The 72,089-nt window shown below is 38.9% G+C and overlaps 2 pseudogenes; one reads left to right on the forward strand and one right to left on the reverse strand.

Annotated features, from left to right (window-relative positions):
- Positions 1-33,985: 33,985 nt before the first annotated feature.
- Positions 33,986-34,988, reverse strand: LOC114047623 (annotated as a pseudogene).
- On the forward strand, positions 34,987-45,662 carry LOC114047690 (annotated as a pseudogene).
- The last annotated feature ends 26,427 nt before the right edge of the window (positions 45,663-72,089 follow it).

The raw sequence follows: 72,089 nt of genomic DNA on the forward strand, positions 1-72,089 counted from the left end.
TCAGCTGGTCTTCAGCTGGAATACTTCTTCTTCATCCATATTTTTGCTCATAATCCCAGGAGCTATTTTGGATTTTTTTTTTTTTAATCATATAGGCCAGGGCCAAATCCTGCCTACTGCCTGTTTTTGTACAGCCAGTGAGCTAAGAATGGTTTTCACATTTGTAAATAAAGTTTTATTTTAAATACAAAAACGATTTTTAGCTTACTGGCCTTACAAAAACAGATGGCTGAGACTGGCCACTGGGCTATAGACTCCTGATTATAGGCTCTAACCATTTAGCTGGAAAAAGCTTTAGGCATTTAAGTCTATCTTTTGGACTGATTCTGCTTCTGTTTCATCTGTAGATCCCTGCCTCCAGTCTGCTCTCTCATTTGGGGTTAGAAAATTTCTTTCAACTCCAATACAGTTCTATTTTGCCTCTTTCATTCAATCCAATCTCACCTGGGTCCGTGAATATTCTGAAGCCTGAAAAAGGCTGGGTAATACTGGCCTTAGTCTTCTTTTCCTTGCCCATCATAAACCCATTACTACCCCTATATACTCTGCAGACATCTCCAAACTTTTGGGACTTCCAACAGATATGGTGGTTATCATTCTTTTTTTTTCCTACTCCAACCACAGAGTTGTGGAACTCTTGAATTCTAAATTATAAAAAAAAACCAGGTCAAAGTTGTGGGCCATGAGAATGGAGTCGGGGAGGGGGGGATGAAGGAAATAAAGCATCAATTAAAGCTCGGTTTAAAAAGCTCAAAAGTGTATGCAGCTGACAGAGTACCCTGCAATGAATTATTTTTTTAATCAATGGCCAATAAAAATCTCTTTGAGTTGCTTATTCTTAAAAAAAGTGTCAATTTGTCAAAATACAAATGGTTTCAAAAATTAGATAATGAATGAGGTTACTACTTTTCTTGTACCAGGCATATAATGTAACTGGCTTCTGAAATTATTGTCCCTTACTTTTCAATCATATTACAACTGCTAGACAATTGTAGTAGTGATAGGTCTTTCTATCTCTTATCTTTCTCCTCTTTAATCCATTATACACACACACACACACACACACACACACACAGAGTTTCTAAACTAACCTTCCTTTACACTGCTGTAATGATTTTATTTCTCTTAGTACAGTGCCTGGTACACAGTAGTCCCTTAATAGGTGCTTTTTCCCTTCTTGTTCTCTTAAAATAGTAGAGTAGCTAACTGCACATTACCTATGGAATGAAGTATAAGCTTCTGATTCTGTAATTCCACAATCTGGCTTTAATCTATGTTTCTAGTCTTATTGCCTACTATCTCTCTTCATATGCTATCATATTTCATATACTATCCCTCTTTATATATTAGGTCAAACTAGATTACTCTCTGTCCTGCATTTTCAACTTGCCTTATCCTGTTTCCGTACTATCCCCCATGAACTAGACTAAGAGTCAGGAAACCCTGATTTTTGTCCCTGCTCTGCTTTATCTTCCTTTGTGACCTGAGGTAAGTCAATTCAACTTTCTGGGTCTCAGTTTCCTCACATGTAAAATGAAGTAGTTGGATTAAATGATTTTTGCGGTTCCTTTGAATGTACTATTCTCATAAGATTCTATGACGTAGTCCCCACTTAGAAGGCAAATAAATTCTAACTGAAGAGGAAAGACTTTTGAAAGAGTGAAAAAGATATTATTTATACATTACATTGTATACTGATCTAATAAAGTGTTGAGTTGTGTATTAAAGCAATTAGAGAATAAAAATGACAGAAAAAGGCGTTAATTACAAAATACAGGGGAAAAAAGGCAAAAAGACTTATAGAAGGGGAGTCCAGTGTGAGCTGGTATCATTATGAGGTGGTCAAGCTTAAGATTTGCTCAAGTCTTATAAATCTATTAAAAAGGGGTTTAAACTAAAAATGAAAGAGGGGGAGAAAACTGCCCACATATATCCAATAACCTGGGTAACAGAAAATGGTTGTAAAATAACAAGAGAAGTAACAATAAAAAAATAGAAAAAGATAGGAGCCAGCAATAAAACACATGATCTCACATCCCTATACATGAGCAAACCAAGTACTGAACAATAAGCAAAGTGATCTTGAGACACTACTGAAAGTTTGGCCTTGTAGGTCACATGGAAACTTAGGGTGGGGGGCCAGAAATGAGATCCATGGAAAAAGAAAAAGGGTAGGTGGAAGTAGTTGAGGAAATAGTCCTGTGTATTAAGAAGATATATTAACGTGAGATAACCCAGGTACTAAAAGGGGGAAACACGATGGACGACATTTGAGTGAAGATTAATAAAGGTAGAAACAAAAGCAATATTGTCATCAGAGTATACTACAGACCACCGGGACAGCAGGAAATAGATGAGGAGTTTGGAAAACATATAGCAAAACTTGCAGAGAACTGTCTTGAAAAATGGCAAAGCAGAAAATAATTTCTGGGCTTGTCTTAATGATAATTTTATCCTCAACAGGTAGTTAGCTAATGAAAGCAATTGCAATTTGAGGCTTAATTTTCATAAACAAAAAAGAAATGATAAAAACCTTAGGGGTAAGTGTCCATGCCAAGTCAAAACTTGTGAAAGAAAAAAAGGAAAAGCTGAGCATATAGTGTTATACATACTCTAGAACTGAAGAGATCAAATTCTAAAGTGTTCGAAAAAAAATAGGATCCCATGGACTAAAATTTTACAGAGGAAGTCAGCCAAGGAAGGATGAGATCCTCTTAACAATGACATTTTGAGGATATATAAGAAACAATTTTCATTTTCCCCCTCTTGGGAGGAGGAAAATGAGTCAACTAATGAAATGGGTGTAGATATACAAAGAACATATTGACCAAAGAAGACATGTACAAAAGATAATTGTGGAGGAGAAATTAAGAAGTATGGCAGAATCTTATGAGAATATTGTTATGTATTTTAGAACTCAGAATGTGTGGAGACTGGCTAGGAAAACTAAGCACAACAAAAAACTTTTTTTTAAACTATACTGGGCAAAAGAGGAGGATCAGAGGAAGAATAAACACTGAACATGGAGGATGAATGATGCCAATGGTCAATGATTAGAAGCATGTATAGAAAAATTTTACAGACTATATATATATACATATATATGTATATATATGTGTATATATATATATATTCAAACATACACATACCTATTTGTGTATTTGTGTCTAATGGTAGCCATCTCTGGGGGATAGGAGAAGGAAGAAAAAAAAGAAATTTACATGATAATTTTGTATATTTGAATAGAGTAGCAAGTTGTGCATAGTAGATTTGTGGTTTCATGTACAATCATCTTTTTATTGTGCTAGGTTATGGAAATGCTTGTTTTATTCCATAAATTAAAAATAAAATTAAAAAAAGAGAAAAGGCAGAACTGGTCTATTTTTTTCCTTTTGTTTTCTCTGACAATGAGAATAATCTTTGAATTGGAAAAGACAAAGCAAAAATGCCCGATATGGAGTTGAAATCTAAGGTAATTCCTATAGGAATAGCATCAAGAATGTTAAAGCTCAGAATGACCTGAGGCCTAAAAGGAAACAAACATTTGTTAAGCACCTACCATATGCCAGGCACTATTCTAAATATTTTATTGTCTTATTTAATCCTTACAACAACCCTGAGAAGTAGGAGGTATTATTATCCCATTTTATAGAGGGGGAAACTGAGGCAAGCAGAGGTCAACAAGTGATTTGCCCAGGGTCACACAGCTAGTCAGTATCTAAGACAGGACTTGAATTCAGGTCTTCTTGACTTCAGGCCTAGCACTCTGTCCACTGTGCCAACTAGCCCCCTCAAATGTTATTTCATTTATCCTAGCAACAACCCTGGGATGTGGGTGCTATTATTATCTCCATTCTATAGCACCCTCTCCATTGTGCCATCTAGTTACTTAAACGAACAACAACATAGATTTTTAACAAATTTTAGCTTGCCTTGGAGTCAGAAAGATCTGGGTTCAAGTTATGCCTCTGATAGAGGTCACTTAACCTCTTAAAGCACCTGGCAACTCTCTAAATCTATAAGTTATTGCAGCCATGGAGGAAGTTTCCACACTGGGAGTTCCAGATGACAGGTTTTGGGGGAAAATTGGGAAAGGAAGAAAATCCAAAAAGAAAGATCAAAGTTAGAGATGGATGGGATGATGATAATCCACAACAGAGAAGGCAGAGCTACTCAATTTTTTAAAATGTGTTTGTTTATTTTCTCTGCCAATGAGAAAGACCTTTGGATGGGAAAGGATGAAACAAAAATAGCTTAGGGAGAGTTGGCACCCCACTTAAGGATAGAGATAGTAAAGAAATTCATCAATTGGTGAACTCAAGTCACTGTTTCTAGATGAACATCCCAGAGTAATGAAAAGAAATACAAAACTGACAGATGCAATGAAGAGCAGGTTTTGCCTAATTTAAAAGAAAAAAAAAAAGAGAGAGCAGAGATGCCAACTATTGTCCAGGAAACATGACTTCAATTCCTGGTCAAATTTTAGAATGTATTCCTGTGAATAGCTTGAAAAGGAAGTGATCAATTACGAAGAACCAGCATAACTGACACTAAGAACAGATTTTGTACCACTGTACTTATTTGTTACAAGAGGGGTTTTTTCCCCTATTGGGGGAGAGAGGAGGTGGGAAGGAGAAAAATAACATGAAAATTGAAAAGGATAAAATTCAATTAGAAAAAAAAATGGGTTGTACTCTACTAACCTTTGTATCCTTTTTTTTCTTTAAGGCCATTGTTGTTCAGTCATTTCAGTCATATTTGACTCTTCGTGACCCCATTTGGAGGTTTTTTTTGTTTGTTTTTGCAAAGGTCATTAGATTCACAGAAAGGGAGAAGCTGGAGCTACAGTTCACCCAGAATTTAACAAAGCATTTCATAAAGTCTTAGGCTATTCTTGTGGGTTAGATAAATGGAAGTAAGCTAAACACTAGCTCAATTAAATGTGTTTGAAATAGATTGAGTGGCTAGACCCAAGAGTACTCATTAATGGCTCAATGTCAACCTGGAAGGAGGTCTCTAATGGATTTCCTCTACCTTGCAGGCTCTGTGCTATTTAACAGTTCTTTTATCAATGACTAGAACAAAACATTAGACAGTCTACTGACACAGTAACCCCTCTCACTCTTTGTCTCTATAGTGCTCAGAATGGGTAGGCTTTGACTGCATAGTGGAAAAGAGAGAGGAAGATCCAAATGGAAGTGACCAGATGTGATGGCCAAGTATGGTGCTGTAGACAAGGTCAAGGATGGGGGGGGGGGAGGAAGGATTGACTTACTCTTGACTCCCAGAAATGAAAACAATGTCTCTGGGTCAAAAATGCTAGGGTAGAATGATAAAAAAAGCTTTTCTGGCTAGAGCTTATTATTGAGTTCCTTCCTCTAGTTCCATAAGCAACGAGTTAGCTATAATGAGAAGCAGTCATGGCCCCCTGATAGTGAAAGGACATGTGATAGAAAAGCATTGGGGAAAGGCCATCAAGGTCTTGCCCTGTGTCCTTCCCTATTTTTTGATGTTTCACTGAAATCTGGACAACTGAGTTTGACATAAAGAAAACAGCTTCACACAGGATTAGATAGAATATGCTCAGCTTTGTTTTCTTCTTTGCATAGAAACAATAAATGCAATTTATCGTTCAAAAGACCATTAAGAGCTTCAGCCTGGACTGAGTTCTAAGTCTGGATTCCTTTGTCTTGAATAGGAGCAAAGGTCCAGGTTCAGAGCAATTGAGTTTTTCTTTAAGGACTGGCCCTTGTTAGAAGCACATGTCCAACATCAGTCAAACAATCACTTACTCAGCTAGATAGTAATCTCTTCCACAATTTTATGCTCAGCCTACCTCTCTAACCTTCCTGTTATTGGCCATGATTGGGACATTCCTAATGGTTCTGTCTAGCCTTCAGAGTATTATTCTCAATTTTCCCTGCCATGCCACCTATCACATCTCAGGGTTGATGCCCTCAGATATGCTTATTCCAGGAAATGAAGCTCCCATCCGTACTAGAGTGATTTATATAGGAGGAAGGGAGAGTTTAGGGGGCAATAGAAGATAATGAGTTCTGTTTTGGACATAGTGAATTTGAGATGTCTATGGGATATTCAGTTTGAGCTGTCCAAAAGACAGTTGGTAATGTGAAACTCAGGAACTCAGGCCAAGGGTTGGAGACTTTGTTACCTACCTTTCTTTGCCCACTTGTAGGAAAAGTGCCCACAGGGAACCAACAAACCAGTTTTCTTTAGGACTCTTGGGTTTGAGTGGCTTGTGTAATCTATGTGACCCAAGAAAAACTATGAGAAAAAAACCATGAAGTTGATATTTTACTATATACTAATGAGATGCATTTATTATTTCTATGCAAAGAATAAAACACATTTGAGCATGTTCTATCCATTCCTGTCCATTCCTGTGTGGACTCACTTTCTTTATGCCAAACTCAGTTGACCAGACCTCAGTGAAAGATTCAAAATTCAGGGAGGACACAGAGCACGACCAATAAGGAAGGGTTGAGAAGTCACTTGATTGGAAAAATCTTCAAGAAGTTCACTCCCCAGACTGCTGAAAGAGGTAGAACTGGAGGATAGAAGTTTGCTCACTCTTTAAGGATCATAGAAAGCTAAGCATTTCTCCAATGTGGTAGAGCACCACAACCGCCAAGATGAAGCATGCATTTTGCCAAACATTTGACCCTTCTTGTTGAATAGGTTCAGGTTAGTGGCTACCAGTGCTGTCTAGAGCAGCAGTGGGGAACCTCTGGCCTCAAGGTCAAAAGTGGCCCTCAAATTCAGCCCTTTGAGTTTTTGGATTCTGGTCTGGTCTAGTAGTTAAACTTAATTAATTTGTAGATAACACAAAGCTAGAAGGGAAAGCTCATTTTTGGATGGCAGAATCAGGATCCAAAATAGTCTTGATAAGCTGAAACTTTGGGTCAAACCTAATAAACTGAAATTTAATAAAGGTAAATATAAAATGTTACACTTGGGATCAGAAAAGTCTACCTCTCAACTGCAAGATGGGGGAAGCATGGCTGGAGAGCAATTTGAACAAATATTTAGTGACTACATGCTCAATATAGGTCAACAGTATGCTGTGACAGACTTTCTTTCAAAGGTGAGAACAAGTATTTGTCTTTCAGGTAACTCCATCTAGAATCACTCGGTTCGGCCTTACTCTCCTACTCTTGCCATTGTCCGATGCAAGGAGGCACAAGCATAGTCTTTCATTCTTCTGGCACTGGGTTCCAAGCAGTATGGGAAGGGGAGGAGTAACCTCCCAGTTGTCCTGAGGCAAACTGTGAAAGGGACAAAATCTTCCCCGTTGAGAGAACAATCGTCTTTTTGTGAGGTTAGATTTTTGAATTGGGTTATGATAGAACCTTAAAGCATCTTCTTCTCACCCTCTTGGCTGTGCACATGACATGTGATAGTTTGAAACACTTCATAAAATTAGGCTTGTTTAATAAATTCATCTAGTTCCTCAGTTTGGGGGCTGGGCCCTAGATCCAGAGTGAATTTATCAAACCTGCGATAGGAATTCAGAGAGAGGGAGACCACAATAGGCTTTTAGTGTCAGGGGAGAAAATGAGCTGCCTTTGAAGGATGAGTAGGGTTTGGGAGGAGGAAGAGGAGAGTAAAGGTCATTCCAGGCTATAGGAATAATATAAGGAAAGCCTTGGAGTCGGGGATGAACATGGAGAGACTGACTTGACTGTAATAGAGGAATTGCATAGGAGTAGTGGGAGACGGAATTTGAAATGTACGGCTAGGTCCTTCCTTCGTAGAGAACATTTAATGTCAAGTAGGGGAGTCTGGATTTTATCCTATGGGGCAATGAGGACCATGGAAAGTTTTTGAGCAAGGAAATGACACAATGAGCACAGTTTTTTAGAGGAAATTAAACTGGTAGTGATGTATGGGGTGGATTGGGAAAGGGAAAACAGGAGGTGAGGAGATCTGTTAGGAAGTAGCTGGAATGGTCCAGGTGTGAGGTTCTGAGGACCTTCATTATTCAGCTTTAGAGCTATGAGGAGAAAAAAAAAAGAATGTATTCATATTGCTGATTTACAAAGAAAAAATTCAAGCTATGATTGCACAGCCTGGACAAGTTACCACTGTTGACATTTTTCCAAGGAAGAGTTTTTAACCCTGGGGGGAAAATATATAAGATGGAGAGGGAAAGGAATGCAAGATGATGTTATCATTTGGGATGACAATTAAAATCTCTTCATATTTGTTTCAAGTTGCTACATTACAGATTCCTCATTTTTTTTCCCCCCAGCAAGATGATTTTATTCAAATTGTTTACAATGGATGTTAACTAAAACCATACCTCATTACCAGGGTTATTTTAAGTAGAGGCCTCATTGTATGGTGAACAGGAAGAAACAGAAACATGTCATAAACTGTCAAGTCATCAAATGGAAGTGACAATCAATCTGGTCTCATTTCCCAGTCAGGCAATTGGAGGGCATGCTTATTCTTAGGTAAGTATTTCCAGTACTCTGGGTTACAAGGGGAATCCAGGGAATGTATGAATAAGTTGTCCCTAGCAAAAAAAAAAAATACAGCATCAATAAGACACTGTGTATAGACAGTGAATAGCAGTAAGTTCAGTGCCAGTTGGCTGAGTTCTGCATATACATTCCAACCCATACACCCCACATCCAATAGAAAAGCTTACTCTGGGAGGCTGAGGTCTTGGGCCCTAAAGTGTTTGTTCCAGCATTTACTTGGAAAACAGTTTGTCCCAGTTAGCTGAGTTGGAGTGTGGTGCCAAAAAGTCTAATGTCTCCAGGCTGATCACTAAACGGGCCAATTAGCTTTGCACAGATTCTGTGAAAACCTCTTTTCCTTGGCTACCACCTATGCCCCTAACTCTGACCACCCACCTCACTAATATTGCTGTTTCTAAGTCAGATCAAGAGACACTGAATTGTTCACTATCTGCCCATCACCATTCATTTTCTACATTCCAAAATAGACAGGAGTATCAAGATCTCAGGAAACTGGTGTTGAAGTCAGCATGGTACAATGGAAAAGAACTTTGGATCTGATGTCAGAGACCTAGGTTCATATCCCACCTCATATACTACCTGAATAACCTTAGACAGGGCACCTATCACCTCCTGGCCACAATTCCTTGTCTGTAAAATGAGGGGATTGTACTAGATGGCCAGTAAGAACCCTTCCGGCTCTCAACCTATGACTCTATGACCTGCATTTGAATCCTGCCCCTGCAACCTATGAACTGTGTGATCATGGGCAAGTCATTTCACTACTATGAATCTCAGTTACCCCATCTATAAAATGAGATGATTAAACTGTATAACCTTGAAGCTCCCTTTCAGCTTTAAAGTTGAAACTTTATGAAGTTCCTAGGGTTGATTCCAAGTTCTGTAGAAGATAATCAGTATATGATGTGAGAGATAAAAGGCAAAGGGATGGTTTGCATATCTTTTTAATCAAAGAAATAAGGAAGATGGACATCATCATGCCCAATCCCTCATACATAAATACAAGTATACAAAATGATCTCCTTAAGGAAAGAAAGTACACAATGTAGATAGAAAATAACAAATGCTTATTAATAATCTGCTCACAGTCCCAAGAATTTGTACGTAGCAACTGCATTCCTTTTCCTCTAAGAATTCAGGTTTCCTGAGCATATAGAAACACATAAGTGTACCAATTTGTCTTATTATTTTTTCCTCAGAAGTTTAAAATCTGTTTTCGATATGGAGTCTTGATATTTAGTATTCAAATGATTCTCTGTCCACCTACAGGAAGTGCAAGATGGCAGATTATTACAGATCCAGATGGTCAGACTTTGTCTTTGGTTAGGCTAAGAATGAAACACAGCCCAGTTTAGAGAGCTCTTAATAGACAAACCATTTGAAGAACTCTCAGTGTGCACATAAGAACAAATCTTCCATCTTCTTTTCCTCCCCATTGTCCTTCCTGCCTCTCTCTGTTTCTTTCTTTTTTTCCTACCCTCCCTCTCTCCCCTCAAAGTTTACCAGCTCCTCTAACTCCTTCAATACATCCCTTCTGCAGTCTTTCCACTCTTTAGCCATCTCACATCTATTCATCATTCTAGACCCAGCGGAGGAAATGCCATAGCTCAACTACCCAGGTAACAAGACTAGAAACAAGGCAAAACATCTAAAACGGCACATGAGAAGAATCCCTGTGCCATCTGTAATACCTCCAAATTTCCTCGAACCTCTATGAAAGATTCAGTTCTGTATCATCATGCTCACTGACCTCTGTCAGTTTCATGTATATTCCAGCTCCTTCTTAGAACTAACCCAGAAGATGTTTTCCTTTGGTCCCCAAGGCTTTTTCCTTTTGCCAGTTTCTAAACTGGGAACCCTAACTTGAGATATTGAGCTTCCTGACCTTTTCTAGTCTCTGAGAGCACTTAGCTCCCTGTTATACCTGCTATCTACTTTACTTTTTTCCCTCCCTCTGCCACTGCCACTAGAGCTAAAACTCAATTTAGAGTCTGCTCTTTTCCTTATTTTTCCATTTCTATCACGTAATTCAAACCACTAAAGTAGAATTCTCTAGGATTTACTATCAAGGAAGGGATAGGCAATTGGCCTATTGGATAGCATCTCACTGAATTAGAACATCAGCACATGTAGGCACTGCTGCTGGTACTAGGCTGTAGTGTTTTTAGTGATTCCACACCACTCCTTCATATAAAAGCCCATCTCTTTAACACATAGAGTCTCCTGATGGTGTCATTATCACCTCCCTACTCATTGAACTCTAGTGGCTCCCTATTGCCTTCAGGATCAAATATAAAATGCTCTGTTTGGCATTCAAAGCCCTTCATAACCTAGCACCCTTCTAATTTTCCAGGCTTCTTATTCTTTACTCCCTGACGCATACTCTTCAATCCAGTGACATTGACCTCCAGGCTGTTCCATGAATAAGATACCTCATCTCTCATCTCTGAGCATTTCCTCCGGCATTCCTGGAATGCTTTCTCTCCTCTGCTCTGACTACTAACCTCCTTGGCTTCCTTTTAAGTCCCAACTAAAATTTCACCTTCTACAGGAAGCTTTTCCCAACCCCTTTAAATTCTAGTGCTTTTCCTCTCTTATTTACTTCCAGTTTTTCTTGCATGTAATTATTTGTACACATTTGTTTTTTAGTTGTATCCCTTATTAGATTGGAAGATCCTTGAGGGTAGAGACTATCTTTTGCCTCTTTTTGTATTCCCAGTACTTAATGCATTGCCTGGCACATAGTAGGTGCTTAATAAATATTTATTGACTGTTTGCCTGAAAATCATTGAACACCATGATTTCAGAAGAATCAATATCACAATTGAGAGTGTTGATGTGGTAGATGTAAGTAGGCTACAAGTAAGCTTGGTGTACCCAAAAAATATTAAAATATTTTTTTCAAGATATGACCTCTACTGCCTTTCATGGCTTTTGATGAACTTATGTATGACTATAAAAGGAAGTGGGCAAATCATCTAGCAAAGTTGAGGGCTAACAGTACATTCTGAACACTCCATCAATACTCAAATGGACCTGTAATCTCATCAGTTTTGAAGTTCTTTCTAACATTGCCTCTCCCTGTGCAACTCTTGTCCATCTACTCTCATGGTGAGGGGGTGGTGGTCCATCTAGACTGCTAAAGGCCTCCTTTGTGTTCTTCTGACATTGAGAGGGTAACAGAGAATCATTCTGGCTGTCCATCTGTCCATCCCTTGCCCATGTGGCTGGCTCATGTCTTCCTATCATATAATACCTTAATGGCATCTTTCCCTTCTATTTTTTTTCAGCATTCTTCATTGACTATATGTTATAGACTGCTCATGCCCATTGTGTACTTATCCATTGTTCTCTACATGATATTTATTTTTAGTTCTTCAGAGGCTATCATATTTCATGCTTCATTGACATGCTAATACTAGGAGTGTTGGTATTTAAAAAGATGGTCCTTTACTTTCATAGGAAGCTTAGAGTCAGGAAAAGGTTTTTTGATTTTTGAAGGCAATTCAGCCTTGTTCTACTCTAAGCCCAACTCACTGTCCTCATGTACTGCCTGACCCAGATATAGACAAGATATTAGTAAATAGACAAGTTCTGTAGGATGTCCATCTAGATGCATGTTATAGCTTAATAGACATTCTTTATTCACTTGGTCTTTCCCATGAGAATAGTCAGGTCAAATTCCTTTGAGTGATGATAGATCCCTTCCATAAGTCCATGCAATGTTCTGGGGTTTGATGCAATGAGCATGATGTCATCCACAAAGAGAAGCATCTGGAGGACCTTAACATCCATGGAGAATTCGTCTTTAACTTCCATTCTGGATTTTCTTTATCACTGCGGCACTTTCTGATAAGCCCTTGACTTATGTCTTGTCTTCTATTTATGATCAAGGAGTCTTTGAACAGAGTTATTTCTAGTCTTAGATCTTTCAAAAATTCTTGAATGATTCTGATATGTGGATGGGAGTTACCTTACTGTAAAAGAACCAATAAAGTGTTATTCTGTTCTACTGAATCAAATAATGTTTTCATAATTAACAAATAATATATTCTTACATTCTTATTATAATGGCTCTTATATTCTCATATATCCGTGAAAAATTTTGAGGACCAGAGGAAAGACCTTGGAACACTTAGCAGATCCTCTAGTGAGGAATTAATGAAAATCGTGGTCTAGAATGAAGTAGAAGAAAAAGTGTTGAAAGGATTGTGCTATACCATTTGGAAGGTTATTCATACTGATGAAAACAGGTATATACATATGTCAATAGCAAGCAATTTCTTTCAACTGATCCTCACGTGACATGGAACCAAGTGCCTTCATCATTCTCATAACCCTCCTCTGGATGCTTTCCAGCTTATCAATGCCTTTCTTAAACTGGGATGCAAATAATTGAACATGATACTCCAGGAGAGGTCTGATGAGGGTAAAGCACAGAAGGATTAGCATATCACTATTCTTGGAAGCTATGCTCCCTTTAATGTAGTCCAAGATAGCATTAGCTTTTTTGGCTGATATGACCCATATTGAGTTTGTAGTCTACTCAAACCCCTAGATCTTTTTTTCAGAGAAATTGCTCTCTCTTCAGGTCTCTGTGTTATGAAGTTGTTTTTTCTTTTTTTCACACAGGTATAAGACATTACATTTGTCCCTGTTGACTTTTGCCTTATTAAATTCTGCCCAGTGTTCTACTCTGCCAAGATATTTTTGGATCCTGATTATGTTAACCAGTGTGTTAAGTTATTCCTCTCAGTGTCATCTGCAAATTTGGTGATTATGCCATCTATGTCTTTGAACAAGTAATTGATAAAAATGATAATGAGCATAAGGCCAAGCACAGATGCCAGGGACACTTCACTGTTGACCTTCTGCCCACTACTCTTTGAGTATCCAACTAATTTTGAATTCATCTAATTGTATTATTGTCCAATCCACATTTCTCCATCTTCTGTACAAGAATAATATGAGATATGTAACCTCAGTCCCAAAGCCCATTGGTAAGGGACTTTCTTTTTATTGGTGGAGATCAATGCCCTGTCCTTGTGTGAAAGGCAAAATGGGGTTGGTGAGAGTGGGATAGAGGAGAGCTCTTCAGTTCTTTTCAAGCTTTGGGTTTTCTTCAAGTCTTCTTCAAGTTCTCTTCAAGCTTTGAGTTGCTTTGGGTGCTTCTGGCTTCCAGCTTTGGGCAAGAAGATGTGCAGGCAACTCTACTTCAGGTTGCTGAAGGAAAAGACTCTTGGAAGAAGCTGGCATGGGAGCAGCTGGCGGTCTTCATTATATCCCTGTCCCCTGTTTGTTACACTAGAGACTTCAGGGAATTTCTCCTTGGGGGAGATCTATGACTCTCTCAGTTGAACTGAGTTGCCTCACTCCCAAGGACAAGACTCCTTCAGTCTGTATTGTTAGATATATATTCTTCTATGTATATTTTCCCTGACTTCTGATTTTGCTATGATTTGGATAAATGTGTGTTCATTGGAGACTTGGTATTTGGTGGGAAAGCCTTGGATACAAAGCTTGGGGTCCTCTTCTTTCCTAATAATGAACAGTGATCAGAACCTAGATTGAACCTGAAAACCTTATCCCTTAGACTTTCAATGTTTAAAGGAGCAGATAGAAATAATTCTTGCCCACTACCTCCCCTCTTTGAGGAGAGCAGAGTAGTGGCCTCTGGCCCCAATTTTCTGCTTCCCCTCTTGGAAGGAATTAAAGTATCCCTTGGAGAAGGTGGCAGGGGGTGGGGGTGGGGGTAGAAGAGGCTAGAGATATCTATTCTGCCTCACTTCAATCCACCCAATGACATCCTCATGGTGTACGTGGGGGTCAGCCCCTTGGAACACATAGGCCCTCACCATAGATATTTTATTTAAAATATTAAAATTGAGGTAGGTGATGTCTATCATATTCCCCTCATTTATCAATTGAGTTTCCCTGTCAAAAAGGAAACAAGGTTAATCTGACCCAATCTGTTCTAGTTGGTTCTTTGTAATCATTGCTTCTCTTTATAGAACTAAAAATCTCTTTAATGATCCATTCTAGTATTTTCCCCAGAATTGAAGTCAAAGTCTGCCTGTAGTTTGCAGACTTTTTAAAAATTGGGAAATTTGTTCTGTGCTACCTTGCCAGTTTTTCAGTCTTTAAATATTACTGAAAGTGGCTCAGTGATCAAATGTGCTAACTCTTTTACTACCTAAAGATAAGGCATATCTGGGCCAGGTGACTTTTTTTTCAATTTTATTAATTTTATTATTTTATTAATGGCTATTCCTTCCTCATTACTAGGAAAAGATCTGAGCTTCTTTTTGATGTTAGGCAATACTTGACTGAGACTAGGAAGAGAAAACTGAAGGGTCTATTAAGGTCAACAACAAATTCAATTCATTAAATCTTTCTTAACTATTTCATGGATGCAGAGAACTCTGCTAGGTTCTAAGTAATATACAAAGCAAATAAGATATGGTGCCTGCCTTCATGGAGTTTAGTGTCTAATTGCAGAATATCACAAATAACTATAATCTACAATATTATGTGGTAAATGCTCAGAGAGATACAAAATAAAGTACTAAATACAGTCTCAAAGAGAAGGCTATTATTAATAGGGAATGGGCATCAGGAAAGACCTCTTAGAGAAGGTACCACTTGGGTTGGGCTATAAAGAGTGAATAGAATTTCATCAGTGAAAGGGAGTAAAGACATTCTAGGCATAGGGAATAAATAGTATGAGCCGAAGCATGAAGATGGGAAAGTGCAGGAAGTGTTCAGAGTCACAGTTTCTGTTGGTGTGTAGAGTCTGTGGAGGAATGTAACTTGCAATAATCTTATAAAGTTAGTATGGTGCTAAATTATAGAATCTGGAGTGCTAGAGGAAGAACTCTGAACCTAATGCAGTAAGAAAAAGGGATTCACCAAAATAAACAGAGGAATGACTTAATCAAATTTCTGTGTGCTGACACAAGTAACTACTGTTGCTGGGTTGAGGGGAGCTGGCACTTTCTCTCTGTCTGTCAGTGAACCCTTCTTAGCTCTGAGCCCGATGCACATATTAGTAGGGGGTTGGAATACTACTGGTTAGTTTAAAAATAGAGATAGGTTTCTCTCTCTCTCTCTTTCTCTCTTTCCCTCCCTCTCTGTCTCTCTCTTTTCTCTCTCTGTCTCCCTCACTCTCTCTCTTCTCTCTCTCTCTTCTTCTCCCCACCTTCCAGTCCTGGGGAAGCATGATTTTCATGGTTAATCTCTTGCATTCTCTGGCTCCTTATCCCCCAACTCACAACGGGAAACTCTAGATAGTAATCACTTAAAGCTTAGTTTTGTCTCATGTCTATAGTCTCTCCAAAAGGAAAGACTAGGAAGGTACTAAACGTAAATCCAGCGTGGGACAGTTATTTATGTTGTCCACACATTTTAAAAAAATGCTTAACACAAGAGACATAATTACACATTAACAAATACTTAAAGTAGGATATAGTAACAGAAAGACAATTATATATGTATGTATATATACACATATTCAAACACATATATAAAGCTAAGATACTATTAAGTTGGCATTTAAAGCATCAAGACATGCATCAATTTGTGGGACTGCTCAACTGATATTTCACATTTCACTCTGTTCCCTCCAGGTTCATGTATTTTGACAAATCTGGTCAGTTGTTAGCATCATTCTCTTGCCTGTGTTCATCTTCATCAAAAAGCACTGGAGTAGTTATGAGGTTTCTTCCAAAACACAGCTGAAACCAACTGAGAACCCAGGAGCTCCCACTTTTCAAATTCATAAGGTTGTTTCTAAGATTAGAAACATTCATCTCAAGATTGACAACTATCACCTATACTCACTTGGAAAAGAAAAAAAAAAGGCAGCCAGAAGGCCAAGGCTCAGGCTTGCTTACCTACACATGTATTTTAGCTGCCATGTGCCTACAATATACTCTTTCTTTCAGAATGAAGCTGGTATTTCTCCTCTCCCTATCACCACATACCTTGTAAGGTCAGGGAAAAATAACTATTTACTATGCTAGAGTGAGAGGATGGAAAGAAGAAGAAGAAGAAGAAGAGACAGAGAGAGAGAGAATGGGAGAGAGAAGAGAGAGAGAGAGAGAAAGAAAAACCTATCTCTATTTTTAAACTAATCAGAAGTATTCCAACTCTCTACTACTAACATCAGGTAAAGGTTGGAGGGGTGTGGGGCTGGACTGATGATTTATTGTGTCATTCACAAATTACAAATCCTTCAGTGTTGAACTAAATGATTGCTTGGAAATGGCCAGGGTGCAGGCTCAACCCCCCATCCAACTTTGCTACATTTGAATAAGGGAGGTCTATGTATAAAGAAGATTAGCCTGGAAATGATATGCAGAATGTATTGAATCACTATTATCATCATCCATCTCCCTTGACAAAGTGCTTGTCTCTATAGAATTCAAAATCTTTTACAAATATTATTCTGTCTCCTCAAATCATCCATGTGGTATTATTTCCATTTTATAAATGGGAAAACTGAGCTATGGAGTATCAAATTAATTTTTTCTCAAGGCCACACAGAATGAGACCTAGGAATAACTGGTGTGTAATACCAACTGTAGGCTGTGAGTCTTTTGGAAAGGAGGGGAGAAAGAGGTAGAAAACACTATGAAATACAAAATGGATGATTTTGATTACATTAAATTGAAAAGTTTTTGCACAAACAAAGCCAATTCAACCAAGATTAGAAGGTAAACATGGGAAACAATTTTTATAGCCAGTGTCTCTGAGAAAGGCTTTGTTTCTAAAATATATAGAGAACTGAGTTGAATTTATAAGAATACATATCATTAGGAGCAGCTAGGTGGCGCAGTGAAAAGAGCTCTGGCCTTGGAGTCAGGAGGACCTGAGTTCAAATCCAACCTCAGACACTTGACACTTACTAGCTGTGTGACCCTGGGCAAGTCACTTAACCCCAATTGCCTCACCAAAAAGCAAAAAAAAAAAAATACATGTCATTCCCTAGTTGATAAATGATCAAAGGATATGAATAGGCAATTTTCAGAGGAAGAAATTAAAGCTATCTATAGTCATGTGAAAAAACGTTGTCAATCACTGTTGATTAGTGAAATGCAAATCAAAAGTACTCTGAGGTACCACATCACACCTGTCAGACTGACTAACATGACAAAACAGGGAAATGATAAACGTTGGAGAAGATGTGGGAAAATTGGGACACTAATGCATTGTTGGTAGAGTTGTGAACTGATTCAACCATTCTGGAGAGCAATTTGGAACTATGCCCAAAAGGCTATAAAACTGTGCATATCCTTTAACCCAGCAATACCACTTCTAGGTCTGCATCCCAAAGAGATCATAAAAACAGGAAAAAGACCCGCATGTATAAAAATATGTGTAGTAGCTCTTTTTGTGGTAGCAAAGAATTGGAAATTGAAGGGATATCTGTCAATTGGGAAATGACTGAACAAGTTGTGGCATATGAATGTAATGGAATATTATTGTGCTATAAGAAATGATGAGTAAATGGATTTCAGAAAAAAACTGGAAAGACTTATATGAACTGATGCTGAGTTGAAATGAGCAGAACCAGGAGAACATTGTACAAAGTAACAGCCACATTGTGCAATGACTGACTTTGATGGACTTAGCTCTTCTCAGCAATGCAAGGATCTAAGACAACTCCAAAAGACTTATGATGGAAAATGCTGTCCACATCCAAAGGAAGAACTATGGCATTTGAATGCAGATCAAAGCATACTATTTGCTATTTTTTTTTCTGTTTGTTTTGTTTCTTCTTTCTGGAGGTTCCTCTTATTGGTTCTAATTCTTCCTTACAACATCACTCATGTGAAAATATGTTTAATAGGATGTATATGTATAGCCTATATCATACTGTGCGCCGTCTTGGGGACAGACCGGGGAAGGGAGGGAGAGAAAAATTTAAAACTCAAAAGCTTATGAAAGTGATTGTTGATAAATCAAAATAAATTAATAATAATAAAAAAAGAAAATGCTATCCACACCCAGAGAAAGAACTTTGGAGTCTGAATGCAGATGGAAGCATACTATTTGCTCTCCTTTTGTTTTGTTTTGTTTCCTCTTTTTTATGGTTCCACCTATTGGTTCTAATTCTTCCTTACAACATGACTAATGTGAAAATATGTTTAATATGAATGTATAAGTAGAACCTATATCAGATTGCATGCCATCTTGGGGAGGGGGTAGGAGAGAGAAAGAAAGAAAATTTAAAAATCAAAATCTTATGTAAGCAAATGTTGAAAACTAAAAATAAATTAATTAATTATTAAAAAAAGAAAAAAAGAAAAGAGGGGTGACTCCAAGGTATGTTGGAAGCTGTTGTTGAGGGGCAGTCAGCACAAGGTCAGCGAACCAGGATACAAAGTTAGTTTACCAGAGACCTGAACTCTTGACACACAGAAGGTATCTCAAAGTGCAACCTGTGATAAGTACTAATCTAGCAACCTCTACAACATCCCCAAATGCAGTGACTTATGGGTCCCCTAAACCAAATATCCAACAAGCTAGTTTCCATTACTATTCCATGGGATTTTTAGTTAAAATTTCTAGTGTTCAAATCCTACTAGAATCTGGACATTCCAGAAAAATAAACATTTTATCTGTGCTGGGGAGTGGACTCCAGGAGGTTAGTAGCTCATGAATAGTCTAGACTAGTTGTTTTTTGTTTCTTTAACAGGGTCACCTTTGTAGCACCCAGTGGGATGCTGAGAATAGGTTTCCTGCCTTGCACATGATCTCTCAGAGGTGTCAGACATACACTTCAACATCTTGCGATCATCACCACTGCTACAGGGCCCCTTGAACCTCATTCAAATAAATAACCTTTTTAATTTACCTGAAAAACAAGTAGCCTGCCTCACCAGGCCCTTATGACATCAAACAGATGGGTCCTGAACCTTTTCACTGAACCCACTTTGTCTGGGGAACCATTTTCTTCCAATACTCATTAATAGGGCCCAAAGGATCCCCACAACTGGGAACATGGAACTCCAGAGAATTCTTTCCTGGTAGATAGTTCCCTTTGAGTTTTAATTATTCATGTTTAAGTCTCCAAGTTTGCAGATGACTTTGAGCTCTTCCTACTAAGTGAAATGTCAACTGGTGGGCATAAATTGTTAGAAGAGCATTCATTTAGAGAAAAATAATTCAAATTATACTAATAAGATAATGGGCTCTAAGACAGTGGTAAAGACTTGGGAAAAAGATCTAAAAGTCATTGTAGGTTATTATTCTAGGAATATGTGAGTAATTACAGTTTCCCCAAAGCTACCTTCACCCCACCCCCAAAATGAGATCAAAAATGAACATGAAAACATCCTTCTATCTTTTATGCAATAACAGGAATTCAATTTGTGTAGGACTTGAAGGTCTGCAAAGTACTTTCCTTAAAATGATCCCAAAAGGTAAGGTCACGTAAGCTGCATTTTACAAGGGTAGGAAACTGAGGCTCTGAGAGATTAAATGACTTTACCATGATTACCTAGTTAGACTACACGTGACTACAGTGGAAGTTGAACTTAAGTGATCTGAATCAAAGTAAAGCTTTATATCCACTATGCCATATTTTCTCTCATTGTACGTCTCTATGTCTGGAACACCAAATCGCCTCCTAGACCAGGGTCACAGAGGTGGTTATGTCCTCAAAAAATGAATCTGCTCATTCTGCTAAGCAATGTTGCCTTACTATTGGACACTAGATAAATATTTGTGGAATGAATGAATGAATTTTGAAAAGACATAGTAAATGAAAAATATCTGAAGAAGAATAATTAAATGGATCCAACTTAATGGAAAAATCCTTGAGGACTCTTTTTTTTTAATTGGGAGCATTTGTTGTTGGGGGGGAAGGGAGTCTGGGGTTAATATGGTCAAATCTATAAAATAACGAATAGCATTGCTAGGTGAAAAGAACTTGTGGTGAAGTATAATAAGGGGAATCTTCCATCCCACTACTTGAAAGAGACAATTTCAGGACAAATAAAAATCATCCTACTTTGTACTATGGTACAAAGTGGTACTGAAGCAACTTATAGAACTTATTATCCTTAGAAGTGGTTAAGAGATAAAAATATAAATAAAAAATAGTTTCAATGGGTTAATTAATGATAGCCTCTCATGATTCTTTTAATTCACATAATACTTTCCAACTTAATTTAATAACACTTATCAACCATTTACAACATATAAGGCATGTAACAGTTTTCTAAATATTTTCAACTACATCATCTTATTTGATATTCATAGTAATTCTGCAAGGCAAGCATAATAGCAATCAATTAATCAAAAAGCATTTTAAGAAATAAATTTTATTGTTAACTTTTGCTTTTACATCACCTAAATAACACCTTTCTATCTCTTCCTGACCCCCTCCCAGAGATCCATCTCATACAGCAAATAATATTTTCAAAAAGAGAAAAAAACATCAAAGGGGATCAATATCCTGAAGTAATAATAACTAGCCTTTATATAGTTCTTTAAGATTTCCAAGTCTATAAGCATTTATTTACTCTCTACTATATGCTACTATCTACTATATGCTACTATTAACTGCCTACTCTGTGCTAAGAACTAGGGATACAAGAAAGGCAAAAAGAGTCTCTGCGCTCATGTAGATTACAATCCAACACATGGAGACAACATGGAAACAACTATGTACATGTACATGTACATGTATTTTACAAATATCTTATTAGATACTCACAATAACCCTGGGAAATAGGTACTGTTACTATCCTCATTTTACAGATGGGGAAACTGAGCTTAGGGAAGTCATGCAACTTGAACAGAATCACACAGCAAATAAGTGTCTGAGGCAGGATTTGAACTCAGGTCTTCCTGCTTCTAGGTTCAGTGGTCTAGCTATTGTATCATTTAGTAGCCTCAAAAAAAAATCTGGAAAAAAATTGTAGGTTCCACATCTGTGGATCACCGACTTCTACAAAGGAATCTTCTCATACCTCTTCTTTTGTGGCCACACTTGTTCTTTGAAATTTTGAAATGTTTACTTTCAAATGTTTTGTGATTATTATTCTTTCTATGTACATGGTAGTCATTATGTGTATTATTTTCCAGGCTCTGCTTACTTCATCCGCATCGGTTCATGTAAGTCTTTCTTTGCTTTTCTGTATTCATCGTATTTATCATTTCCTACAGCACAGTAATATTCCATTACATTCATATACCACAATTTGACAATTAAGAAATCATTGGTGGCCTTGGAAAGAGCAGTTTCAATTGAATTATGAGATCAGAAGTTAGACTGAAGAGAATTTAAAATTGAATGAAAGGAGTAGAGGCACCAATTGTAAATGGCTTCCTTAAGGAATTTAGCTAAAAATGGGAAGATAAAAATATAGGATGTTAGTTAACTGGGACGGAAGGATCAAGTGAGGGTTTTTTTAAAGGGTGGATTAACATGGTAAGTTTGTAAGCAACATGAAAATAGCCAGTAGATATAGAAAAAATGAAGATTATAGAGAGAGTGTGGATTGTGTAGGGATAATCTTCTGGAGAAGACAGGAAAGGATGGGGACAAGGATGCATGTAGACAGGTTTGCCTTAGCTAGGAGAAGGGCCACCTCTTCATGACAGATAGATGTGAAGGGAGAGATGATATGGGAAGATGTCTGAGTGATTTGAGATGAGAAAGAATGAAGAAAGAGCTCTCATTGAATGACCTGATTTTTTTTTCCAGTGAAGTTATGTGGCAAGATTCTCAGCTAAGAGGTTGAAGATGATACTGTGGTAGACTTAAGAAGAGATGAGAAGGTTTGGAATAACCATTGTATCAAGTTAGAGAGTGGATCTATTAGGCAAGTGTAGATTGCCTTGCTGAAGTGAGGGTCCTAACATAAATTTGTAGTGGACTCAGTTAGCACAGTTTTCTAACTTTTTCCAACTCTAGTTGCATGTAAGTAAGAGTGAGTGTGGACAATGGTGGTAGTAATCTAAGGCTGTGATATGGTATTGTAAGATTGTCCATTGGACAAGAGGTCAAAGGGATTTGAATATAGAGGATAGACTCAATTCATTCACTAAGGCATCTAGAGAGGAAAAGGAGGAAAGTGTAGGCAGCACAAGAGGTGGTGGCCTGGAAAAGGACTGAGGGGTAGAGAGATTGGAAGCTAAGGTGAAGATGAAAAATATGATTAAGGGACAAGTCAAGTCTATAGGCATTTATTTACTATCTACTATGGGCTACTGTTAACTACCTCCTCTGTGCCAAGAACTAGGGATACGAGAAAGGCAAAAATAGTCTCTGCACTCAAGTAGGTTACAATCCAATGGGGGGAGACAACATGGAAACAACCATGAGACAGCAAAGGAAAAGCATTATCATTAAGGTGGACCTGGAAAGACTTCTTGTAGAAGGTAAGATTTTAGCTGAGACTTGAAGGGAGCCAGGAAAAGCTAGGAGGTAGAAGTGAAGAGGGAGGGCATTCCGAGAAGGATGAATGGCCAGTAAAAATGGAGAGGGTTGGGAAATGGAGTGCCTTGTTCAAGGAACAACTAAGAGTTACTAGATAGCAGAATGTGTAGGGGGAATAAAGATATAAGAAGATTGGAAAGGTAGTGAAGTACCAGGTTAATAAGGGCCTTTAAAAAAAAATAAGAATCTTAAAAACCAAAGGGAAAATTTTTCATTTGATCCTGTAGACAATAGGAAATCACTGGAGTTTATTGAGAAGGGGAGTGATATGGTCAGACTTGTGCTCTAAGAACATCATTTTGGTAACTAAATAGATGATGGATTGGAGTAGGAAGAGGCAACAAGATTATAGTAATAGTCTAAGTATGAGATGACGAAGGCCTGCACCAAGATGATGGCAGTGTCAGAAGAGGGAAAAGGGCATTTACAAGAAAGTTTCTGAAGTTAGAATTGGTATGATTTGGCAAAAGATTGGCTATGGGGATTAAGAGTGAGTGAGAAGTCAAAGATAATGCCTAGGTGGTGAGCCTGGACAAGTGGGAGGATGGTAATGCCCTTGACTAATAGGGAAGTTGGCAAGACAGAGACATAATGCAAAGGAAAAGATGGAATGATAGAAGGTTATGATTAGATAAGGCAATTTTGGAGATCATGAATATAAAAATGGAATATTTCTGAGTTGTTGTTTGTCCTTTGTTTTTGAAGAGGACCAATGGCATCATGGGTGATGTCTTGTGCATGAATTAGATTTAAGTGAGGCAGAGTTGCACAAACTCATCAGGCTCATTCTCTCTTCCGGAGTCATAGAGGTCCAGTGGCAGGACAGAAGTCAAAGAAAACTGACTATGGCCCAGTATGCAGTGGATAATCTGGGTATCTTCGGTGTCTGACCAAGTTCTCAGCGCTCCATGACATCTGTTTCAGCAGCCTTCATGGTCACTGAACAAATTGCTTTCATTCACCCATTTTACCAGGGAAAGTCTTCACATGCTTGGAGAAGACATCCCCTTAACTCACCAACAAGTCTGAGGCCTGTCAATTTCCCTCAACCTGGTTTAGCCAGTCTGCTGGGATGGTTTGCTGCTGCCGAGCATGCTTCTGGTTAACAGCAAAATCAAAAGTATGACCATCTCTGTGTATATCTGAGGTAGAGAGGAGGAGTAGGTAACTGGAACTGAGTAGACTGAGGAAATGGAAAGTTACAGTGTTTGAGAGAATATATGTGTAGAAGTCCCACTGTATCAGGGCAGTAGCTGTGAAGGAAAGACTATGAGTCAGGCATAGAATTCATTGAGAGAGGAAAGTAGATCGTAAATACCTAAAAGATCTGCCATTTCATCAATGTGGATTTTCCCACCAGTGATGCAGACCTAAGTACATCCATGCTTGCCAATTTTGACTCTTGTTCATGTCCCCATGCATCCCCTCCCCCATAGGTTCACCACAGGTCACCTATCCATTCTTCTGGGGATCCTGCCTCAATTTGTCTTGGCTTTGCAAGGACGTCAGTGGAGTAGACTGGCTCTTCAGCAGACATATCTTGCTCTTGCAACATGACTATCCCATCTTCTTTTTTGATCTTACTTTTTTTGATTGTATACTTTATTCTGATTCGTCTTTATACCTCCTTATTTATTATATGTCATAACCTGGTTACACCCACTACAAGCCACTAAGACTTGCACAATTTTAACTCTTCAGAGGCTTCTGAAACACTCAGAATTCTCCAAGATACTCAAAATTTTAATTCTTCAAAGGCTTTAGTATTATAACACTCACAGGCATATAACACCAGTAGAATATTGGCATTAAAAATATAGGCCTTTGTTTCTGGAAGAAGTTTGGGGTCATTAAGGGAGCTTTGCTCTCTTTCTTATGTTTAATTCAGGGCCCAACCTATTGTCCATTTGTACTGTCTGTACCAAATATGCAACCTGATCTGTGTGTAGGTTGTCCATCCAAACACCTGCAATAATCTGGGCAACTGACCTTCTTCATCCACTTGTTTTTTTCCTGTGTGAATAGTTAGACCAAACTCTTTAGTGGTCACAGATTTCTGCCAGAAGGCTCTGTCAGTGTTCTAGGACCTATGCAGTCAGTGTGATGCCATCTATAAACAGGGCTATCTACAGGACCTCACCATCCACAAGTAATCCCTCTTCACTTGGATTCTGGGCTAGAACTCCTCCATCACTACAACAAACATCTTTTATGAACATATATTTCCCTGTTTTATGCCTTGCCTGATACTTGAGGAACATGGCATAGTCTGTTTTTATATCTCTCAAGAACTCAAATGCTTTGGATACATGTTGGGAGACAGCCTTTAAGAAAATGTTCTGCTTTTTTTTTTTTTACAATCAACAAATAATAGGTAAATAACAGGAAAAGTATGATTTTATATCCTTTATATCTTTTAGTCAATTATGTGGTAGTAAAGATATATTCTACTGTGGAATATTATTTGTGACAGCCTGCCTGTTGCCTCCTGATGCCCTCATTGAAGATGACCTCAATTCTCATGTGGATTATTGGCATAAAGATTTTATATAGCTAAGAAGGTAGGTGAATAAGTCAATAACCAGTTATGGTATTAAATGTGCTTTCTTTGAGAAAACAATTGGGAGGTGTTGAACATGGCAACAAGTGAAGAACATCACAAAAATTAAACTAATCATATTTTATTAGATAGGAAATGACATGTTGCCGATGTGGAAATCATTCTAGAATCTACTATTTGTGCCTAGTCAAAACACCGACTTGTTAGAACAGAGATCAAAATTAGTCCAAATTTAGAAGAATAATGATAAGAAAAAGATATGGTATGCAATTAAAAAAAACTTCTAGTCTGACATACTTAAATGAGTTATTTATGTCAAAAAAGAAGTGAGATCTGTATAAAAGAACTGACAGATGTCAATTATAATAATTTCATATAGAAATTTAACTATTGTAAATCAAATGCTATAATGAGATCAAAAGAACCTAAAAAGTGCTTCAGTCAGCTAACACTTGACTTACTTACCTGGCAGAGAGTTATGGCAGCCAAGGGCAATGCAGGTTTAGGATATAAACTTGTTTGCATAATCTTATGGAGAAGGTTGGTGCAGGATTATGAGCAGGATTGCCTCAATAAAACATAGGGAAGTAGTGGAGAGCAAAATCAGTTTAAAAAAGCCAATAAAAGACCTGAGTAAGCGGTTATCCCAAAGGCAATTAAGATTGAACCTAGAGGGAGTACAGAAAATAGGCAAAAGATTTGTAATGATTTTTTTTTACAGCAAACTTTTTTCACCAACGAGAAAAGTGGAACTACTTCACTTGGGCTCCAAAATCACAGCTCTGGATGTGCTTGCAGAGGAGATAGAAATAGCATTAAAGAGAACAAAGTCAGGAATTTGTTAAACACCTACTATGTGCCAGGCACTTTACAATTATTATCTCATTTGATCCTCTCAACAATCTTGGGAGGGAGGTGCTACTATTATCTCTACAGGTGAGGAAACTGGCAGATAGAGATTAAGTGACTTGCTCAGGGTCAAACAGCTAGTAACAGTCTGAGGCCAGATTTGAATAAAGGTCTTCCTGACTCCAGGCCAATGCTTTAACCATTGAACCAACTCCAAGGGTGGGGAACCTGCAACCTTGAGACCACATGTAGCCTGGAGGCCTCATTTCCTGAACTAGTCCAAGTGTACATGGAGGAGAACTGTCAGATTTCATAATTATGAGATCATTGAAGGATGCATTCATAGCATATCTGAAGGAGGGTGGGTACCAAAAGTGTGAGGAAAGAATCTTAGGTATTATTAAGTGACTTACCTAATACTACATAGTTAATTTTTTTTTTTGAGGCAGTTGCGGTTAAGTAACTTGCCCAGGGTCACACAGCTACTAAGTGTCTGAGGCCAGATTTGAACTGAGGTCCTTTTGACTCCTGGGCTAGTGCTCTATCCCTTGAACTACCTAGCTGCCCCCACCTAGTTAAAATGTTAAATGATAGAACACATAGCTCTTTTACATCTCCAGACTCCAACTCCGGAGCTCTTTCTGCTATCCTATGTTAGCTCCTAACGATGTTTCAGCCAAATGGGGGTGGGAGCAGCCAACAATCCCTCAGCAACAACAACCCAGCCTTGGAGGACAGATAGAACCTGTGCTACTCTACTCCTCCACTGTACCTTCTTGCTACACATGAAAGAGGTTGCTGCCCTCACAGACTCCTCCATTTATCTGACTCAAATCCTGTAAAACCACACCATCTATGCTTGTGATGGTGACCATTTGAGTTTTTAGAGTTCTTACCATCCTATGAGTGACCAGTCAGTATACTGTGTACATAATTACCAAATGTGTAATTCACAGCAGCCTGCAATCATGATGAAAGACCATTTAACCTATGTGTAGCCCAGAGCTTTGCGGAAAGTAGTGGACAAGTACCAGAGCTAGGAAGCCTGCCAACTCCGTGCCAACAGTCATGTTTTTGGATCTGACCTTTGTCCAGGAGCTACTAAATACCTCCTGGTCTCTTCTAAATGCAAACTTAGCTGCACTGAAGATTTCTCTGTTATCTCTCAGAAACCTCTTCATCCTGGAAGATCACACCAGTCTAGGAATTGATACCTCTGTAGTACACTCTGTCCCTAGGGCCTGTCCCAATGCTTGAATGGCTCTTTTCAGAACCTTGACTCAAGGAGGGTGCCCAGGCCCCCATGTCTTTGTTTCTCACCAGGATGCACTCTTTACTTCTCTACCATGAAGTGTACAAACTCATCTACCCCTATCCGTCCGTATCTTTTTATTTGTCGTCTTCCACCACTAGAATGTAAGTTCTTTGAGAGTAAGTACTGTCTTTCTTTTGCTTGTGTTTGCGTTTGCAAGGCTTAGCACAATGTACAATGCCTGATTCATAGGAAGCCCTTAATAAATTGCTTGTTGACTGCCTGATTATAGCTTTTGTTGTTATGCTTAGCATCCTATTCCCAATGCTAGCTACTAAAAAATACAGGCTCTAGTCTTCATTGTTACCCTTGGAAAATAAATATACATTTAGAGCCCACAAACTCGTTTGAATTTCCCATCTTGCCACTGAAGACTGGGGGAGTGCGGTTACCTGTAACAACTCACTGTCCACTAGCTTAGATATTCTTTTCTATCTCTGTTTTTCATCATGTCACTTCGTTGTTCAAAAGTCCACATTGCTCCCACAGCCTGGTTGAACTCCCAGCCTGCCAATGAAGGTTCTCCATTAAATTCCTTCTTCTATTATTATTCAAATTTGTTTCTCCTTTCTTTTCACTAGAGACTCTCTACTCTAGACCGCCTGATCTCCTCACTGACTTGCTTGTTTTCTATTTCATTTTTCTTTTCTTCCTGTTCTTTTCTTCTTCCTCTTTTTTTTTTGGTTGTTTTTTATTTCTGTCTGAAATGCTCTTCTTGTTTCCAACCTCTTCCTAACCAGATTGGGCTCCTTATTACTGGCAAGATCCAACTGGAGATGTATTTCTTCTAAGAAGTTTAGCCTAAATTCTGGCTCCCTCTAACCACTTCCTTACTCACCACTTCCTTTTACCCTGTTACAGGATCCTACATTCACAAGTCTGTTGCCTTGCCATTGAATATGGTTATTCCCTTTATGTGGGTCCTCTCATTCTCAATCAGATGGCAAACACCTTAAGCTCAGACATGAGGCCTTCTACTTTTTCCTCTTACCATGCATGATCAAGATGTTCAGTGAATTGAGCACTGGGCCTAGAGTCAGGAAGACTTGAGTACAAATCTGGCTTTAGATACTCACTAGCTACGTGGTGACCCTGGGCAAGTCACTTAGCCTCTGTTTGCCTTAATCCACTGGAAAAGGAAATGGCAAAGTACTCCAGTATCTTCACCAAGAAAACCTCAAAGAGGTTCATGAAGAATTGGACACAATTGAAACAGCAATAACAAAACTGCTGTGTACTACATCATCAGAGAAGTCACTCTACACCTCTGAATCTCAGGTTTCCTCATCTATAAAAGAAGAGGCTTAGACTAGATAAGCTCTAAGCTCTAAATTTATGATGCTGCCCTATGAGGGTTCAAATGAGGCAGCTATTTGGCATTATGGAAGAAGTATTGTTCTTGGAGTAAGACCTACATTTGAAGCCAGACTCAGATGCTTCCTAGTTGTGTGACCTGAGAAAGTTTTTTAGCTTCCTGTTTCTTAAACTATGAATCTAACTATAGCAACCCACTTTAGAGGGCTAGTGGAGGATCAGATGACAATATATGTAGAGCACTTGGCAATCCTTACATGTTAGACAAATGCTAGAGTTATTATTAAGAGAGAGAAAGAGAGGTTACATCACATTGGAAGGATCAAGGAAAGCTGGTTCTTCAAAAAAGGCTAAAATTGCAATAGGCAAAGATACAGGTAGAAGGTATTTTAGCAGTGAAGTTAGGTGATGAAGTGGATAGAGTGCTAGGCCTGGAGTCAGGAAAACCTGAGTTCAGATCTGGCCTCAGATTGTTGATGTTGTTTGTCCTTTGTTATCGAAGAAGACCAAGACAGCAGGAAGTGATGCCATGACTTACAAGTGACTTGGATTTGAGTGAGTGAAGGCTGTGCAAAGTCACCAGCCTCACTTTCTCCTGAGAGCCATCAGAGTCCAGTAGCAAGATATCGATCAGGATAACTGGGAGATGGCCCCAGAGGCAGTGGGAGACCTTGGACTTTTTAAGTTAAGGTCTTTCCTACTTCTCACTTTGACTGAAGCAACACCTATTCAGTGATTAAGGCTAGTTAAGAAATGAGCCAAGGAATAGTCCCTTTAACCTAATCAAAACAAAACAAAACAAAAAAAGTCTGGGAGGGGAAGACCCTCAGGGTTTCTGGCCAAAACAGAAACAATTGCTATTGACATTCACTCTCAGCCAATCAGGGCCCAAACAAAGACCACTAAGTGGTGTTTGGGCTGGGACCCATTTTTGGCCAATTCTTGAGAGCCAGAGTGGATTGGGTTTAAGACTTGTTTTTTAAGAAAAATCTAGCCAGTAAACCCCAAGATAGCTTGCCAGGTTTCAGTGATCGAAATGTATATTCCTTTGGGCAGAGCACCCGAAGGAAGGGTATGATACCCTATATGGACAAAAGGAAAGGAAAGGAAAAAAGAAAAAGGAAAGGAAAAAGAAAAGGGAAAGGGAAAGGGAAAGGAAAGAAAAGGAAGAAGGGAGGAACTGAGTTGCCCAACTGGAACTGGCCAGTTGTGTCCCCAGTGGGACAGCCTGTACTACTCACAGGTTGTTTGTCCTTCATTCTTGAAGAGGACCATAGCATTAGGAAGGCAACACCATGATTTCAAGTGACTTGGATTTAAGTGAGGGAGGGTTGTGCAAAACCACCAGCATCACTTTCTCCTCCAGAGCCATCTGGGTCCAGTGGCAAGAAATAAATCAGTCTGTGAAAGAAGTACACAAGCAAAGGTATGGAAGTAGAAAGGTATACTATATGTTCAGGGGCCAGCATGCAGTCTAATTTGACTGGACTCTGGTACATGCATATCAGATAATGGTGGAAAGATTAATTGGACCATTTTGTGTATGGCCTTGAATGCCAGTATTGTGGTTTGGTGCGGTGATGTCAGAGTCAGAGACTCTGCCCACCCAGGGACACCAAAAACTGTTGGGAGTTTCATGACGTGTTGTAGTGGCACCATCTCAAAGAATTCAGAGTCAGGCCACCTCTAATTCAAGTATAAGCATTTATTGAGATTGGCGCCTCTCATGAAGCGGGCTAAGTTCCAAGAGGAACTAGCAACTTTAGTGAAAACAAGATGGATTTTTATAGGGTAAAGATGCAATTCCATAAAAGAAATTATGAATAATGGGGGCAGGTAGGTGGTGCAGTGGATAGAGCACCGGCCCTGAAGTCAGGAGTACCTGAATTCAAATCCGGCCTCAGACCAAGCACTTGACACTTACTAGCTGTGTGACCCTGGGCAAGTCACTTAACTCCAATTGCCTAAAACAAACAAACAAACAAACAAACAAAAATGAATATTAAAAAGGCACGAGGGGTTTGTTAAGGGACTAGGAAATAGGGGAGGGGTCCCAGCTTCAACAGAACTGCACATGCAATTTCCCACAATGCATACAGAAAAACCCAAGAGGGGTGTATATGTATGATATTATAATAAGCCTCTGTCATAAGTTCACCTAAAGGACATCTTTTGCTATAACTGAGCAGGTTCCTACTTAGGGAAAGTCCTTTCTATTGTTTTGGGGTCCACATCCTGCTTGGGCATCCTGGTGGTACTGCTTTCTGATTGGCTGAGTATTGTGGTCCTGTCTGAGACTAGATGGATGAGGTTGTGGTTGAGTGCATGGACACACCTGCTGTTTCTGTGGGAAATATGAGGAATGGGTCTGGGGGCAATGACTAGCTAGAGGCAGTGGCTGGGATCCCATCACATGGACATACCTGCTGTTTCTGTGAGAAATATGAGTACATGGACACCTGTTCTAGTGAGCAGTGAGGCATATATGAAGGATAGAGTTGGGGGTGACAGTGACTAGGTAGGGGCAGTGGGCCTCCTGTTCAGTGGGGCCTATAAGTTAGAATATTGGGGTTGGGGGCAATTGTATTAGAATTCCATCACCAGGGTGAGGAATCTGGATTGTATGTGTAGTCAGTGAAAACCAATTGAAGGTTTTTGGTTATAGGAGTAACATGAATGAAAGGTCAGAAATGGAGTTCAAGAAATTTTTAAAACTCTCGTATGCATTAGATGCAATTAAGTCCTTGAGACATACGTACTATTTTATTCAGTAGTTTCTCAGTTGTATCCAACTCTTTGTGACCCCATTTGGGGTTTCATGGCAAAGATACTGAAGTAGTTTGCCATTTCCTTCTTCAGCTCATTTTACAGATGAGGAAACTGAGACAAATAGGGTTAAGTGACTTACCAAGGGTCACACAACTAGTAAGTATCTAAGGCCAGATTTGAACTCAGGAAGCGTCTTCCTGACTCACTCTATCCAGTGCATCACCTAGCTGCCCCTTATGTACTATAGATCATTCAAAACGTAGGATCATGTGAATCTTACATAATACACAGAATCATATGAATTTGCTATTGTCTATATAAAATATGATGAAAAAGGCCCAGTGGAATATTATCTTAAATGCTATGGAAGATCACTGACAGTTTTTCATCCTCCATAACTGACTTGTTTAAAAGTTAATATTTATCCATTCCTAAAGAGAACTCACTGACAGGATTGCTTCCAAACAACTCTAATGTGAAAGTAAATATTTTGATGAGAACTCTTAACTTCTTACTGACATCGTCAACATAGGGCAGCCAGGTTAGGTTGGCAGGAAACGGCAAGCAATCTCAACTGAGGAGGAATCGCTGTGTCCATTATGAAGAGTGACTGGTTTGAATTTTAAGTGTACTCGATTGAGGCAGCAGTCCCCTGAGGCCATCCCATGCCTGCCCTTGAATATATTCTTCCATAGTTGGTCTTTAAGCCTTACTGGAAGAAAGAGTATGAAATTCTTCAGGTCGCACTCCCAAGGTTTTCCACATACTTCAGATGACTGTATGAACCCCCTGGCTCCTGCTATTCATAGGTGCTCAGTGAGTACTTAGATTAACTGAATTTGATCCAGTCATGACTGCAGATTTCCATTCCATTTTATTCAATTTAATTTGATGTAAGAATAAGGATAGATGCCCAAGTCATTATACTAGATACAGATGACTCAAAGGCAAATGAGACAAAAGCTGTCCTCAATCTAAGTAGATAAAATGAAAAGTAATTCCAAGGAAAAATGTGCGCTAATGACCTAAGGGATCTGGAAAAAAACCGAAAAGCTATGCTTTGAATGGGAGGCCCTTATACAAAGGGATCTAGGTGAAATATCTAATATTGTATGTGGGGAATAGCTAGATAGCTGGTTTGACTGGAATGGAGGGTGCATTAAGGGGAATAATATGAAGTACAGGAAAGGTAGGAGGGGTTACTTATTGAAGGCTTCTTTATTATAAAAATAGGGAACCATTGAGCATTAAAAGATGAGTTGACGGAAGTCCCAGTTTATATTTAAGTAGTATTAATTTGACAGCTGAGTGTAGGAGCTAATACAGGGGAGAGATTAGAAACATGGAAACCATTTGGGACACTGTTGTAATAATCTAGGTGAGAGTCAGTTAATAATTTAAAAGTGTTTATTATGTGACAGGTGTGACATTTAAAAAGTTTGAGGCATAATTTCTAGGTAACAATTTCTCATATAATTTCAATAATTTCATAATTTCTCATTTATTTAAAACTCTAGTAAAAATCTTGCCCATACTAATCTTTGATCCAGTTTCAATGGATATAGAAATATGCAATTTGAATTACATTCACATTTAACGAAAGTGTCAAGTAATCATAATAGATGGTGTTTTTTTTTTTTACCAACAGGTTCAAAGCATCTCACTCATAAAAGCAGTTACTATGTCTCATTTTATGGTATTTAATAAAAAGGTGCTTCTTGAAAATAAAAGTCAAGAGATCAATGGCCTGATAGAAACAATTTCAGCAATTCACAACATGCTGAATTAACACTTCAAACATGGATATGAATCTTTAGCATAGACCTTTGTCAAGGGAAGCCACGGCAAAGTTTGTTGCTCCCTGTTAATAAAGGACCACTGCTTCTCCCCACTGTCCATGACTCCTAGAAATAAACTGTGCCTTAAATATTGCTTATTTAAAACTACATTTTTTTACAGAGCTATTTAGTACCTGACACAGAAAAACAATTACAACTTAAGAATCATATAACATGAAATTATACAATTAAAATTTGCATGAACACAAATCCACATGTCATAAACACTGAGGGCAAAGGACAAAGCAAAAAGAAGAAAACTAAATTGGCTGTTGTATACAATTGGACACAGTTGTGTCACGTACACTAAGTCTTTCACAAAATGGTCATCTCAGATCAACAGAAGACCACTCTCCAGTCAATGTTGTCATCCCACAAGATGGGCTACTGAAGCACCTGCTTCTGTTTTCTGCAGGTCCTCCTTAAATATTGTTGGTAATTATTTTGGTGATTACCACCACCCCACCCCCCCTCCGTGATTTGCCATTAGTGTTTTGCAGACCACTGTAGTCGGGGTTTCCCCATCCATAACCATAGTTCCCATAGTTATACCCAATATAATCATGTCCACCATAGCCACTATAGTTTTGACCATCATCATAGGCACTATTGTAATTTACATGTCCTTGCTCACAATAGTTATTAAATCCTTAGCTGCAGTTTTGGCCTTGACCTCCGCACGGCCTGTAATCCCGCCTCTCCCGCCTCTGCCGCCTCTGCCGCCTCTGCCGCCTCTCCCGCCTCTCCCGCCTCTCCCGCCTCTCCCGCGCCCCCTCGCTCCTTTCTGTTGTTGCTGCTGCTGCTGTTGCTGTTGCTACCTGCTTTCTTCTCTGGGCTTAGCAACTTTGATTTCACACTTCCCAGAACCAATCTGATGATATCTGTTTTCTAATAATTTCTTTACTGGTTCCTCATTTGCATACGTGATAAAACAAAATCCTCTTCCTTCTTTCGTGTTTTTGTCCTTAGGAAGTTCAATATTCTCAATTTCTCCAAACGGTCCAAAATATTCTTTGATTTGTTCTTCAGATATATCTAGGCTCAGTCCGCCAACAAATACTCTATAGGCAGACTCCTTTCTCTCTAAAGCTTTAGCCCTTTTGGGGTTTATCAACTTGCCACCTAGCTTGTGCTCTTTGAATTTCAAGACCTTATCGACACTGGCAGCATCTTTGAAAAGCACAAATCCGAATCTCCTCGAGCTCCCCTTGGAATCTGTTTTAATTATGCAGTCTACAACTTCTCCAAAACGAGACAGGTATTCAGCGAGATCTTTCCTGCTCGTATCCCCGCTTAGCCCGCCAATAAACGTTTTACCGTCATCCTGCAGGTTCTTGCTGGTGTTGATTATGAAGCCGTCCTTGCGGTACTTGCTCACATTCACCATGGCGGTGGGGCTGGAGGTGCAGAGAAGGAGTAGCAGCTTCCAGATTGTATCGAGCTAGATTTAAAATGGTGGGCTCACAGTTTATAAGCTCTTGGAAGAGTAGGGGTGGCAATTAATGAGTTAATGAGAAGTGGGATCACTCCAAGGAGGGATTGAGAGAGTGACTTCAATGTCACTCTTGGACTTTGAGACCATCTTTACACCCAGCCCCCCCTCCCCTTTGGGCAATCTAATCAAAGAATTTGTCCCCACCCAAACCTAAGTAGAACACAATGGGCTTCCCCGTCATAGATTAAATTCCTTGTAAAGCTGGGTGGGATCTAACCAAGATTGAGAAATTAATTCAATCTCATTATCAGTAAAGTCCTTTAAAAGACTAAACTTTGAAATGGGGACTATAAAAAAAGGGGGAACTCTGGATCTCCTCAGATTACTGGTTATTAATAATCGTTTGTTTCACAGGTGAGGCAGCTAGATGGCTCAGTAAATAGAGAGTTGGGCCTGGAATTAGGAAGACCTGAATTCAAATCCAGCCTCAGACACTTACTAGCTGTGTGAACCTGGGCAAATCCCTTAACCTCTGTTTGCCTTAATCCACTGGAGAAGGAAATGACAAACCACTCTAGTACCTTTACCAAGAAAACCCCACGGTCCACGGGGGTCCCAAAGAGTTGGACATGACTGAAAAACAATATGCTAGGCACTGCACCCAGTACTGAGGTTACAAAGAAAGAAAAAAAATGCAGTTCCTACCCTCAAAAAATTCACATCCTGAGAGAAATACCATGCAAAAAGTTCTAAGTACAAGAGGAATACAATGTGAATGAAAGGTAGTCTCAGAGGGAAGAGGTGAAGGTGAAAAACATTTGAGTTGAGAGAAAGGGAAAGCAATGAGGAGTGTTGTGGAGGATTAACACGCTGGGCAACTTGATTAAGTGAGAGGAGGGGTAGAGAAGGAAAGAGTCAAAGATGACTTTTTAGATTGTGAATCTCAGTGACTGGAGGACTGGAGGTGTTATCAACTGGAGAAGGGATGGGCTTGAGGGAAAATATAGAACTTTTAAGGAGGTCACCATAGTCACTCTAATTACTTCAGGGTTAACAAAGCTGAAGGAGGAGGGTGAATCTGGGCCTATGTCGGTCGGACTCAGGCCTTGGCTGAACTAAACTAGCTTCTTTTTTATGCCCCATTCCAGTTGCACTGTCAGAGTTTCACCTGGTTTTTTGGCATTGGGCCAGTAAGGCAAAAAACACATGCTTAGACTGTGAGTAGGAAAAACTGTCCTTCACACAAACATAAAATACAAACTTACGGGGTAATGGTGGCGGTATGAGGGGGAGGGGCTCATAAAAGAACTCAGCTCTGTTTTGGTATCACTTTCTTTCTCCTCCCCCGTGGCTTTATTTCTTGATCTAGTAAACAGATACTGTTATCATACCTGCCAGTAGCTCTTCCCTACTTCATAGGCAAAAGGGGTTATGTTTGCAAAGAGAGTTGAATCTCAAGATGATTCAAAGATGCATCCTACCTAGGGAACATAATTTTTTTCAGATGAATCTGATCTTAATGCATTTTTAGCAATCAAACCAACAGTTAAATACATTATACTCATATCTTGTTGAAATGAAAACATTCTGGCTAGATGGCAAAGCTCCAAAAGTCCTGCCTTTGGATTGACCAGCAGGGTATAATGAATTTCCATCATCTTGCAGTGCTTAACTGGGGTGCATGGAATCATTCCAGTCCTGCAGACAGTAATTGGCTTTGCTTTGATATCATTCAATCTCCATGTTTGTTTCAGTTCCTCCACTAGACCCACATGTTTATTGATCTTCTCAGCGTCTGTTCCTAGAATATTTTTGCTTAAAGGAGCAACAACATCAATAAAACCCACTGTTTTAGTAAGTTTATCAAATGGCAGAATAGCTGAGCCATTGGCCAGAATGTGTTGATGTTCTTTTCCAACACATATTGTGGTGACTGACTTCCCATGTGTTCTTCTGTTTAAGATAATGGCACAATATGGAATTATGAACCCATTTTGAAGGTTAACTGTTGATCAATAATTTTTATAACATTATCATGCCTCTTGGCATAATCCATAGCAGCCATGGTCATACTTCTAGCTACATGCTCTACTGGCATAGCAATATTTACCATTAACTAAATTCTGCTCTCATTATACTTATGATCATTTTTAATGCCAATCACCCAATTCTGAATCACAATAGCAAATCCTTACTTATTGTCCTATGTGGAGTAGAATCACAGAACTGGAAGTGATCCAAGAAATCATCAAATCTAACAAATAATTGAACTAAAATTGCTTCCACAACATCCCTAACAAGGGGAAATCCAGCCTCTGCTCAAAGATTTCTAGTGGGAAGGAACTCACTGCCAACCAACGAAGCCCATCATTTGCTGTTCAGTTGCTTCAGTTGTGTCCAACTCTCCATGACCTCATTTGGTGTGTTCTTGGCAAAGATGCTGAAGTGGTTTATCATTTCCTTCTCCAACTCATTTACAGATGAGGAACTGAGGCACACAGGATTAAGTGATTTGCCCAGGATCACACAGCTAGTATATCTTACCTTTAAACAGCTTCAACTTGGACAATTGATTTTGTGAAACTAAAATGTAGGATTCTGCACTTGTCCCTAGGTGGTAAAGAGAATGGAGATTATGCCATGTACGAACTGGTTGAAGGAAGCAGTTTTGGGGAGAAGGAAGGGTGTAGCCTGAAGAAGAAAAGACTTAAAGGGTCGATGATAGGGAGCTTTGAGTGTTTGAAGGCCTTTCTTATAGAAGAGGGTTTAAACTTGTTCTCCTAGGCTCCACTGGATAGAAATAGCAGCAATGAGTTCGAGTTATAGAACACTATGTTATGTAACATCTTTTTGGATCTTTACTCATCCAATGTATTAGCTATTCCTCTTAACTTTATTAAGCATGTTATCTATAGTTTCATCCAATTTAACATTAAACATTACTGGTCTAATGGTGGATCCCTGGGGCACATTATAAGATCTCTGCAGATTGATATTGATTCATGAGTTCAGTCATTCAACAGTTTTTAAATTCATCTAATTTTATGATCATTTGGCTATATATCTCCATTTTGCCCATAAGGACAGACTTTTCCAAATGTTTTGTTGAAAGCCAAGTATATTATGTTTCCAACTTTCCCTCAATAACACTGTTAAAAAAGAAAATGCAGTTAATGTATCTGGCATGACTTGTTTTTTATGATGCCCTGTTGGCTCCTAGGGATCACCACTTCCCTTTCTTATGCCATGTCAATATATTAATAGAATTTTGCCAAGAGAAGTCAAGTTCACTGACTTTGTTTGAAGATTTATCTGTTTTCCCTTTTTATGGAAATTGGGACATCTTTCTCTTTCTCCATAATATTTCAAAGATCACTAACAGTGATATAGCATTCATTTCTGCCAATTCTTTCAACATCCTGGAATGTAATTCATTTTGGCCTATTTACTAGAATTCATCAAGGGCAACTAGATGCTCTCTTAATACCTCTTCATTTATCTTCAGTGTTAACTCTCTGCTGACCATTTTTGTTTTCTTATAATATTATTTTAATAGGTAGAAAAAAGAAAAGCAAAATGATTCAGTAATTTTGCTTTCTTACCCATTATCCTTTTCCTGTCAACTCAGGGTAGCAAATCTACCCCTTCTCTTTGATCTGTCTCTTTTTCCTCAACATAGGTTTTTTTTTTGTTTGTTTGTTTTTGTTTTTATTAAAATGTTATTTTTATCGTCCTCAGCATTTTTTTGTCAAGTTCAGTTCAATGCGAGTTTTACCTCTCCTGATGCCAGACTTAGAGAACTGTGTGATATTTCACTTTTTGAAAACTTCTCAATGTTTTGCAATCTGGCTTCCAACCTCATAATTCAACTAGAACTCTCAAAAGTTACCAATGATCTCAAATGCTAAATATGATGTTCTTTTTGGTTCTTATCCTTTTTGATGTATTTACTATATCTGACACTATTATTGAGCATTCTTGGATCCTGAATCTTCTCTCTTCCCTGTGTTGGCCTGATATTTTATTTTCCTGGTTCTCCTCCTGTCTAACCTCTCCTTCTCAATTGCCCTTGCTGGGTATTACTCAGGGCTCTGTCCTAGGCCTCCTAATCTTATCTTTTTATATACTCTTTCAGTGATATCACTAGCTCCCACAGGTTAGAGTTTATCATCTCTATACAGATAACTCCCAGGTCTATAGATTCTGCCAGACTCTCTTCCCTGAGCTTCAGCCTCATACCACCAATTACCTATTGGATATTTCAAACTGGATGTCCTAGATACATTTCAAACTCAATATAATCCCCGAAAAAATACCTTTTTCTTTCTCATAACAAATGACCCTTTTTCCAAATGTTCCCATTTCTGTGAAAGGTACCACCATTCTTTTAGTCTCCAGGTTTGTAACCTTGTCACCATCCTTGACTTATCAATCTCCTTCACCCTACATATCCAATCAACTTGTCATGTCTTATTGTTTCTACCTCCACAGCTCTCATATTTTTTTCTACACACAGAAAATACCACCTTAGTTCAAAGTTTCATCATCTCTTACCTAGATTATTGCAATAGCCTCCTAATTGGTCTTCCTGCCTCAAGTCTTTCCACCTTCGAGTCCATCATACCCAGTATTGCCAAAGTTATTTCCCTAAAGTGCATATTCAGCCATATAATTTCCCTACTCAAATCAACTCCAGTGGTTCCCTATTGACTATAGGATAAAATATAAACTTGTCTGCATTTTTAAAGTCTCTCATAACCTTGCCCAACCTATCAGTCCAGCCTTATTGGACATTATTCACCTTCAACACTCTGCAACTTAAACAAACTGATCTTTTCTGTTTCTCACACATAACACTTCATTTTTCATCTCTATACCTTTGTACTGGCTATCCCCTAATGCCTTGAATACACTCTTTTCTCACCACTGCCTCATAGAATTCTTCTTATCCCAACTGCTACTGCTTTCCTTCTCAAACTACCTTGTATTTAATACTTTGTAATTATTTTTATTTATTCTGTACATACTTATATAGGTACTTGTTGAGCCCCCTCATTAGAATGAAAATTCTGTGTGAATAGAGATTGTTGCATTCTTTGCACTTGTATCTTCAGCGCTTGGCACAATACCTGGCATATAGTAGGCACTTGCTACTTGTTGATTAACTGATATGTGTTCATCCTCAGTCACTTGCTCTTAATTCTATTTTCTATGTGGTTTTAAAAATCTATGTTGATCTATGAGTTACCATGTATCCACATTTATCTCTTTAGACAGATACCCTTTATCCTTATCAAAACCATTTGTATTTGAGTCTTCAGAATGCCACTCTTGAGAACTTGCTATCAGTTTCTCCCTGTCCTTTCTTTATGGACAATATTCTATTTTCTTTAAGTGTTCCTGAACACTTTAAAATCTGCTCTCTCAGGGGCAGCTAGTGGTGCAGTGAATAGAGCACCAGTCTTGGAGTCAGAAGGATCTGAGTTCAAATCCGGCCTCAGACACATAACACTGACTAGCTACGTGACCCTGGGCAAGTTTCTTAACCCCAATTGCCTTACCAAAGAAATAAATTTTAAAAAAATCTGCTCACTCAAAATCTAGGGTACATATGGAACTAGGCTGTTTTCTTTCCCTTTTTTATTATAGAATAGAAGGTGGAATGATAACTTACTTCCAAAGATTCTATTATTTCTACTTTAACAAACATTTCTTCCTTTTCTGTCAGAAGCACCTCCAGAACAGCTGTTACCCTGGTCGCTTCCTCTACCTTTTTGAAGAATGAAATTATCTTTAAGTCAAATCAATAGTTTATCAGCTGCTCTGTTTGTGGCAGAAAAAGATTTTTGTAGAAATCCCCTATCTAAACTATATTATGTCTCCATGCCAGGTGCAGGATGTGTTTCCTAGTCTTTATCTAAAGTATTTCATTCTCCTTACAGGTCGGATTATGGTCTGGTCTTGTCATAATTTCACTTCTATTTTTCTCATTATTTATATTTACTTGCTGTAACCCCTTCTATATGGCCAGAAGAAGGTTCAGGAATTCAGTCTTGCCTTTCTCCTGGATAGTGCATGGCTCTTGTGTTATTTGCATAAAAGAGAATTTCCTTTTCCATGATCCCCTCTGCTTATCTGTTTCTTGGATTCCTTGTCTTGGCTATAAGTTAGCCATATTTGATTGATTTCATTATCTATATGCAGAAATCTGTCTATTAGATGGTGGACCTTGCCTACATTTTGAGAATGTTTTAAGACATTAAAACTATGCCTTTGAGCTCTGACTGTAACTTGTTGATTAAACAAACCCTTGTTCAAGTGGGAACTGGTTCTACTGTCTTTATTTCAAAGTCACCAAAGCCAAGATCTCAAAGCCTGAATATTTTGCAGTGGGTTCTTTGTCCTATGGAATCTGCTAGTTCAAAGTTAACGTGGCATTTGCACCAGTAGTAGTTTTCTTTCTGTAATGTTGTTGAATGGTCCTAGATAAATCCTCTCAACTTCCTAACATCCAAAGATAAGTAGCCCAGCTGTGATTGGCATGTTACAAATTGCTAACCTGAAAGGTAACTGTTGGCTTCTAATTCTGAACTTACTGTTGAGTCATTTGTCTGTTCTCTCACGTATTATGCATTTTATCCCCAAGATTTAGTGATGGACTTGTGATCAGTTTTTTCTGATCACATGGGCTTCTTATTCCCTAAATTAATAGCTTATTTTGAGAAAAATGCTTTATATATTTTTAACTTATTGGTAAAGTTCTTGATCTTATTAATGATGTATATCAAAACCCATTCATAACTTCAAATCGATGTGATTCTTACTCATGCTGTCTGATAAATTTCTCGTATAGTATCTATCCAATATTCCTGGAACCTTCCTCCAGGCTGCTCTGAGTTTGCCCTTTTACTATCCCTCATTCTTTCTTCATAACTACCCTACCTCTTTTTCTGACTATAAGTTTCCCTAAATATATTTTTATTTGCTTTTAAAGTAAGAAGAATTTATTTTATTCCCCACCTTCCTGTCTCCATTGAAATAAAGTAATAATAATAGTAATAACTAACATTTATATAGTGTTTACTATATGCCAGGTGCTATGTTAAGCACTTTATAGTTATTATCTGACTTGATCCTCACAACAAACCAGGGACATAGCTGCTATTATTATCCTCAGTTTACAGATGAGAAAACTGAGGCAATGGAGGTTAAATGACTTGTCCAGGGTCATATGGCTAGTAAGGCTCTGAGGTAGGATTTGAACTTATGTCTTCCTGACACTAGGTCTAGCACTCTATCCACTGCACTACCTAACTTCCCGTAAAAGACAAAAGAAAAACACAACCCTTACGACAAATGTGTATAGTAAAGCAAACCAAATTTCCACATTGGCCATGTAAAAAAGTTATGGCTTATTTCCATCTTGAATCTGTCACGTTTCTGTCAGGAGGTGAGTAGCATGTTTCATGATCGGTTTTCTGTAACTGTGGTTGGTTATTGCATTGAAAAGAATTCTAAAGTCTCTCAGAGTTGTTTGTCCTTGCCATATTGTTGTTATCATATAAATTATTCTCCTGGTTCTGCTCTCTTTACTCAGCGTCACTTCCTATCAATGCTCCCAGTTTTCTCTGAAACCATTCTTTCTGTCATTTCTTACAGTACAATGATGTCCTATTATATTCACATAACAGAATTTGTTCAGCCATTCTTCAATTGATGCCACTTGCCTTAGTTTTCAGTTCTTTGCCACAATAAAAAAGACTGCCATAAATATTTTTGAACATATAAGTCCTTCCTTGATCTTTTTAAGGTATAGTCCTAGGAGTGCTATCACTGCTTAAAAAGATATGCACAATTTAGTAATTTTGGGGGCATACCTTTAAATTGCTTTCCAGAATGGCCAGATCAGTCCATAACTCTACCAACAGTATATGCCTGTTTTGCCTGTTTTCCTGCAACATTTGTCATATTTCTTCTTGTTAATTTTGCCAGTTTGAGGGGTGTGAGATAGAACATCAGAGTTGCTTTAATTTTTATTTCTCTAAGCAATTTGGAACCCATCTCCAAATATGGCTATTGATAGTTTGGATTTCTTCTTTTGAAAATGGCTCTTCTATAAAACTGCGCATATCCTTTCACTTAGCAATACCTCTACTAGGTCTGCATCCCAAAGAGATCAAAGAAAAGGGAAAAGGACCTATTTGGACAAAAATGTTTATAGCAGTTCTTTTTTGTGGTGGCAAAGAATTGGAAATTGAGGGGCTAATTAATTGGGCAATGACTGAACAAGTTGTGGTATAGGATTGCGATGGAATACTTTTGTTCAGTAAGAAATGATGAACAGAAGGGAGGTCAATAGTCAGAGTGGAGGAGGGAGAGCACTATATATGAAGCTCAGTCAATCAATCAACATTTATTAAGCACCAACTATGTTCTTGGCACTGCGCTAAGCTAAGGATGGAGAAAGAGGATCAGAAAACTGTTGCTGGGGGAAAACCTTTGAGGCCCGTTGGAGTAAATCACCATCAAGGCTGTCTTTGTATCCACCACTTGAAGACTTGAAAGTAGATAAAGTAATTCAGACTCAGATAGCCTTTTCTAGCAGATAGCAAACTGTGTCAGTACAACAATTTTGCCAGATGACTCTGCTCTCATTTCTCAAGATGGAAGTGTCTATCCTAAACTATATCCTGAACTTTCTCAGTACATGGGCCTGAGTTTACATGAAGAAGAAATATGTATCAACATTGTCCTGGTTCCTGGAGCAACATCTTGGGGGCAACTGGTGACCAGACCTTCTGCTGTGAAATATATGGTGGCTTCTATAACTGGTAATGATTCGAAGAGCAGAAATTAAACAAGGAATCTGGGAAGTCATTTTGTGTAGAGATCAACATGGAAAAATTGACCTTTGACTTAAGTCAAAAGACAATGGTGTATTTGTTTAGCTAATCCAGGTCAATTCTCCAGTATCTTTGGTTGGTCTGAGATTTGGGGACCAAGTCCTTCAAATTAATGGTTAAAATTATGCAGGGTGGGGCTCTGATAAAGCTCATAAAATTATCAAACAGGTTTTTGGAGAGAAGATTATAATGACTATTTGGGACAGACCATTTGAACAAACTATTACCATGTGTAAAGATAGTACAGGACATGTTGGATACATTTTTAAAAGTGAAAAGATATGGAATATGATATTATGGAGGGCAAGGGAGATAGGATTACAGTCAAGAATCACCTACCCAGCAAAATTGAGTATAATCCTTCAGGAGAAAACATGGATATTCAGTGAAATAGAGGACTTCCAAGCATTCTTGATGAAAAGACTAGAGCTGAATAGAAAATTCAACTTTCAAAAACAAAATTCAAGAGAAGCATGAAGAGGTACACAGAAAAGAGAAATCATAAAGGACTTATTAAGGTTGAACTGTTTACATTCCTATATGAAAAGATGATATTTGTAACTCCTGAGACCTTTGTCCGTATTAGAGTAGTTGGAAGGGAAAAAATGATATGTATAGATAGATAGATAGATAGAGGGCACAGGGTGAGTTGAAGATGACTGGGTGATATCTGGAGAATAAAATAAAGGGGTGAGAGAGGATTATACTGGGAGAAGGAGAAAGGGAGAGGTAGAATGAGAGTAAAATATCTCACATGAAACAGACAAGAAAAGGCTTTTACAGTGAAGGGGAAGTGGGGGAAGGTGAAAGGGAATGAGTGAATCTTATTCTCATTGGATTTGGCTTAAGGAGGGAATAACATACACACTCAATTGGGTATGGAAAGCTATCTTACCCTGAAGGAAAATAAGGGGGAAGGGGATAAGAGAGTGGGGGGGATGATAGAGGGGAGGGCAGATTGGGGAAAGGGGTAATCAGAAGGAAACACTTCTGAGGAGGAACAGGGTCAAAAGAAAGAATAGAATAAATGGGGGATGGGATAGGATGAAAGAAAATATAGTTAGTTTTTCACAACATGACTACTATGGAAGTGCTTTGCATGACTACATATGTGTAACCTGCATCGATTTGCTTGCCTTCTCAATGAGGGTGGGTGGAGAGGGAGGAAGGGAGAAAATTTGGAACCCAAAGTTTTAAAAACAAAGGTTTAAAATTGTTTTCCCATGCAACTGGGAAATAAGATATATAGGCAATGGGGTATAGAAATCTATCCTGCCCTGCAGCAAAATAGAAGGGTAAGGGGATGAGAAAGTGGTGGGATGATAGAGGAGAGGGCAGATTAGGGGAAGAGGTATTTAGAATACATGCTGTCTTGGGGGTGGGGGGAGGGACAAGATGGGGAGAAAATTTGGAAATCAAAATCTTGTGGAAGTGAATGTTGAAAACTAAAATTAAATAAATTAAAATAAAAATGAAAAGATAACCTCTATAGTGAATGATAGTTTTGCAGCAAGAAGTAGTCTTCTCACTGAGCACATTTGTGAAATCAATGGTCAGAATGTAATTGGCCCAAAGGACTCTCAAGTTGCAGACATACTTTTAACATCTGGGATTGTAGTTACCATTACAATCATGCCTGCTTTCATCTTTGAACACATGAATCAAAAGGATAGCATCAAGTGTTATGAAAAATCTAATGGATCATGCTATCCCAGAAGTTTAAAATCCAAGCAATTGTATCTTTCACATAATGGAAACTCTGCTGCATGGGCAGTTTACTCAGCATCTTCTGTATGAGACACATAAACCTTATTGGGAGCCAAGACACATGCTGCATGAGAGCCTCTGCATTGCATTATGGCTGGAAATATTACTGTTTGACATCGTTTTGTGTTCAAGTTGTAAGCTGTGTTTGTAGCCTTGTACTGGTCTTACAGATGTGAACCTTTCAAGAGTTTTGACTTTCATGGCATCAAGTTTCCAGTAGTTAAACTACTCTTTCTATAAGCCATTATGGTTAAAATAACCAGTACAGATTTTTTTAAAATATTATAATCAGGTACCTGTATTTTACATATTCTAGAAAGTAATATTGTTCTTCTTATTTTTCTTCTGTTGTAGTGTTTTTAATGCTTTGCTATTGTACCTCTGGCATAACTGCTTTCTGCTAGCTCCAATCTTGTTCACAAAAATATCATTAAGCAACCTTGGTATCATCCCACATGAGCATTACAAGAGGCAAAATATAGAATTGCACAAAATTGTGATGATCTTATCTTTAATAATGTATAACTAATGCTTCAGTTGTCACCTTAACCATGTTAAAAGAAAGTTCTGAAATAAAAATCAAATAAATTGATTAACTAAAAAAAAAAGAAAGAAATGATGAGCAGGATGGTTTCAGAAAAAACTGAGAAGTCTATATGAACTAATGCAAAGTAAAGGAAACAGAACCAGGAAAACATTGTACACAGAAATAGCAATATTATAATAACAATCAACCATGAAAAACTTAGCTGCTCTAATCAAGACAATGATCTAAGACAATTCCAAAGGACCCATGATGAAAAATGCTACCCACCTCCAGTGAATTGAAGCATACTTTTTCACTTTATTTTTTTTGGTGCATTTTCTTTGGCAGCATAGCTGACATGGAAATATGTTTTGCATGACTTCCAATATCATATTGTTTGACTTCTCAAGGAGTGGAGGGGTGAAAGGAAGAGAATTAAAAACTCAAAATTTTGAAAATGTTAGAATTTTTTCATGTAATTGAGAAATATTTAATAAAATATATGTGTTTATATGTGTGTATGCATATATACATATATGTGTGTGTATACATATATATATGAAGAGAGAAAGAGAAAGAAGAGAGTGAGAGAGGGAGGGAGGGAAAGAGAAACAGAGAGAGAGAGAGAGAAAGAGAGAGAGACAGAATGGCCCCTTGACCAATTATCAATTGAAGAATGGCTCTCAGTCATTTAAATATGAATCAGTTTCTTATATGTTTTGGAAATGAGACCTCTATCAGAGAAACTTGCTGCAAAGATTTTTTTCCCCCAGTTCACTGTTTTCCTTTTAATCTTAGCTGCATTCAACCTGCATACTTTTTTTAAAACTTAATTTCATTTTTTTAATTAACAAAAATTCACTGTCTTTTCTTCCAACATCTTGCATTCCCAAATGAAAAAGAAAAATAAATCCCTTGCAAGAAATATGCGTAGTCAATCACTCTTATTCTTCAGTTTGTGTCCATTTACAATGCCTATCAAATATATATGTTCTAATAGATTAATTTAATGGACTGCCCATCTAAATTCTTGCCATAATCTAAGTAATATGAATTCCTCATTCATTTAGTTTTTCTCGTATAGATTATTCAGGTAAGCTCTTTTAAATAGTCCTGCATCTCATTGAGAATTCTTGAAGTGTTCCAAGGACTGATGTAATCAGCTCAATGTCACAGGCAAATATTACCTGGAGGACCACAATAGCCACAGGGAATCTCTGTTCCTTTTGTATTCTTCACAGTATATCACCAATGACTTTGATAAACACTTTTGGCAAGCATACCCAATTTTATTTCTCAATTGATGTCACTACTCAAATTATCATTGAACAAAATGACCTTTGTAACTGCTTCTTATAATAGAATCATGTATACTCAATATATGCATGGAAGACTTCTTTTTGGAGGAGAATTTTATCTATTTTTTTCATAATCAGCAAACAATAAATACAATGGTATCTCATATTCTATATACTTTTGGGTCAGTCGGGAGCCTGAAAGACTGACCTAGTATAGAAAATTATCTCCAGTAGCCTGCCTGCTTCTTTTTTATATTCCTACCAAGAATAGTCTCAATATGTGCATGTGCAATTCCCATAAAGATTTCATAGAAAGGAAATAAAGGAATATGGGTTGGTAATTGATGATGTCCTCTTGATTGAGAAATAATAGTATTGTATTTTTCCCCATTATTTTGTTAGACTCTTGGGACATCTCAGTTGAAAAAAAAAGTAACTCTTTAAGACATCAGAATCATGAATACCTCTATGGTTGCCAGTGAAACTAGTGTCTCAAAGCCCATTTGCATGACTCTGCTCATTGTTCCAAATTTCCATGTGGAATGATGTTGTCAAGAGCTTGGCTGAAGAGATATTCTGGTCTTTTGGTTTCCACTTCTGAGAGAAAATACATGAGGTCACAGATTCAATTTAGAGAGAGGTCTCTGAAAGAAGAAGAAAAGACTCTGGAAAGAAGCCAACATGTAGAGGAGCCAGCACCACCATCACAACCCTGTCCCTAGCTTACGATACTAGATATTTTGAGGATTTTCCCCTAGGGTGAGATTTGGGACTTTTTCTTGTTAAGTTGAGAATTCTCAGTCCCAATGGAAAACCTCATTCATTCTGTATGTTGTCTGCTGTATTTTCAACTGTATACTTTATCTGATTTCTGTTTGCCACTGGGTCTGATAAATAAGTTTATTTGCTATTTTTTATGAGTGTTTATTGTGGAACTGGCATTTTGTGGAGGGAGTCAAATTTTGGACCTATAGCCTGAAGCATTCCTTCCCCATTAAAGGATAACAATAGGACTGGAGTGTGAACCTAAAAATGATTTCCCTAAAACCAACAATACTTTGGGAGTCAGGAAAATATCATTCTTGCTTGGTACTTCCTCTCTCTAAGGAGAGCAAAGTGGCCAGTCTCTGGTTCCCACTTCTTACTTCCTTTCCTGGTAAGAATAAAAGTCTCCCTTCGAGAAGGGTGAGCAGAGGAGACTTTAGATATATTTATTCTTGCTTCCAGGTGAGCCACATTAAGACAGACCATGGGTGAAACACAACACACCACTCTTTACATTAGTTATGGCCAAATAATTTCTGAATATTCAGACAATATCAATATATTACTTTGATATTTGTGAGAACCCCTTGGTGTGGTACTAGAAAACATGGCCCCTGAATGGGGAGTACAGAGTAAGGGTGGTCCCAAGTAACATGTAAAATTAGTGTTGTGGTACAAGGGTTTAAGTTGTTGTAGAGATTAATCATGTGAGTCAGAGGGAGAGAGAATGGTTGCAATAAATAAGAGTGAATTAAGGTATCCCCCCCCAAAAAAAATCTACAGTAGTTTGTGAGCTTTCCTTGGCAAAAACTCTTGAGGTTCCATATATCAGAGCTCTAACAGCTTAATAAGTGAGTATTATTTAAGGGAGCTGTGACCAGCTCCCTCCTGGGATCAATTCCAACCTGGGACCGGCTCTCCTGATGGCTGCATCCCTAGTCTGGACTCTCATATCTTGAGGAGTCACATTACCCTTGCTTCATTCACAGCTCAATTCACTCTCCAGATGTTCTACCTTCTCACCAGCCTCGTGGGCATCCTTTCCCACTCTCTTCTCCCCTTTAAGTTTTATTTTCCTCCATTGGCTTCCTCCTCAAGCTCCTTGACAGTTGGGGCCATCTTGTTCTCTTGGATTTGTATCCCCAGTGCTTAGCATAGTGCCTGGAACATAGGAAACACTTAGTAAATGTGTTATCTAGGTGGCATGTGGAAGCAGGTGCTCCCTAATGTACAGCTACCTGGAAAGAATGTATGCATACTGGGTCCTATCATGGAGTGGTTCCAGTTTTGAGGGGACAGTAGTGAAAGAACTCTCTCAATCATAGTATAACAGAACTAGAGGTTCCAAGTAGTGAAGATGACACTCAACCAGCATTTATTGAATGCCTACTATGAGCCAGAGACTACTCTAAGCCCTAGACATACAAAACAAACAAATTAACAGATCCAGTTCCTGCTCTCAAGGAGCTCAGAGTCCAGTGAAAGGCATGGAGATAGGAAATGGAATGTTAGATAAAGGAACCAGCCAATAAGCCAATTTGGCTAGAGTATAGAGTACTGGAGGGAGAGCTTAGAAACCTTCCTGGAGCCAGGCTAGGAAGGGCTTTTACATGGAAGGAATTTGTCTTAGATGTAAAAAGGACACTTAGGGTCACACAACCAACAAAATGCAGGACGAGGCATTTTCTCTAATTCCTCACAATCCCTCAAAACTCTCCAAAAGAATTATATGCAAGAAGTAATGCATATGTAGGTATTTCTGCAAGCTAAGACAGTAGGAACCTTAACAAGGCAAAAGCCTGAGGAATACACAACAGGAAAACTAAAGCTGAAGTCAAGGTTCTCTTCAAGAATGAAGAACAAACCACAGCCTGTGAGTAGTCCAGGCTGCCCCAGTGGGGACCCAGCTGGCCAGTTCTAGTTGGCCAAGTCAAATCCTCCTCCCCTCTCTCCACATGGGGTATCATGCCCTTCCTGAGGATGTTCTGCCCAAGGGAAGGTAAATTTGGATGGCTGAAACCTACCTAGTTATCTTGGGGTCTACAGGCTAGATTTCTTTCTTAAGACCAGGCCTGAAACCCAACTTACTCAGGCTCTCATAGATTGGACAACAATAGGTCCCTGCCCAAGAACTACTAAATGGGTACTTTTGGGACCCTCCAGGCTCAGAGTGAAAGTAAATAGTAATTGTTTCTTTTTTGGTCAGCAACCCTGAGGGTCTTCCCCACCCAGTTTGATTTTTTTTTTTTTTATTAAAGGGGCCTTGACTCAGTTCTTAAACAGGCCTATTCACTGAATGGGTGTTTGTTTTACTCAGTGAGACCTCCAAAGGGCCTTAGCTTAAAATGCTTGCAACCTGGACCATCTCCAGTCCTCCTGATCTGTATCTGGCCACTGGACCTGTTAAACTTTAGAGGTTCAGGGGCACTGGGACCCCAAAATCATGACACATTGGTCCTGCCTGAAAGAATTCGACCCACACCTTCTTTGAGCCAAAGACAAGGTTTATTAGAACACACTTCATATTGGCCAGACTCTTAAGGAATCTAAGCATTTGTATTGCTAATGCAAATGGGCCAGATCTTAAGAATCTGAGCCCCTTGGGGCAGGTAGGTGGCACAGTGGATAGAGCATTGGCCCTGGAGTCAGGAGGACCCAAGTTCAAATCCGGCCTCAGACACATAACACTCAATAGCTACGTGCTGGGCAAGTCACTTAACCCCATTGCTTAGTCAAAAAAAAAAAAAAAAGAATCTGAGTTCCTTAATGGAGACAAGATGAATTTTATATGCAGTAAGACTGTGGGAGGAATTCAGGAGTAGCTAAGTAGTTTGTGGTGACTGGAGGAGGGGTCTAAGGAGGATCTGGATGGGAGTGACCAGTAAATTGGGGTAAACAGAATGCCAGGGACCTGGACTATGGGGCCAAGGGAGAATCCTATCTAGATAGGATTAAGGGTGGGAAGTGAGGGGAGGTAATAGAACTGAATTGGGAGATTGTAGCCACAATGAAAGGTCAGTTGAAAGGATTAAAGCCTCAGGCAAATGCCAGAGATTTGGGAAAAATCCTAGGATTTTCTTTTTTTGGGGTCCAGATCCCAAAGACAAGGTCTTTGCTTTTTAGGGGTTCAGATCCCATCCCCATCAGACTCAGATAGCTCTGGAGGAGAAAGTGAGGCTGGAGACTTTGCACAGCCCTCCCTCACTCATATCCAATTTATTTACAGATCTTGCCATCATCTTCTGATGTCATGGTCTCTTTCAGAACGTAGGACAAACCACAAGTAAAACTAAATGACACAGTTCCGAGTGCCCAAGAGTTTGCGTGAGCAAAAAAAGTCCCTGGGGCTCAAGGAAGAGGAGAGGAGAAAAGGTCAATTTTGTCTCCTCTCCACTGTATCTCCAATGCAGCCAATATTTGGTTGATTTATTGCCTCACTTTTATTTTCTATGCTGTTTGAAGTTAAAAAAAAAGTCGACGGCCATTAACCTGAGTTTGTTGAGTATTGAATGAATAGGTGTGAGAGTGAGAGAGGGAGGAAGTGGGAAACAGATGGGAGGAGAGAAAAGAGATTTATTTATTTATTTTTATCTCAGCCAAACTGAGAGGGGACTAATGAACCAATGAGGGACTGTGTACTATTTTCATAACCTCCCAGAAGTCTATGTATCCTAATTATATTCCAGACAGCGATAGAAACCCATACTGTCTGCCAGTCAGAAAGGCCAGTGCTGTGGGGAGAGCAGCTCCTCTTACCTGAGGGCACCTTAAGGCTTCTGGCTCTGTGGGACAGAGGTTGCCTCCTCTGGTAACCTGCTTTGGGATAGAGGTGGAATGATTTGTGCATGCCTGTATAGTGGTGAGATCACATCTTCTCCTAAGACACTAGAGGTGAGGTATCATTGGGAATTTAAAGGGTTGATTCCCATAAATCCCAAGTGCTTCATTCCTTTTTGGGAGCCTCACTGTGTATTTGAGGTTGGTTTTAGTTTATTCTATTTCTTTTTGAGCTGGCCTGATTACCCTATCATTGGTGAGTTAAACCCCTATTTAGAATATTTTTTGGAGGAATTCATTGGAAATCTATGATCCATTATCTAATGATCTTATAAATATCGGGTTCCTTGGATATTGTAAGACCTGGAGAGCTTTTGTCTAAACTTACATCTCATAATTAATAAATTCTTGGATTTAGAACGAGAAAGAAGTTTAGAAATTATCAAGTCTAATTTAGAATAGTGTAAATAGATAATTTAGAAATTATCAAGTCTCCCCCCTCCCCCACCCCCCATCTTATAGATGAGGAAACAAAGGCCTAGAGCAATTGGGACTTGCTTAAGCTTACCTAGGCTGTAACTGGGCAGAGCTGGGATTCAAAACCTGGTCCTCTGACTGTCTATTGGCAGGGCTCCAATGGAGAAATTCATGGGCTGCCTCATGTCCTAAGGCAGGGGTGGGGAACCTATGTCCTTCTAGGTCCTTGGGTATGGCCTTTTGACTGAGTTTTACAGAAAAATCTTTTTATTAAGGGGATTTTTTTCTATGAAGTTTGGGTTTAGTTAAAGGACCACCAGTGGGGACCTAGAAGGCTACATGTGGCCTAGAGGTCGCAGGTTCCCCACCCCCGTCCTAAAGGAATGCACAGAGGAACTGTCCCTAATCTCTGCTGGGAAAGTCCCGTGTGCTCTGGAAACACTTTCAAGACTAGACCTTACCATTGTGGAAAAGCTATTTTTCCCCCTTTCCTTTCCTTTCCTTTCCTTTCCCCCCCCCCCCCCCCCTTTTGTTGGCTGTTTGATTAATTTTTAATTTTGTCTTTTCCTTGTTGGTTTGAGTAGGGACTGTTCCCTATAATCAGTAGGGAGGTGGTAACCTATAAAAACTTTGCAAAATATTATTTGTTGAATTTGTATAACTTTTATTTGGAGTGAGTATAATCTCCAGGCCCATCAACTATGAGAGATCTGGGCCCTTGCAAAAGACTGTGATTCAGAGATTGTCTGAGAAATGTGCTGAGTGTACCACTGAGACACCTTGTATAGCATTCAGGAGGCCATTAAGAACTGTATCTTGTAAACCTTGTTGGAACTTTTTTGACGTGAGACATTAAGGGGAGGCTTTTGAAAGGACAAGCCTGGAGCCTCCCTAGTCTTCAGAGACCTTTCTAGAAATTTAAGATCCTCATCTTCTGTTTCAGAATATGTCTCCCTCCTCTGTGAGAATGTTCCTCAGCAAGACCTCCTCTCACTACTGAATAGAGATTTCCTCCTTCCTTTCTCTCCGTTCTAAACCCTCCCTTTGCCATTTACCTATTCTCTGATAGCTCCTCTTTTCCCAAGAGACTAAAGGTATTACTTCCCTTCACTGTTTACCCTTTAATGCTTTCCTGATTAAGGTCCATCACAATTCTCCCTCCATCTTCTTTCTTCGCCTTTCCCATTTATGCACCCTCTCATTCTGCAGTTTAGCTCTGCAAAACAATGCAACAACAGCAACGACCACACAATAACCTTGATTCACCTATAGGTGGGGTGTTATGAAATTCAGTACGTGGTGTTTCAGGATTATTCTTCTACCATCACTTTTTCTATTTAAGTTTCACTTTCACCTTTGTCTTCTTGTGTACTTTTAGAGAGGAATCTTTTAATGATTTCTCTGTTATTTTGTTGTTGTTCCCATAAGTGAGTTTCTCTTTCAAGTTATTTTTTTTCTTGAATAGTTTATTTTGTTATTTGTACCTTTCTTGTTTGCTATATTTGTTCACCCTTTCCCTCCCCTGCCATGTCCCTCCCCTTCCCCCTCCCCCATACCCTGATTATTTTGTCTGGGGTGTTTGCAAAGCAAATAATCTGCTCACATTTTAATTTTTTTGTAGCAATTTTTCAAATGACTCTCTTATGTCCATTTTTTTTTCATCGATGACTAGGCTCAGGTTTTCAAGGTGCAATACTTCCTTTTGAATTGCATCTTGAGTTCTTTTGCACTTCAGAACACATTATTCCATTCTCTTCTTTGATTTTTGGTGGACACAAAACAATCTTGTGTTACTTGAGTCTCCTTTCTTTTAAATTTGAAGGTCTTTTCCCTAATCATTTGCCGTGCAGCATAGGGTTTCTTTTCCCGCCCCCCCACCCTGAGGTGATTGATTGGCCCTTTGTTTTCTGTGTTCAGAAATTTTGAGTAGCTTTACTGAATTATTTCTTGCATTATTCAAGCTGTGCAAGTTTTTTGACTTATGTTCCTCTGGGAGACCTATAATTGTTGTCTCTCTACATCTTATCTTTTTATTTATTTATTTTTTTAGGCAATTGGGGTTAAGTGACTTGCCCAGGGTCACACAGCTATTAAGTGTCAAGTGTTTGATCTGAGGCCGGATTTCAACTCAGGTCCTCCTGACTTCAGGGCCAGTGCTCTATCCACTGCGCCACCTAGCTGCCCCCTGTACATCTTATCTTTGAGATAAATATGTATTGCCTGTATAGGGACCATGTCTCTTTTGACATTATTGCTTTTGCATCTCTTCTCCAGATTATCCTTTGGTTTTGTGTATTTGAATTCCCAATCAGTTATTTTCTTTTTTGCTTCTTTCTCACCATAAATTCAAGTATTTCTATCCTATCAATTATTTCTGCTGTACAAGCCATCAGTTGGGCTTTCAAGATTACGATTTCTCTCTTGAATCATTCAGATACATCCTGCTGTGGTTTCATGCTCTCTTGGAGATTTTTAGGATCATCTGCCTTTTCAGGTATTGCCCCATTTTCTCGTCTTGCAATATAGTATTTATTCAGAGATGTTTGGATTTGTTTAGATGTACTGAAGAAATAAGGAGTAGGATGGGAAGACTTCTATAAACTGACGTAGAGTGAATGGGAGTTGGAGAACATTGTGCACAGTAACACAATATTGTAACTATGATCAACTGTGAAAGACTTGGCTAGTCTAATCAAGACTGATTCAGGGTAATTCCAAAGAATCCATGGTGAAAAATGCTATTTGTTTCCAGAGAGAGAACTAATGAGTTCTGAGTGCATATTGAAGTATATTGTTTTTCACTCTTTATTTTTCTTGCTTTTTTTTTTTTTTTGTAACATGGCTAATAGGGAAATGTGTTTTGCACGACTTCACACATATAATTGACATCATATTACTGGTCTCAATGGGTGCAGGGGGAAGGAAGGTAAAAGGGAATTTTGAACTCAAACAAAATTTTAAAAAACGAATGTTAAAAATAAATAGTTGTCCTGATGGCCATCTTTCCTTCTGTTAATATCTAATGACTTATCTGTCTGTGCTCAAGATTTTTAACTGAGTCTTCTTTCTTCTGAGATCTTTGGTAATTTGTGTCCTTTCCCCTTTTTTTTCCCTTTTTCTCATTTTCTAAGATATTTCCCTTTGATGATGGATCCCCCAAGGCTGGATCTCAAAGCTGTCTCAGTCTCCTCTCATACTCGGTAATTCACTTTTTACCAGCCAGAGTCCCTTCCTCAGGTGATGTCTTCCCAGACAATATAGTTTCTCTGGTTGAGGACTTCGGTAGCATAACATTCACAGCTTGTGGGTTGTGATTTGTCCTTTGTTCTCGAAAAGGACCAGGACATCAGGAAGATGATGACATGACTTGCAAATGAATTGCATTTGAGGGAGAGAGGGCTGTGCAAAGTCACTAGCCTCACTTTCTCCTCTGGAGCCATCTGTCCCAATATAGATCAGGATGACTGGAGATGCAGTGGGAGACTTGTGCCTTTTTAAGCTAAGGGCTTTTGGAGTTCTTGCTTTGAGTGAGGCAGCTCGAATTCTGAACAGTATGGCCCCTAGAATTAAAAAAAAAAAAATCAAACTGGGAGGGGAAGACCCTGAGGGTTGCTGGCCAAAAGGGAAACAATTACTATTTACTTTCACTCTGAGCCTGGAGGGCCCAAAAAGTAACCATTAAGTGGTGCTTGAATAGGCACCTATTGTTGTCCAATCAATGAGAGCCCCAGTGAATTGTGTTTAAGGGCTGGTCTTTAAGAAACAAATGGAGGAGAGGAGAGGGGAGGGGTGGTGAGAGCTGAGTTGGCCAATCGGAACTACCCAGCTGGTCCCCATTAGGGCAGGTCGGACTACTCACAGGCTATGGTTTGTTCTTCATTCTTGAAGAGGACCTTGACTTCAGGATTAGTTTTCCTGTTGTGTATTCCTCAGGTTTTTGCCTTGTTAAGGTTCTTACTGTCTTAGCTTGAAGAAATAGCTGCAATTGCATTACTTCTTGCATACAATTTTTTTGGAGAGTTTTAAGGGATTGTGAGGAATTGGAGAAAATGCCTAGTCCTGCATTTTGTTGGTCATATGACCTGTAGGGTCTCCGTTTCACATCTAAGACAACAAATTCCTTCAATATAAAAACCCTTCCTAGCCTGGCTCTAGTAAGCTTTCTAAGCTTTCCTTCCAGTACTCTATACTCCAGTCAAATTGGCTTATTGGTTGATTCCTTTATCTAACATTCCATCTCCTATCTCTATGCTTTTGGAAAGTTTACTTTCATTAGACTCTGAGCTTCTTGAGTACAGGAACTGCTATTTTTTTTTTTTTAATGTCTAAGGTTTAGAGTAGTTTCTGGCACATAGTAGGCATTTAATAATGCTGGTTGAGTGTCACCTGTACTATTTGGAACCTCTAGTTCACTACCAACTCCATCAAGAATCATATTCATTTTTGTAATTTTTAAAACATTTACTTCTCTGCAAATGTGTTATTTTCCTGGTTAGACCATCAGCTCCTTAAGGGCAGGGACTGTCTTGTTTTTGTCTTTGTGTCCCAAACACCCACCCCACATAGGAGATACCTAATAAATATTTGTTACATGATTATTAAAACCCATAACTCTTAGCCATTCTCTGCTTCTTTTTCTAACACTCTGTTCCTGTCCTCACAGACTCGGAAGGATGAGGCTGAAGGTTATTTTGCTTCATGGCCGAGCAATCCATAATTCCTGTGATGGACCTCTCCATACTTAACTAGCCTAAACCTCTAAGAAGCCTTCTACTGCCAGGGCTAAACTGTAAACTGTAAAAAACACCTCATAAGTAGGCTCTATTTTCATCATTATAAAAGACGGTAGCTTGTTGAGAACCTGCAGTAGTGTAGATTGTAGAAGATAATTACTCTCATTTCACCTTCTGGCTGAGATAAGGGGCCTCTCAATTGTAGCTTTCCGGGGATGTATTATGATTATTCTTTTTTTTTTTTGCTTTTTGGTGAGGCAATTGGGGTTAAGTGACTTGCCCAGGGTCACACAGAGAGCAAATGTTAAGTATCTGAAGCTGGATTTGAACTCAAGTCCTTCTGACTCCAAGGCCAGAGCTCTAGTCACTGCACCACCTAGCTACCCCCTATTCATGATTATTCTTTAAAGCAGCTATGCAGGTAATGGATGCTTAGGTACCACTGGTGAATGCTGCTTGGCAGCAAGCAACCTCCTTGCCTGACTGTCACCAATGCCCATTTTCACCAATGCCCATTTTCAAGTAATAAGGGATCAACTGGCCATCCCTTAGCAACTTCCATCTTGCATATGCCTCTCCTGACAACAACGCTAATTTCCAAGTGTTTGATGTCAACTGCTAATGAGCACATTGATATACAGCAAGACAATTCCCCACCCCCCCCAAACTACCTCCATGATTACTTTTGATGAATGGAATAGGGATCAGCCATCTTTCAAAGTTGGCATGCAAAGGCTTCATCTTTTTTCACCCTTTTTCTTTCTAGGGGCAGCTAGGTGGCACAGTGGATAGAGCACTGGCCCTGAAGTCAGGAGGACCTGAGTTCAAATCTGGCCTCAGACCAAAGGCTTGACACTGTGTGACCCTGGGCAAGTCACTTAGCCCCAATTGCCTAAAAACACCAAACAAAACCAAAACAGAACCTTTTTTCTTTCTTTTTAAATTAATTAATATATTTTGATTTATCAACAATCATTTCCATAAGCTTTTGAGTTTTAAATTTTTCTCTCCCTCCATCCCCACGTCTTTCCCCAAGACAGTGTGATATAGGCTATACATATATATTCCTAGTAAACATATTTTCACATTAGTCATGTTGTAAGGAAGAATTAGAACCAATACAAGGAACCACAAGAAAGAGAAAACAAAACAAAACAGAATGAAAAAAAAAGCAAATAGTATTCTTCGGTCTGCATTCAAACTCCATAGTTTTTTCTTTGGATGTGGATAGCATTTTCCATCATGAGGCCTTTAGAGACGTCTTAGATCCTGGTATTGCTGAGTAGGGTTAAGTCTATCAATGTTAGTACCTAACTGATTATGTTATTCCCTTCCTGAGCCAAATCTGATGAAGGTAAGGTTCAAACAATGCTCATCTCCCTCCCTTCTTTCCCTCTGCTGTAATAGGTTTTTGTGCCTTTTCCTGTCAACTTATACCCACCCCCTTTATGTATACTCCTTTAACATGGTGTGATAACAATATAGTTCTCAAGGGTTACAAGTGTCATCTTCCCTTGTAGGGATGTAAACAGTTTGCCCTTATTAATATCATGTTGTTTCTTTCTGTCCCATTTACCTTTTTATGTCTCTCATGAGTCCTGTATTTGAAGATCAAATTTTCTGTGAGCTCTGGTCTTTTTATCAGGAAGGTTTGGAAATCTCCTATTTTGTTGAATGTCTGTCTCCTCCCCTGAAAGACCACGCTCATTTTTGCTGGGGTTTTTTTTCACCCTTTTTGAGGGAGAAGGGAATGGTAAATACCTGAATGCTCCCCTAACCCTTACTAAGAAGTTGTGACAGTGTTAGAAAGTCTGAATGCATTGTTTGGTAGCAGAATTAGAGACCTCTTGGGAGAAAGATACTTTAGCAAGCTGGAGCAGTAGATAGATCCCAGGATTTGGAGTAAAAAAGATCTATATTTGAGTCCTGCCTCAGATCTTTACTGGCTACGTGACTTTGGGCAAGTCCCTAAACATCTCTGCATCTTAGTTTCCTCATCTGTAAAATACGAATAATGATAGCACCTACCTCAAAGGGTTATTGTAAGGATCAAATAAGTCAACATATATAAAGTACTTTGCAAATTTTAAAGTGCTTTATAAATGCCATCATTACTATTATTATTATTATAATTGCTTAGGTTGTGGGGGTATCAGAAGAGAGGAAAAGGGTGCTGATAGGGAAATTGGAAGACAACCAGACAAATTTTGCTTACCACCCAAATCTGCTGAGAAAGAGAGACAGAGAGACAGAGAGAGAAAGGGAGAGGGAGACAGAGACAGAGAGACAGAGAAAGACAGAGAGATACAGAGACAGAGACAGAGAGAAAGTTGGACTTGGTGTCAAAATAGCTAGATTCCAGTCCTGACTCTAGTACGTTCTTGTTTTATGACCACCCAACCACTCTGAGCTTCAGTTTCCTCATCTGTAAAACGAGAATGATATTTGTATTACATATTTCGAAAAGTGGGGAAAACACTTTGAAGACTTTAAAGGGCTATATAAACGTAAGTTGTTAAGTTGTCATAAGCCCTTACCTTGGGCACAAATTCATTTATTCACATATTAAGCAATTATTAAGAGCCTGGTCTAGAGGTATCTTTGCCCTGTAGGACCTCAAAGCTGGAGCAAATTGGGCTCCAGATAGCCCCTGGAAAAATTCTAGCACTAAAGACTAAACTGTGCTAATCCTAGGCCTCCCCCTGCAGAGTTGTATTTGTATGTACAGTATAACAAATCTACAATGAGAAAAGGACTGGGGCCACCCCAATATGGGCAATTTACTGTTTCAGGAAAAAATGGCTCCTGATTCCCCAGAAAGTGCTTCGGTCACGGCAAGCTGAGATGAAAGCTGAGGGCCAACTTCAAACCCTGCTGGGAGACTCTGAGCCTGAAGCATTATCCTATTTGTCATAATAGCTAAAGGGTTATGGAGAAAAAATACTTTGTTTTGGCTCCCTATAAAAGCAAATAATGGGTTGGAGTCAATTTGCAGTTCAGGAGGGGTTGAATGATGCCAGTTCTAAATGGAAAAATGACTTTCTACCAGGATTCTGCACCTGGGAAGAGGGTATAATTCAGATTCAGCTATCTGGACTCACAACCTCGGAGGGGACTGGATGTCATGCCAGAAAGCTGTTTGTGCAAGTCATCTGAATTTCAAAGGACAGTCTTGCCTGGAGAGATACCACACAGAACAATGTGAATTTAATTAAGGTTTAGAATCCAGCTTTGATCATAGGGGGTTGATAGAATGGCTCCAGGTAAGTTTATATTTAGTAATAGGTTATTGACCAATGATGTGAGGGGAGGAAATTTGCATGTTTTATTATTCATGACCTTGGAACTGAAAGAGTCAGAATGACAGCAGGAGATATCTCTGTCAGGCTACTATTTAGGAAGGAAAAGCAGTTTTGTGGGTGGATAAATAGAGGTTCTTTGTTCTGCTTTTTCTCTCTCCTGGGTCTGACGCTCCGGCAAACCCAGGTGTGTGAAATCTTCATCTGAAGACAAGGATCCACTAGGGGAGGTTAATTAACTCAAGACACTAAAGTTCCATTGAAACTCCCAGGATTATGTATGGCCAGTGGAGAAAGCCTACTTCAAATGGCAGGAGAAAAATGTTAAAATAAAATTTATAAAGGGGTAAAAACATAGCCAGGGTCAACACTCCTTCCTTCATCCTCCTCATCGACAAAGCCAGGACGGAGGCAGAGACAGTGGGTATTCTCTCTCCCTTTTTACACCTCTCAAAAGGGAAAGGGGAACTGACTTTACTTGGGTTGTAAAGAAGATAAACAAGAAACATGGACCCAAAAGTAATATGGACAACAAAATTTAGGGAAAAAAATCAGAAATGGTACTGCTGTGTACCCACTGGGACTGAAGCTAGTAATTCACAAACCATGAATTGGATTAGCTGTTTATTGCAAACTTTGCTGGAAATTGCCAATCCAACATTGTGATCTGGATGGTGGTTTAGTAATGGGAAGGAATGTTTCCTTAGACAGGATCAGGAAACAGTCAATTTCAAAAGCAGTCAATGAAAAGTCATCTGCAAATTTGGAGATTTTAGTTGTGTGAAATGAGAAGTGATGCTTTAAAGACAAGTAGGCAAATAGAATGGAGAGTCCTTAAGAAGTCTGGAGAAGGCCCAATTTGAAGGCAAGAATTTGTCAGTGTTTATCTATATGCTATGTAGGGAGAAGGTTCTCTGACCATATCAACAAAATGTCCAAGTCCATTGGATTCTTTGGTAATAGTGAGGACTCAGCAGGTACTTATGCATTTCTGGAGATGACAATTTCCCATAAGAATGCACAGATTCGTTTATATGAGTCCATACTCAACAACAACAACAAAATGATTTAAGTAGTGCTCTGGGAAGACAAAACACTGCCTGACCAACTGGGCTATTCCAGAACTCTTGGCAATTAAATTTCTTATGTAAATGGATAAATTGGTGTTTTAATGTATGCTAGTCTTTTCTGAGTTTATTTAAAATAAATTAATGCAATCCTCTTAAAAGAGTGACTTGCACATTTCTAAACCTGTAGAATGTGAGGACAAAATCTTAGGAACCATCTTCAATGAGGAAACAAATTAGCCAATGAATCAACAAGCATTTTTTTTCAATTTTTAAACATTTCTTTTTTTTTTTAAGGCAATTGGGGTTAAGTGACTTGCCCAGGGTCACACAGCTAGTAAGTGTCAACTGTTTGGTCTGAGGCCAAATTTGAACTCAGATCCTCCTGACTTCAGGGCTGGTGCTCTATCCATTGTGCCACCTAGCTTCCCCCTCAACTTTTAAACATTTCTATTTAAAGTTTTGAGTTCCAGATTCTATCCCTCCCTCCCTCCCTCCGTTCTCACCTCTCTGCGACAGTAAGCAATCAAATATAGGTTATACATGAACAATTATGTAAAACATTTCCATATTAGTCATTTTGTATAAGAAGATGAAAGACAAAAAAATGAAAGTGAAAAATGGTATGCTTCAGTCTGTATTCAATCAATATCAGTTCTTTCTCTGTAGGCAGATAGTATGTTTCATCCATCCTTCAACAAGCATTTATTAAGTACTGTCTACGTACTAAGCATTGTATTAGATAGTATTCAGTGCTGGAGTTGAAGTTTAGAGTTTTAGGGTTTCTGGGACCCCAAAATCTCAACATGTGTGTCCTGCCTGGATGAATTCGACCCAAGCCTTCTTTCAGTCAAAGACAAGGTTTATTAAAGACCTACCACGTTGGCCAGACTCTTAAGGAATCTAAGCATTTGTATCGCTAATGCAAGTGGGCCAGATTTTAAGAATCTGAGCACCTAAATGGAGACAAGATGGACCTTATATACAGAAAGACTATGGGAGGTATCTAGGAGTGACCAAGTAGTTTGGGGTGACTGGAGGAATGGTCTAGGGAAGATCTTGATGGGAGTGACTGGGAGGTAGAATGGGGTCCAAATAGGATCAAGGGTAGGAAGTGATCAGGGGCCATCCGGAGGTAACAGAACATAATTGGGAGATTGGGTGTAGCCACAATGAAAGGCCAATTGAGGGGATTACAGCCTCAGGCAAACGCCAGAGATTTGGGAAAGTCCAGAGATTTTCCTTTTTGGGGTCCAGATCCTAAAGACACGGTCTTTTCCTTTTAGGGGTTCAGATCCTATCCCCATCACTGGGAATAGAAAGATAAAAGTGAAACAGTCCCATGCTCAAGGAAGTTGAATTCTAATGGAGGTAGCAGTAAATACATATACATATAGGCAGCTAGGTGGTATAATTGGTTTCCTCATCTGTAAAATGGGGACAATAATAACAACTACCTTGCAGGGTTATCGTGAAGATCACAAGATAATAATTGTAAAGCACTTGGTACAGAGCCAGGCACATAGTAGGCACTATATAAATGTTAGCTATTACTTATTATCATTTATTATTTAATCATTTATTCATTCATTTACTAATTTATTTATTTATCCATATAATTTTTTTATCTAGCTATTCATTCATTCATTCATTTGTTTGTTTGTTTGTTTGTTTAATGTGGACCAGGACCATGCAAAACAAGGTTTGTTAAAGATCTACCACATTGGCCAGACTCTTAAGGAATCTAAGCATTTGTATCGCTAATGCAAGCGGGCCAGATTTTAAGAATCTGAGCACCTAAATGGAGACTTGGCCATGTGATGGCTCAGTGCTGAAGGACCTAGGTGCTTCCAGATGATGAAGTAATCCAGTCATTGGAAGCTTAGCCAGTGGAGCCAATGATTCAGTGGAACTCTAAAATGGAAAGATAGCTTTCTGCTTGCTCACTTTCTTTGATCCGCCAAGTGGCATCATGTAACTCTAAGATTTCTAATGAGGGAGTAAAGAAGAGCTTTTCCACCCTGGCATCATGGTGACCACACTTGTGTGGCAGGCAGAACAATTAGGCAACCTTGTACCTAGGCACCTGGCTGTTACTTTTTTTCACTTTGCATTTTCTTTACTGAGCAGATGACAGAAGATCTGCCTCAAGACAGATGTGTCCAGAATTGAAGGTGAGCTTGTGAGTTCCAGAGGTCCAGAGGTCTATCAGATCCATGAAGTGGAGCTAACTGCTGACCAGAGGAGTTTCTTCATTGGAAAGAATGACCACTAGCAGCAGGATGACTGGGAGTTTAGACAATACAAAAGGGAGGCAAAATGTGGCCATGCCTATGCAGGAAATCCACTAACTATACATTATATTCCAATATGTCAGACTCCCACGAGATTGTAACAGTGGTTATAAGTTATATTACTGCATCTTGTTTGAAGTAATTTTGTCAATTCATATTGTGAGTATTTTGAGTCCTTCACCATTTCTGTTGTGTCTAGGAAACAAATAACCCTTCCCATACTTGATCCGTATTGGACACCCAGTATCTTTATACTGCCCGCTTTTGGGGAGACCTAGAAATGTAAAACCTGACTTCTAATCAATTTGTCCTTGAGGATCTGAGATACAGTTTCAATAAGCCAAAGAATATGAGAAAAGGTCACCTCACCCTTCTGTCATTAGAGTCCAGTCACCTTCAAGACTATATATCTGGATCCAGAGCAGAAGGCCACTTAGGGGCAAGAACCGAGTGCAATATCCAACTCTCCTTGGCTCAGCAGTGATTCCTCAATGTGGCATAGGTATACACAAAACAATCTTGAAACAGTCTACCAGACACATTGATATTGCTGTACAAACCAGCAAGCCCATGTGGCCGAGAGAAATTAGCAGAAGGAATTCTAGGTCTACACAAGGAGAGGGCAGTTAGTCTAAGAATCAGCAGTCTGTGGGATTCTTTCCCTGAGACATTCATTTTAATTCTGCAGTTCTAGAACAGTTAGTGGGAATAAGGTTGGCTTCTTTGTATAAAAGGAAAAGGCTTTTGTTTGATCTGAGACAAGAATAAGAGTGTTAAGTACACACTGCTGTTATGTGGCACAGTCACGATTCTTGGCACAGTTATTTGTACCCTGATGATCTTAAAACCTTTAAAATACTTTTCTTGTCTTTCTTGCAATATGGTTGAACTTTCAGTTTCTCTTTACATCACAGTTCCTTAAGAAATGGAAGTATTTTTCCTTCTTATTGATCCCAACATTCTGTACTTTCAATGGAGTCCATTCCATTTAATTTGACAAGCTTTTATTATTCACCAACTGCATTCTCAACAAAATTCTGGGTGATGGGGATGAAAAGATAAAAATAGCCTCTATCCTCAAAGACTTTACATTGTCTTTGCACAGAGTTCTCTGGTTGGGCTTCTCACATAATTTTTAATAGGGCAGCTGACCCTGAATGAGTTTGAAATCAGTCATTTAATGAATAAACATGTATCACATACCTCTTTGAAGATGGCACAGGGCTAATTGCTACACCTACTAAATTAGGAAAATTAAGCCACTGTACTCAAAAACCTTATAATATATTAGGTGATTTTGAGACACCATGTACTCTGGTTTATAAAGGTCTCCCTTTGCAATAACCATTTGCATTTATAACTTAAATGTAATTTCTCCGATGTTTATATGATGGCTTTGCTTTGTATGTGATGTACATGACTTCCTTCTAGTATAGTGTCTTTATTTTTGTATGAAAATAGACCACAACACAAAATTACAAAGCATGGTCTTTAGCCTCCGGATTCTACACTGGTGCTCATAGGGTCCTTACTGGCTTTCTCCAATGCTGCTCAAAATTATTAATATCTTTTAAACTGAAATGTGAATGACTGATAACAGATCAAAGTATTATCTCTGGTCAAAGCTTTAACTAAAGGGATTAAGTTAAAGGCATAGAATTTCAGACATTATTGATAATTATTCTTCTTCCTTCTTCCTCCTCTTTCTTCTTCTTCTTTTCCTCCTTCTCTTCCCCCTCTCTTCCTCCTCCATCTTCTTCCTTCTCTCTTCCTCCTCTTCTTCCTTCTTTCTTCTTTCTTCTTCTTCTTCCTCCTCTTTCTTCTCCTTCTCCTTCTTCTTCTTTTTCTTCTTCCTTCTCTTCCTCCTCCTTCTTCCTTCTGCCTCTTTCTTCTTCTTCCTCTTCCTCATCCCCTTCCCCCTCCTTTTCCTTCTTCTCCTCCTTCTCCTTCTCCTCCTTCTCTTCCTCCTCCTCCTTTTCCTCTTTCTTCTTCTTCTTCTTCTTCTTCTTCTTCTTCTTCTTCTTCTTCTCCTTCTCCTCCTCTTCCTCCTCCCCTTCCTCCTCCTCTTCTCCCTCTCTTCCTCCAAAGAGAGACAGAGATCCAAAGCAGGATGGTCCCCCACACCCTTTGACATAACTGTGCCTCAAGATAATTTGAGGCAACATGCATAGGAATCTTGAATAAGGAAATGATCATGATATGTTATAATAAAGTTTGGGGTTAACATTCCTGAATAGTCACCACTCAGTTCCTTTCTGGACCACTTCCTCTTAAGAGTTCCTTCCTAGGATCAATAGATTAACCTTGAATTCTAAGAGAGAAGATGTTGTCCCCAAGTAGGTCATAGCACCAATCAGTTAAAGAGGTAATTAATCCAGCTAGACAAGAATTAAGTTTGGTTATTACCCTTAATCCATTTTATTGGAAGTCTTACCAGGAGTGGGGAACCTGTGGCCTCCAGGCCAAATGTGACCTTCTAGGTCCTCAAGTGTGGCCCTTTGAATCCAAACAAATTCCCTTAATAAAAAGATTTGTTCTGTAAAACTTGGACTCAGTCAAAAGGCCTCATTCAAGGACTTAGAAGGCCACAAGTGGCCTCAAGGCCCCAGGTTCCTCACCCTTAACTTTTGTTCTTCCCATTTCCCAAAAGAAAAGTCTAGGAAGAGATTTAGGCTGGAGAAGTAGTATTTCTCAAGATTTCTAGCAAAACCAAAAAGGAAATTTTAAAATATACTTCCATATACATGTATAATGGATATGTAAAATTGTTCTAGTATTTGATCCCTTCTTTATATTTCCAATGCACTAATTAAATGCTTTTGCTACTGGATTGGTGGTTTTTATGTGAATACAAAGTATTGCACTGGTGAAGTCTTGGGATGTGATTCGCCCAGTTGATTTCCCAAAACAGTTAAAATGAACATGATGAGAAAAATAACATAGGAAATTGCCTGCAAGGTGCTCAATTTCTCCTCGGGAAGCTAAGTCTATGTTCGCTCATTTCAGCCAACACCTGGGATCATGACAAGCAGCCTTGGCAATTGCCTTGGTCTCCAAGTTCACCTGCATCTACTCGGCTCTTATCCTGCATGATGACAAGGTCACAGTCATTAAGCATATAATCAATGCCATCTTTATAGCAGCAGATATAAACACTGAATCTTCCTGGTTTGGTCTATTTTCAAAGGTTCTGGCCAACACTGACACTGGAAGCCTTATTTACAATGTTGGAGTTGGTGAAGCTGCCCCAGGCAACTGGTGCTGTTGTTGCTGAAGAGAAGAAAGAGGAAGTCAGGAAAGATGAATCAGAAGATTCATATGTTGATATGTGCTTTGGTCTTATTGACTAAACCTCTTTAGTTCTTCCCAGAACTTCCATTTTTAAGGAAAAGCCCCCAGGTCAGCTGTATTCACTCCTTCATTCCTCTCACAGTAGCTCCTGACTCTCTGGACTTTTTTCTCCACCATGACTTCTTGCTCTCCCACTCCTTCCACCCTTTGTTTTTATTTTTATTTTTAGCGTCCTTTTATATGTTCTTCCCCTATTAGAATGTACATTCCTAGAAGGTAGGGATTATCTTCCTTTTTTTTCTACTATTTGCATCTCCAATATTTAGCACAGCGTCTGGCTTATAGTAAACTTAGTAAATATTTGTTGACTCAACTTGATATCAAATAAACAGTTGAGGTAAGGGAAGAAGAAAAGAGAGAAGGGAAAGGGGGTGGGGGTGGGAGACTGAAGAGTAAAGAAGGGGAAGGAAAAGAAAAATAGCATTGACTTCCAGAGCCAGAGTTTTATCTTTTCAGGAATCATATAGTAAAATTAACTTGTTCCCTCTCCTCCAGCCCTTACTGTCCATTCCTCACTCTATTAAATTCCATGAAAATCTTTTTTAGTTTGTGCAGAACCGAGTCCCCTTATGTTCTGTAGTGTTCTGTCCCTCCTTCTCCTCATCTCTGGCTTCTCACCTTCTTAGCCTTCATCTAGAGACTAGAATTCCACCTAAGACAGTGATGTCTGGTGGAAATGGCAGGAAATCTGCTTTCTAGGCCCAGTTTTTCTACTCTTGTGAGCTTGGGTCAAAGTCACCTTATTTTTTAATCAGCTCCTGTTTTGTGAGTTTGATAATACTTTGTTCTAGGGCAAGGGTGAGGAATCTATAAAAGGATTTGTTCTGTAAAGTTTGGATTCAGTCAAAGGGCTCCACTTAAGGACCTAGAAAGCCACATGTGGCCTTGAGGCTACAGGTTCCCCACCCCCGTTCTAGGGAATACATAAGATGTAATTTGTGAAAGTGCTTTGAATTCTGGAATAATGGTACTACCTAAATTTAGCCCCAAATACACTTCATTGGGGGAATGTTGGCTCGTTCAAAGTATCACCTTCTTTGAAGTCCCCAACTGACCTGATAGTGTTTTCTAAGGACTGGCCAGTTCCTTGTTTCTCATTGCCTAATGGAAATCTCTTTACCTGTAAGTCTGAAATTAGTGAATGGCTGAGTTATCAACAGGAAGAAGGAGAGTGCAAGGGAGTGAAATTAGACACAGAGTAATCTTTTCTTCTACCTTTTCTTGTCTAGATCAATAAATATTTGGGGTCATTTGAAGGCTCTGTGGCTTAAAGAAGCAACCTTTAATTTGCTGTGCTATTTTTAAACTAAACTGTCGTATCTGATCACTTAAACGCATCTTTGTAATTCATAGGATCACAGATATCGAGCTGGAAAAGAGCTCAGAGGCTCTCAAGTCCCCCCCTCCCCCCCACACTCATTTTACAGATGTGATACTTGAGGCTCAGAGGGTTAATTGACTTAGAATCATTGGATCAGAGGAGGCAGAGTCAAGATGGTAGAGAAAAGGCAGGGACTTGCTTGAGCTCTCCCCTAAACCCTTCAGAACACTTTTAAATAATGCCCTAAAACAAATTCTGGAGTGGCAGAACCCACAAAAGGATAGGGTGAAATAAGTTTCCAGCACAAGATAACTTAGAAGGTCAACAGAAAAGGTCTGTCTTCCTGGGGTGAGAGTAGAATGCAGTCCAGTGCAGGAGGTGCCAGCCCAGCCCAGGCCCTGGCAAACTAGGAGCAGGCCTTGGGAGTGCCTGAATCAGAAGTGACAGTGGTTGCTTCCAGAACTCTCAATTCCAGTAAGAGGGTAGAACAACTGGTCAGAAGGAAATTACAAAGATCTCTTTGCTGGCACTTGGGGCAGAACTGGGTCGCAGTCCTAGGTGGCAATCCCAGGGCAAGGAAGAGCACCAACACAGCAGAACTTGCAGCCACAGTGGAGCCGAGACCCTTATCACAGATCTAGGGCAGAAAAAAGTGCTTGTGGTCGCTCAAAGACCAGAACACAGTACAGGAGAGTAGTACATACACCTCTCCCTAGATCATACCACCTTGGAAGAACTGAAAATTTATAGGCCCCTAGACGTATCTCTAAAAACAGCTGCATAAAACTCCTTAAGCTTGGGACAGTGGACTCTCCGCCCTGGGAGCAGAGCCCGACTTTAGCAAAGAGTTAAAAGTTAAGAAATGGGCTGGAAAAAATGAGCAAACAACAGAAAAAATTCTGACCATAGTAAGTTACTATGGGGACAAGGAAGATCAAAGCACACATACAGAAGAAGACAACAAAGTCAAAACGCCTACATCCAAAGCCTCCAAGAAAAATATGAATTGGTCTAAGGCCATGGAAGAGCTTAAATTTTTTTTTTTGAAAATCAAGTAAGAGAGATAGGGGAAAAAATGGGAAGAGACATGAAAGTGATGCAAGAAAATTATGGAAAAAAAGTCAACAGCTTATTAAAAGAAGCACAAAAAATACCGAAGAAAATAACACTTTAAAAAACAGACTAAGGGCAGTTAGGTGGAGCAGTGGATAGAGCTCCAGCCCTGGAGTCAGGAGGGCCTGATTTTGAATCTGGCCAGAGACACTTGACATTTACTAGCTGTGTGACCCTGGGCAAGTCACTTAACCCTGATTGCCTAAGCAAAAAACAAAAACAAAAACAAAAATAAACAACAGCAACAACAACAAAAAAAACCCCAAACAAAAAAAAAACAGACTAGGCCAAATGGTAAAAGAGGTACAAAAATATAATGAGGAGAAGAATGCCTTGAAAAGCACAATTGGCTAAAAGGAAAAAGAGGCACAAAAGTTCACTGAAGAGAAGACCTTTTTAAAAAGTAGAATTAGCCAAATGGAAAAGGAGGCATAAAAACTCACTGAAGAAAATAATTCCTTAAAAATTAGAATTGAGCAAGTGGAAGCTAATATTTTTATGAAAAATAAAGAAAAAAATTAAACAAAATCAAAAAAAAAATAGAAGACAATGTGAAAGATCTCATTGGGGAAACAACTGACCTGGAAAATAGATCCAGGAGAGATAATTTAAAAATTATCAGACTATCTGAAAGCCATGATCAAAACAAGAGCCTACACATCATCTTTCAAGAAATTATAAAGGAAAACTGGCCTGATATCCTAGAACCAGAGGTTAAAATAGAAATGAAGAGAATCCACCAATCAGAACAGAAGAATTTATGACCAAATAGGAGATAGAGAACATTATGAAATACAAAATGGATAACTTTGATTACATTAAATTGAAATGTTTTTGCACAAACAAAGCCAATGCAACCAAGATTAGAAGGAAAGTAGAAAATTGGGAAAGAATTTTTACAACCAGTGTTTCTGATAATGGCTTCATTTCTAAAATATATAATTAAGTCAAATTTATAAGAATACAAGTCATTCCCCAATTGATAAATGGTCAAAAGATATGAACAGGCAGTTCTCAGATGAATAAATTAAAGCCATTTATAGTCATATGAAAAAATGCTCTAAATCACTATTGGTTAGAGAAATGCACACCAAAACAACTCTGAGGTTTTCACACCTATCAGATTGCCCAACATGACAAGACAGGAAAATGATAAATATTGGAGAAGATGTGGGAAAATTGAAACATGAATGCATTGTTGGTGGAGTTGTGAGCTAATGCAACCATTCTGGAGAGCAATTTGGAACTATGCTTAAAAGGGCTATAAAACTGTGCATACCCTTTGACCCAGCAATAGCACTTCTAGGGCTGTATCCCAAAGAGATCATACAAATAGGAAAAGGACCCACATGTACAAAAATATTTATAGTAGATCTTTTTGTGGGGGCAAAGAATTGGAAATTGAGAGGATGCCCATCAATTGGGGAATGGCTGAACAAGTTGTGGTATATAAATGTAATGGAATACTATTGTGCTATAAGAAATGATGAGCAGGCAGACTACAGAAAAAACTGGAAAAATTTGTATGGTCTGATGCTGAGTGAAGCGAGCAGAACCAGGAGAATGTTGTACACGGTAACAGCCACATTGTGCAATGACTAATATTGATAAACCTAACCCTTCTCAGCAATACAAGGATCTAAGACATCTCCAAAGGCCTCATGATGGAAAATGCTATCCATGTCCAAAGAAAGAAGTATGGAGTTTGAATGCAGATCAAAGCATACTATTTGCTATTTTTTTTCTTTTGTTGTGTTTTGTTTTTTCTTTCTGGTGGTTCCTCCTATTGGTTCTAATTCTTAATTACAACATCACTAATGTGAAAATACATTTTTTAAAAAAGAATCTACCAATCACTTCCTGAAATAGATCCCAAAATGAAAACCCCCAGGAATATTATAGCCAAATTCCAGAGTTCCCAGGTCAAGAAGAAAATATTGCAAGCAGCAAGACAGAATCAATTCAAGTATCATGGAGCTACAGTACGATAACACAAAATTTAGCAGCTTCTACATTAAAGGATTGGAGGGCTTGGAATATGATATTCCAGAGGACAAAGAAGTTAAAAGTACAATCTAGAATCACCTATCTAGCAAAACTGAGTATAATCCTTCAGGGAAAAAAGTGGATATTCAATGAAATAGAGGATTTTAAAGCATTTTTGATGAAAAGACCATAGCTGAATAGAAACTTTGACTTTCAAACACAACACTCAAGAGAAGTACAAAAAGTGTAAAAAAGGTAAACATGAAAAGGAAATCATAAAGAACTTAATAAGGTTAAACTATTTATACTCCTACATGGAAAGATGATATTTGTAGCTCATGAGACCTTTGTCAGTATTAGAGCAGTTAGAAGGAAC

Source organism: Vombatus ursinus, unplaced genomic scaffold (assembly GCF_900497805.2).
Source record: "Vombatus ursinus unplaced genomic scaffold, bare-nosed wombat genome assembly UNPS02000577.1, whole genome shotgun sequence".
Classification (NCBI taxonomy): domain Eukaryota; kingdom Metazoa; phylum Chordata; class Mammalia; order Diprotodontia; family Vombatidae; genus Vombatus; species Vombatus ursinus.